Source organism: Mus musculus, chromosome 2, assembly GCF_000001635.26.
Source record: "Mus musculus strain C57BL/6J chromosome 2, GRCm38.p6 C57BL/6J".
NCBI lineage: Eukaryota > Metazoa > Chordata > Mammalia > Rodentia > Muridae > Mus > Mus musculus.
Genome location: NC_000068.7, coordinates 153966986 through 154039074, shown reverse-complemented (window position 1 = coordinate 154039074; position 72089 = coordinate 153966986). Strand labels below are relative to the sequence as shown.

Genomic DNA, 72089 nt, shown 5'->3' with positions numbered 1-72089 from the left:
TTCAGGTTAGATACACCTCTTTAATAAGACTGTTGATTGTTAGGACATTAGTTTGAGACCCAGTGGAAGAAACAGGTTCCTGAGAGGCCCACAGCTGTCAGGGTTGCACAAGGGTAAGAACCCAATGCTACATCAGGTGATGCCAGCTGGCAGGTCAGGACTTTCCCTAGGCTTATACATCCTATTTTCCATGGCTCCCATTTTTTGAATTGGTCACCAATCCCTGGGCCTATATCAGGCTGGAACAGCCCTGAAAGAAGCTGGAGCTGGGCCTCAGACTGGGGCAGCATGAAGATGGTCCCCTGCAATTTAGCTAGCTCTCAGGGCCTGTCCTGAACATGAGGTGACCAGAGCAAAGGATATTATGATCTTGTGATTCTGTGAGATCAGGTAGAGCAATGCACCGTGGCCTTGTCATATATGGCTTCTATATGCAACCCCTCTTCCTGGCTGCTGCCACCACATTCCACTGTTACTGGGTCCCAGCCAGTGCTGTCTTGGCTGCTAAATAAGTTAACTAACACCTTGTCCCTGTATGTGTTTGGCATGATAGACAGGGAAGTGTCTGGGGCATCATGAGGGTGGTATGGGTGTTGGAGGGGTGTGTTCAGAGTTTGGCACTGGGAATGGGAGGACGCTGGATCAAATAAATCCTCACTCTTCCTACTTCTAGCTGCATGGCCTGGGATGGAGCTTTAGCCTTCTGCATGCAGTGGGATTGGGAACTACAGCTTACCTCTCTGCTTTAGACATTAAGATAAAGCAGATATGAATGTCCTCACACTTGACAGGCTGTGGACCCAGGCGGTAGCAATCACTGCCATTACATTACATTGCACACATAAAGGGTTCTTGTTGTGGAGAGGTTTGGAGGGCAAAGGCCATCCCAGGTCTGTGCTGCTCTGACATCTTGGAATGAGAATCCCTCTAGTATATAGGAAATCTCCTCTAATGTAAAGTACTTAGCTGTGGGATACAAAGGCTGGGTCATATGGGTTTTAAGAGAAATTTCTCATTGAAAATTTCCATAGACATTAAGGACTAGGAGTCCCAAACTAGGACTTCCTAATCCCAATACGACTGCTAGTCCCAGTCAACAAAGCCAGTAGTCAGCACACTGCTGAAGTCAGCTCACTAGCCTCTCCAGCACCATGTCTTTATGGAGCAGAAGTTGAGTGATGGAAAAACGTTGTTGTGACAAGTCCCTTCCGGTCCACTCGAGCACCCGGGTGCCTTGACAGCAGAGTCTGCGGACACCTGCAAGGACCCACACAGGATTCCCCACGGGATCCTAAGACCTCTGGTGAGTGGAACACAGCGTCTGCTCCAATCCAATTGCGTGGAACCTGAGACTGCATTAACTAGGGAAGCAGACAACCCGACTTGAGCTGGGGCACAAGTCCCTTCCGGTCCACTCAAGCACCAGGATGCCTTGCCAGCAGAGTCTCCAGACACCCACAAGGACTCACACAGGATTCCCCACGGGATCCTAAGACTTCTGGTGAGTGGAACACAACTTCTGACAGGAGGCAGGTTCGAACACCAGATATCTGGGCACCTTCCCTGCAAGAAGAGAGCTTGCCTGCAGAGAATACTCTGACCACTGAAACTAAGGAGAGAGCTAGCCTCCCAGGTCTGCTGATAGAGGCTAACAGAGTCACCCGAGGAACAAGCTCTAACCAGAGACAACTATAACAGATAGCTTCAGAGATTACCAGATGGCGAAAGGCAAACGTAAGAATCCTACTAACAGAAATCAAGACCACTCACCATCATCAGAACACAGCACTCCCACACCACCTAGTCCTGGGCACCCCAACACAACCGAAAGTCTAGACCCAGATTTAAAAGCATATCTCATGATGATGGTAGAGGACATCAAGAAGGACTTTCATAACTCACTTAAAGAAATACAGGAGAGCACTGCTAAAGAACTACAGGTCCTTAAAGAAAAACAGGAAAACACAACCAAACAGGTAGAAGTCTTTACTGAAAAACAGGAAAACACATCCAAACAGGTGATGGAAATGAACAAAACCATACTAGACCTAGAAAGGGAAGTAGACACAATAAAGAAAACCCAAAGTGAGGCAAAGCTGGAGATAGAAACCCTAGGAAAGAAATCTGGAAGCATAGATGCGAGCATCAGCAACAGAATACAAGAGATGGAAGAGAGAATCTCAGGTGCAGAAGATTCCATAGAGAACATCAGCACAACAATCAAAGAAAATACAAAATACAAAAGAATCCTAACTCAAAACATCCAGGAAATACAGGACACAATGAGAAGACCAAACCTAGGGATAATAGGAGTTGATGAGAATGAAGATTTTAAACTTAAAGGGCCAGCAAATATCTTCAAAAAAATAATAGAAGAAAACTTCCCAAACATAAAAAAAGAGATGCCCATGATCATACAAGAAGCCTACAGAACTCCAAAGTACTGCACCAGAAAAGAAATTCCTCCCGACACATAATAATCAGAACAACAAATGCACTAAATAAAGAGAGAATATTAAAAGCAGTAAGGGAGAAAGGTCAAGTAACATATAAAGGCAGGCCTATCAGAATTACACCAGACTTTTCACCAGAGACTATGAAAGCCAGAAGAGCCTGAACAGATGTTATACAGACACTAAGAGAACACAAATGCCAGCCCAGGCTACTATACCCAGCCAAACTCTCAATTACGATAGATGGAGAAACCAAAGTATTCCAGGACAAAACCAAATTCACACATTATCATTCCACGAATCCAGCCCTTCAAAGGATAATAACAGAAAAAAAAAACAATACAAGGACAGAAATCACACCCTAGAAAAAGCAAGAAAGTAATCCCTCAACGAACCAAAAAGAAAACTGCCACAAGAACAGAATGCCAACTCTAAAATTAAAAATAAAAGGAAGCAACAATTACTTTTCCTTAATATCTCTTAATATCAATGGACTCAATTCCCCAATAAAAAGACATAGACTAACAGACTGGCTACACAAACAGGACCCAACATTCTGCTACTTACAGGAAACCCATCTCAGGAAAAAAGACAGACACTACCTCAGAGTGAAAGGCTGGAAAACAATTTTCCAAGCAAATGGTCTGAAGAAACAAGCTGGAGTAGCCATTCTGATATCGAATAAAATCAACATCCAACCCAAAGTTATCAAAAAAGACAAGGAGGGACACTTCATACTCATCAAAGGTAAAATCCTCCAAGAGGAACTCTCAATTCTGAATATCTATGCCCCAAATGCAAGGGCAGCCACATTCATTAAAGACACTTTAGTAAAGCTCAAAGCACACATTGCACCTCACACAATAATAGTGGGAGACTTTAACACACCACTTTCATCAATGGACAGATCGCGGAAACAGAAACTAAACAGGGACACAGTGAAAATAACAGAAGTTATGAAACAAATGGACCTGACAGATATCTACAGAACATTTTATCCTAAAACAAAAAGATATACCTTCTTCTCAGCACCTCACGGGACCTTCTCCATAATTGACCATATAATTGGTCACAAAACAGGCATCAACAGATACAAAAATATTGAAATTGTCCCATGCATCCTATCAGACCACCATGGCCTAAGGCTGATCTTCAATAACAACATAAATAATGGAAAGCCAACATTCACGTGGAAACTGAACAACACTCTTCTCAATGATACCTTGGTCAAGGATGGAATAAAGAAAGAAATTAAAGACTTTTTAGAGTTTAATTAAAATGAAGCCACATCATACCCAAACCTATGGGACACAATGAAAGCATTTCTAAGAGGGAAACTCATAGCTCTGAGTGCCTCCAAAAAGAAACTGGAGAGAGCACACACTAGCAGCTTGACAACACATCTAAAATCTCTAGAAAAAAAGGAAGAAAACTCACCCAAGAGGAGTAGACGGCAGGAAATAATCAAACTCGGGGGTGAAATCAACCAAGTGGAAACAAGAAGAACTATTCAAAGAATTAAACAAACGAGGAGTTGGTTCTTTGAGAAAATCAACAAGATAGATAAACCCTTAGCTAGACTCACTAGAGGGCACAAGGACAACATCCTAATTAACAAAATCAGAAATGAAAAGGGAGACATAACAACAGATCCTGAAGAAATCCAAAACACCATCAGATCCTTCTACAAAAGGCTATACTCAACAAAAATGGAAAACCTGGACGAAATAGACAAATTTCTAGACAGATACCAGGTACCAAAGTTAAATCAGAATCAAGTTAATGATCTAAACAGTCCCATATCCCCTAAAGAAATAGAAGCAGTCATTAATAGTCTCCCAGCCAAAAAAAAGCCCAGGACCAGATGGGTTTAGTGCAGAGTTCTACCAGACCTTCAAAGAAGATCTAATTCCAGTTCTGCACAAACTATTCCACAAAATAGAAGTAGAAGGAACTCTACCCAGCTCATTCTATGAAGCCACAATTACACTGATACCTAAACCACAGAAAGATCCAACAAAGATAGAGAACTTCAGACCAATTTCCCTTATGAATATTGATGCAAAAATACTCAATAAAATTCTCGCTAACCGAATCCAAGAACACATTAAAGCAATCATCCATCCTGACCAAGTAGGTTTTATTCCAGGGGTGCAGGGATGATTTAATATATGGAAATCCATCAACGTAATCCATTATATAAACAAACTCAAAGACAAAAACCACGTGATCATCTCGTTAGATGTGGAAAAAGCATTCGACAAGATCCAACACCCATTCATGATAAAAGTCTTGGAAAGATCAGGAATTCAAGGCCCATACCTAACATGATAAAAGCAATCTACAGCAAACCAGTAGCAAACATCAAAGTAAATGGTGAGAAGCTTGAAGCAATCCCACTAAAATCAGGGACTAGACAAGGCTGTCCACTCTCCCCATACCTATTCAACATTGTACTTGAAATCCTAGCCAGAGCAATTCGACAACAAAAGAAGATCAAGCGGATACAAATTGGAAAAGAGGAAGTCAAAATATCACCTTTTGCAGATGATATGATAGTATATATAAGTGACCCTAAAAATTCTACCAGAGAACTCCTAAACCTGATAAACAGCTTTGGTGAAGAAGCTGGATATAAAATTAACTCAAACAAGTCAATGGCCTTTCTCTACACAAAGAATAAATGGGCTGAGAAAGAAATTAGGGAAACAACACCCTTCTCAATAGTCACAAATAATATAAAATATCTTGGCATGACTCTAACTAAGGAACTGAAAGATCTGTATGATAAGAACTTCAAGTCTCTAAAGAAAGAAATTAAAGAAGATTTCAGAAGATGGAAAGATCTCCCATGCTCATGGATTGGCAGGATCAACATTGTAAAAATGGCTATCTTGCCAAAAGCAGTCTACCAATTCAATGCAATCCCCATCAAAATTCCAACTCAATTCTTCAACGAATTAGAAAGAGCAATCTGCAAATTCATCTGGAATAACAAAAAACCTAGGATAGCAAAAACTCTTCTCAAGGATAAAAGAACCTCTGGTGGAATCACCATGCCTGACCTAAAGCTTTACTACAGAGCAATTGTGATAAAAACTGCATGGTACTGGTATAGTGACAGACAAGTAGACCAATGGAATAGAATTGAAGACCCAGAAATGAACCCACACACCTATGGTCACTTGATCTTCAACAAGGGAGCTAAAACCATCCAATGGAAGAAAGACAGCATTTTCAACAAATGGTGCTGGCACAACTGGTTGTTATCATGTAGAAGAATGCGAATCGATCCATTCCTATCTCCTGTACTAAGGTCAAATCTAAGTGGATCAAGGAACTTCACATAAAACCAGAGACACTGAAACTTATAGAGGAGAAAGTGGGGAAAAGCCTTGAAGATATGGGCATAGGGGGGAAATTCCTGAATAGAACAGCAATGGCTTGTGCTGTAAGATTGAGAATTGACAAATGGGACCTCATGAAACTGCAAAGCTTCTGCAAGGCAAAAGACACCGTCAATAAGACAAAAAGACCACCAACAGATTGGGAAAGGATCTTTACCTATCCTAAATCAGATAGGGGACTAATATCCAACATATATAAAGAACTCAAGAAGGTGGACTTCAGAAAATCAAATAACCCCATTAAAAAATGGGGCTCAGAACTGAACAAAGAATTCTCACCTGAGGAATACCGAATGGCAGAGAAGCACCTGAAAAAATGTTCAACATTCTTAATCATCAGAGAAATGCAAATCAAAACAACCCTGAGATTCCACCTCACACCAGTCAGAATGGCTAAGATCAAAAATTCAGGCGACAGCAGATGCTGGTGAGGATGTGGACAAAGAGGAACACTCCTCCATTGTTGGTGGGATTGCAAGCTTGTACAACTACTCTGGATGTCAGTCTGGCAGTTCCTTAGAAAATTGGACATAGTACTACCGGAGGATCCAGCAATACCTCTCCTGGGCATATATCCAGAAGATGTCCCAACCGGTAAGAAGGGCACATGCTCCACTATGTTCATAGCAGCCTTATTTATAATAGCCAGAAGCTGGAAAGAACCCAGATGCCCCTCAACAGAGGAATGGATACAGAAAATGTGGTACATTTACACAATGGAGTACTACTCAGCTATTAAAAAGAATGAATTTATGAAATTCCTAGCCAAATGGATGGACCTGGAGGGCATCATCCTGAGTGAGGTAACACAATCACAAAGGAACTCACACAATATGTACTCATAATAAGTGTATATTAGCCCAAAACTTAGGATACCCAACATATAAGATACAATTTGCTAAACACATGAAACTCAAGAAGAATGAAGACTGAAGTGTGGACCCTATGCCCCTCCTTAGAATTGGGAACAAAACACCCATGGAAGGAGTTACAGAGACAAAGTTTGGAGCTGTGATGAAAAGATGGACCATCTAGAGACTGCCATATCCACGGATCCACCCCATAATCAGCTTCCAAACGCTGACACCATTGCATACACTAGCAAGATTTTACTGAAAGGACCCAGATATAGCTGTCTCTTGTGAGACTATGCTGGGGCCTAGCAAACCCAGAAGTGGAGGCTGACAGTCAACTAGTGGATGGATCACAGGGCTCCCAAGGGAGGAGCTAGAGAAAGTACCCAAGGAGCAAAATGGATCTGCAACCATATAGGTGGAACAACATTATGAACTAACCAGTACCCCGGAGCTCTTGACTCTAGCTGCATATGTATCAAAAGATGACCTAGTTGGCTATCACTGGAAAGAGAGGCCCATTGGACACGCAAACTTTATATGCCCCAGTACAGGGGAATGCCAGGGCCAAAAAAAAAAAAAAAATGGGAATGGGTGGGTAGGGAAGTGGGGGGGGGAGGGTATGGGGGACTTTTGGGATAGCATTGGAAATGTATTTGAGGAAAATATGTAATAAAAATATTTAAAAAAAAGAAAAAAAGAAAAACGTTGTTGTAGAGAGGGAAACAGCTAGACAGAAACACAAATACTGTATTATCTTGCTCATAGGTGAGATCTGAAAACAAAAACATTCCAGTACATACAGAATAATATGGTGGTCACTAGGGCAAAGGAACAAAAATAGTGGTCACCAGGCAGAGAACTAAAAGGTGATCACAACATTCAAAGACAAACGATAGATCACTAGGGTTCTGGTAACATTTGGTTTCATTTTCATTTGATTTGTTTGCTCATTAATTTCTTCAATGACTTTAAATCAAAATCCTTTACTTCATTTTGGTCTCCTTCAGGATCCAAATTTTCAAAGCATCACCAGAATCTCTAATGGCCACGAAGTATTTTTTATTTTAACACTGGCAACTCATTCACACTGATAAAACTCTTGCTGGGATAAACCAAATTCATCTGTCTGCCGTGTGGAGTCAAAGCTCAGATGATGTTGGGGGTATCCATGGTAGATGCTAGTGTGTATAGAAGAAAATGGGGATAACATGAGATGCCCTGAACCTTTCCACATCTCCCATCAGGATGAACAGATGGTAGCTCTGCAGATGAATAACTGAGTTGTTTCCCAAGAATTAAATGTATATGCAAACCTGAGCAGCAAAGTAGAATGTATTAGGTTTCATTAAAATGTTATAAAGTTTTGTAAAAACAACTTGTTGAATTGAACATTTTTTCAATATTATTAAAGGAAAAGTATATTCTGAGACTTAATTGTGTGTGTGTGTGTGTTTTACTACTTTTAGTTGTGAATGTCATCATACTCACAGGATTTTCCAGCCATGTCCCAGTTCCCACGATAACGACTCTAAGATTGGATTATTTATGAATAGATGCCTAGGCCATAATCCTGTTCTTGTTCTCCAAGCAGCTTGCATCTTAATTATCCTGTTTTTCCTAATCTGTGCGTGTCACCTGGCTGGTTAACTCTTCTCAGAGTCATAAGTGTATCTCCTCAGAGTTTGGAGAGAATCTGTTCACAATCCTGTCACTATCCAAGAGTTCCTTTTCCCCACCGGAACTCCCACCTATTACTTCCTGCCTTTTGCTAATGGGCCATCAGCTTTTTATTGGCAGGTGATGCTTCCATACAGTACATAAGAGATTCTCTCTACATGTCAGAACTTGGATTCTGGGCTTTAAATCCTTTAGACAATAGTCTCCCACTAAGCTATGTTCCTAGCATGGCTGTTCTACATTCAGTTTCCCATGTCTCTTGTCATGGTGTATGCTTTTGCTTAGTGACACATCTGTCATGATATGTACTCTGTCTTCACAAAACAGGCTCGCAGAGGACTAACAACTCAAACCCACTCCCCACAGGAGGCTGTCCCTGTCCACAATGCCTGAGGTCTCACTCAGAGATTCTCTTACCATAAAGCAATGTGGTAAGAGAATCTCTGAGTGAGACCTCCTGCTGCTGTGGACTTATGTTCTCCCCTCTGATGGCAATGGAACTTCCCCCAGAGAACTCCTACTATCCTTTTGTAGCCATCAGACCCTACAATCTCAGTAACACTACCTAAATTCCCTGGCATGGCTGCTGGGCTCACTCATCTGCTTCGATAAAACTTGACACCGAACACTAACAGTAACCACATGGCATTGATTGCTTCTCCTTCACCAGGCTTAAACTCCAAAAGTAATCCTGGAATTTCAGATAAAATGGTAAATAACATCTATCTTCTGTCTATAGATGTGCACATTCTAGTGTGGGAGAGAAAACAGAGCAAGGGAGAGTGACAGAAGCCACAGGAATGGGGTTGATGAAAGGAAACCATAGAAGACTAAGGATAGATAGATGGATGGATGGACGGATGGTTCTGGATATGTGTGTATATGTGAGTGTATGTGTGAGAGAAAGTGTGTGTATGGGAAGGTGGGAAGGCAGGAACGTGCACATGAAGATTGGATGTCACCCTTGAGTGTTGGTATTTGTGTCCCATCCACTTAATTTTGAGATAGTGTCTCTCATTTGGCCCAAGACTCACTGACGAGGAAAGGCTGACCTGCCAGTGAGCCCCAGGGACCCTGTCAACTCCATTCCCCAGAACCGGAATTACAAATATACATCACCAGGTCTGGCTTTCTGATGAGAGCTCTGGGGAGTACAATTGAGACCTCGTGCTTGCATGGTTAGCACTTTGTAGGCTAAGTTATGTCCCCAGTTCTGATGTGCCACTTTGCAGATTTTAAAATGTGACATTTGAGAAGAGTTCAATCGGCACAGAGAAGTCACCAATGAATACATGACACGTTGGTGAAGAGTCTCAGCTCCTCTGGCACAACCTTCCCCAGCATCACTCTTGTAAAGATGCCCTCCCCCATATATGCCAACACTTTGCCATCATTCCTTGGTTATAAAGGAGAGCTAGTTTATGCCTACCTCACACTCATCCCACTTGTTCCTACTGTGCCTGTGTCCTAGCAGGGCTCCTTTTGTGTTGTCCTTCATGGCTCACCAAGAAATTCTCATCCTCAAACAGCCTCTGTCTTCTGTCAACTTAACAGTCACCACCTTCCTGCTTTCATAACCCCTTGCTTTGTACTCCTAAAACACCAAGCACTCTGTGTGATGCCATGGGCTCTGAATTTCTCCATTCATTGTTTTTGGCTAGAGTATAACAAGCTCCCCAGGATCACAGAGAGCCTTGTCTGTGCTCCTCATTGTGGTAGCCTTAGGATCAAGAACAGTGGCTGGCATCTTCCAGATGCTTAACTAGAGCTTTACAGATGAGAGAAGGGAGGAGTGACACACATGGTGATGACAAAGGTCAGAGTACACCACTCTAGATGTCCTTACATCCTGGTTTGTCACCACATTGACACATGCACTGCTCCTTTGCTTTGAGGCTCTTAGTTCAGGGGCTCAGCTGTTGCTTTGTTGCAGGGTTGTGTCTAGCAGGTAAGAGACCTTTAATAGTGGTGAAGGAGAGGAATAACGTGAGTGGCTGAAGTGCCTTTTCCTACAACAATTAATGGACAGCAGGATTCTTAGAGTTGGAGACCTGATGCAAGAGCTACTGGTTGGCCACTGGCTGTCTGGGACCCACTTCACTGACAGCTGTTCTTTATTCTTTCTGCACCTCTGGCAATCCAGAGGAAGCAAATGCTTAACAGTGGAACTACTAATCAAGATCTGATGACATTCAACATTCCAGGTAGTACATGGATTACAGTGTGCATCTCTGGCAGAGCAATGTGAGCTCTCTCTGACTCTGCCATCTTCTTTCTACACATGGTCAAATTTTTATTTCCTTCCCTCTGTCCTTCATCTTTAGAGTATAGAGGGTAATGATGCACACTTTAGAGGTCCTTTGAGACTACTATACAATGCCCATTATGCACTTGTTCATAATAAATCATTTTCTAGGCCCAAACTCTCTTCTTTTAGTGTTTCCTACAGAGGAATCATGAGGTGTTTGCATCCCTGGTCTTGGTGATCTTAGCCACAGGGTAGGAGCAATGGCTTTCCCCCAAGTTACATGTAGGAGTCCATCTCCTAGCAGGTGATCCATTTGAATGGCACAGTGAAAGTCTTTACTGTTGTAGGTCATCTAAATATGCCTAGCCACCTCTCTAAAATGGTGGCCCACTAGAGAAGAAAGAATGCTACCCAGGCTTTCCTCTTCTCATCCTATCTTTCTCTGCAACTGAGATAGCCTGGGTCTTCATAGTGTTTATGCCACTCCCATCCAGATTAGCTTCCTGTAAAATAATCTGGAGAGTCTGAGGGAGCATTAATCTGACCCAGCCAAGGACTCTCTGCTACTGTGTTCTACTCTTCTTCTTCTTGGCTAATACAGGAGACAGATCACACCAACTTCTTTATCAAGGTATGTAGTGTTATGACCTTTCCCCTTAGCACTGCTTTCACTGTGTCCCATAAGCTTGAGTATGTTGTGCCTTCATTTTCATTAAATTCTAGAAAATCTTTAATTTCTTTATTTCTTCCCTGACCAAGTTATCACTGAGTAGGAAGTTGTTCAGTTTCCATGAATATGTGGGTTTTCTGTTGTTTCTGTTGTTGTTGAAGTCCAGCCTTAATCTGTGGTGATCTGATAAGATGCAAGGGTTCTTTCAATCTTCTTGTATCTTTTGAGGCTTGCTTCATGCCCAATTATATGGTCATTTTTGGAGAAGGTTCTGTGAGGTGCTGAGAAGGTACTTTATTTTGTTTGGGGGGGGGGGGTGAAAGCTTCTGTGGCTGTTAGATCCATTTGGTCTATAACGTCTAGCAGTTTCACTGTTTCTCTGTTTAGTTTCTGTTTTGATGACCTGTCCATTGGTGAGAATGGTATATTGAGGTCCCCACTATTAATGTGTGCGTTTAATTTGTTATTTGAGGTTTAGTAATGTTTCTTTTACAAATGTGGGTGTCCTTGCACTTGGGGTATGGTGTTCAGAATTGAGATGTCATCTTGATGGATTTTTAACTTTGATGAGTATGAAGTGCCCTTCCACATGTCTTTTAATGACTTTTGATTGAATGTCTATTCTAATAGACAGTTGAGTGACTAACTAGTCCAGCTTGTTTCTTGAGTCTGTTTGCTTGAAAAAAACCTTTTCCAGTTTCACTAAGGTACTATCTATATTTGTTGCTGAGGTGTGCTTTTTGTATGTAGCAGAATGACAGAACCTATTTGTGCATCTACTCTGTTAACCTGTGTCTAACTGGTGAATTGAGTCCATTGATGTTGAGAGATATTAATGACCAATGATTATTAATTCCTGTTATCTTGATGTTGGTAATGATTCTGTGTGTATGTTTTTTTTCTTTTAGTTTTTCTGTGAGATGATTAATTTCTTGTGTTTTCTTGGGTGTAGTTATACTCCTTGTGTTTAATTTTTCCTTCTAGTATCCTATGTATGGCTGGATTAGTAGAAAGATATTGTTTAATTTGGTTTTGTCATGGAATATCTTGGTTTCCTCATTTATGGGATTGAAAGTTTTGCTGGGTAAGTAGTCTGGGCTACATCTGTAGTCTCTTAGGGTCTGCAAGACACCTGTTGAGGCCCTTTTATCTTTTAGAGTCTCTGTTGAGAAGTCAGGTGTAATTCCTATAGGTCTGCCTTTATATTCTGATACTATTAATGATACTCTGTTATGCTCATAGACAGGAGCCTAGCACAACTGTCCTCTGGGAGGCTCTACCTAGCAGCTGACTGGTACAGATTCCAACACCCACACCCTAGCACTGGAGGGAGCTCAGGAACTCTTATAGAAGAATTGGTGGAAGAATTGAAGGCCCTGAAAGGGGATAGCAACCCCTCAGGAAGACAAACAGATTCAACTAACTTCGACTCTTGCTGGATCTCTGATACTGAGCCACATACCATAGAGTATGCATGGGCTGGACTGGGGCCTCCAGCACCTATGTAACAGATATAAAGGTAAGTGTTCATGTGGTTCCCCCAATAACTGCAGTGCAGGCTGTCCCTGAAGCTGTTGCCTGTCTGTGGAATCTGTTCCCCAACTGCCTCATCTAGCCTCAGTGGGAGAGGCTGCACCTAACTCTACAGAGACTTGATGCACCAGGGTGGAGACGACACCTAGGGAGCCCTGACCCCCTCAGAGGAGAAAGGGATGGAGGATTATAGGGAGGGACTCTGTGAGAGGAGACCTTGAGTAGAAGCAGTGATCACAGATGTAGAATGAATGAATGAACGATCGAACAAACAAATGAATGAATGAATACATGGAGGGGAAAGACAAGAGACAGGACAATTGGTTCTTTGCTATAATTTTATTCTCATAAGGTTCAAAGCCACAAATCTGAGAGGCAAATGAAGGGCTGCTGGGACCTCCAGCAAATCTCTACTAATTGAAGGGAGGAGAGGTTCCAAAAGGGCTGAGGGCTGACCTGCTGGGACCTCCAGCAAATCTCTAGTCATTGAAGTGAGGAGAGCTTCTGAAAGGGCTTCCTGAGACTAGGACTGACCTAGGCAAAGAACGCAGAGGGATCTTAAGCCCTTGGCAGGGACACTGCTCCCTGTAGTGTAAAGGATAAGTCTCTGGCCTATGACCCTGGAGCCCTCACTGCCAGCCAGATCTGTTCATCCCTTGCTATATGATGCTGAACTGCTCCCAAAATCTTTCCCTGTCTCAGCCTCCCACCTGTCCTCAGTGAGAATTTTGTTTTCTTTAAAAACACAGTTACCCGTCATCTTCTGCCTGAATCCTCCGAAGGTCACCCAGGGCCCTAGAGTACTCTTCATACCGCAGGACCTCAGATCACCTTGGGATCACGGGTGAGTGGAACGCAACACCAGCTCCAAAGAATTTAGGAGGGTCTTATGCCAGCAGGAATGGGGACAAAGGAACCCCGCCTGACCAGAGGCTGGGATTCTTTCCTGTTGGGACCAGCTCCGCCACCTTCTACGGGAACTCGGCCGAGGGCATAGAGGGCCCCAGAGGACTCTCCATGCCACAGGACCCCTAGCACACCCAGGACCTCGTGATCACTGGCGAGCACATGGGCAACAGAAGCAACAGAGATTTTTGGACAGGGTCCCTTTGGGCCTTCATCCTCAGCCAGGAGGTTGAGCTGAGACCCAGACCCCTGGGTACCTTCCTTGCCAGAGGAGAGTCGGCCTACAGGGAGGGCTCTGACCCCAGGACTCAGGAGGTGGATCAGAGCTCCAGACTTCTGGACACCTGCCCTGCAAAAGGAGAGCTTACCTGCAGAGAGTGCTCTAACCACTGGGACTCAGGTGAGAGTTGGACTCCCAGGAGTGCTGACAGAGGCTAATAGAATCACAGGAGGATCAAGTGCCAGCCAGAGACAGCTTGAACATTAACACCAGAGATTACCAGATGGCGAAAGGCAACTGTAAGAATCTTACTAACAGAAACCAAGAACACTGGGCATCATCAGAACCCAGTATGCTCACCACAGCGAGTCCTGGATACCCCAATACACCCGAAAAGCAAGACTTGGATTTAAAAATCATAACTTATGACGGTGGTAGAAGATTTTAAGAAGGGCATTAATAACTCACTTAAAGAAATACAGGAGAACACTGCTAAACGCATAGAAGCCCTTAAAGAGGAAACACAAAAATCCCTCAAGGGATTACAGGAAAACACTGCTAGACAGGTAGATTCCTTAAAAAAGAAACACAAAAAAAAATCCCTTAAAGAATTACAGGAAAACACAACCAAACAGGTGATAGAATTGAAAAAAGCCATCCAAGATCTAAAAATGGAAGTAGAAACAATGAAGAAAACCCAAAGGAAGACAACTCTGTAGATAGAAACCCTAAGAAAGAAATCAGGAACCATAGATGTGAGCATCAGCACAGAATACAAGAGATGGGAGAGAGAATCTCAGGTGCAGAAGATTCCATAGGGATCATGGAAACAACAAGCAAAAAAAGTGCAAAATGCAAAAAGATCCTAACTCAAAACATCCAGGAAATCCAGGACACAATGAGAAGACCAAACCTTAGGATAATAGGAGTAGATGAGAATGAAAATTTTTAACTTAAAGGGCCAGCAAATATCTTCAATAAAATTTTATAAGAAAACTTCCCAGACCTAAAGAAAGACATGTCCATGAACATACAAGAAGCCTGCAGAACTCCAAATAGACTGGACCAGAAAAGAAATTCCCCCCCGGCACAAAATAATCAGAACAACAAATGCACTAAATAACGACAGAATATTAAAAGCAGTAAGGGAAAAATGTCAAGTAACATATTAAGACAGGACTATTAGAATTACTCCAGATTTCTCACCAGAGACTATGAAAGCCAGAAGATCCTGGACAGATGTTATACAGACACTAAGAGAACAGAAATGCCAGTCCAGGCTACTATACCCAGCAAAAGTCTCAATTACCATAGAAGTAGAAACCAAAGTATTCCATGACAAAACAAAATTCACACAATATCTTTCCACAAATCCAGCCCTTAAAGGATAATAAAGGGAAAACACCAACACAAAGATGGAAACTACACCCTAGAAAAAGTAATCCTTCACCAAACCTAAAAGAAGACAGCCACACGAATGGAATCCCAACTTTAAACACAAAAATAACAAGAAGCAACAATTACTTTCCTTTAATTTCTCTTAACATCAATGGACTCAATTCCCCAATAAAAAGACACAGACTAATAGACTGGCTACACAAATAGGACCCATCATTTTGCTGCCTGCAGGAAACCCACCTCAGGGACAAAGACATACATTACCTCAGAGTAAAAGGCTGGAAAACAATTTTCAAAGTAAATCGTCTGAAGAAACAAGCTGGAGTAGCCATTCTAATATCGAATAAAATTGACTTCCAACCCAAAGTTATCAAAAAAGACAAGGAGGGGCACTTCATACACATCAAAGGTAAAAATCAACCAAGACAAACTATCAATTCTAAATATCTATGCTCCAAATGCAAGGGCAGCCACATTCATTATAGAAACTTTAGTAAAGCTCAAAGCACACATTGCACCTCACACAATAATAGTAGGAGACTTCAACACCCCACTCTCACCAATAGACAGATCCTGGAAACAGAAACTAAACAGAGACACATGGACACTACAGAAGTTATGAAACAAATGGATTTAACAGATATCTACAGAACCTTTTATCCTAAAATAAAAGGATATACATTATTCCCAGCACCTCAAGGTACCTCCTCCAAAATTGACCATATAATCGGTCACAAAACAGGCTTCAACAGATACAAAAATATTGAAATTATCCCATGCATCCTATCAGATCACCATGGACTAAGGCTGACATTTCAATAACAGCATAAATAATAGAAAGCCAACATTCACATGGAAACTGAACAACACTCTACTCAATGATACCTTAGTCAAGGAAAAAAATAAAGAAGGAAATTAAAGACTTTTTAGAGTTTAATGAAAATGAAACCACAACATACCCAAACTTACGGGACACAATGAAAGCAGTCATAAGAGGAAAACTCATAGTCCTGAGTGACTTCTAAAAGAAACTAGAGAGAGCATACACTTGCAGAACACCTATAAGCTCTAGAACTAAAGGAAGCAAATTCACCCAAGAGGAGTAGACAGCGGGAAATAATCAAACTTAGGGCAAAACCAGTGGAAACAAAAAGAGCTATTCAAAGAATCAACCAAACCAGGAGCTGTTCTTTGAGAAAATCCGACAAGATAGATAAACCCTTAGCCAGACTAACTAGAGGGCACAGGGACAGTATCTTAATTAACAAAATCAGAAATGGAAAAAGAGACATAACAACAGAACCTGAGGAAATCCAAAACATCATCAGATCCTACTACAAAAGGCTATACTTAACAAAACTGGGAAATCTGGATGAAATGGACAACTTCCTACACAGATACCAGGTACCAAAGTTAAATCAGGAGCAGATTAACGATCTTAACAGTCTTATTTCTCCTAAAGAAGTAGAAGCAGTCATTAATAGTCTCCCAACCAAAAGAAGCCCAGTACAAGATGGGTTTAGTGCAGAATTCTATCAGACCTTCAAAGAAGACCTAATTTCAATTCTCCTCAACCTATTCCACAAAATAGAAATAGAAAATACTCTACTCAATTCATTCTATGAAGCCACGATTACTCTGATACCTAAACCACACAAAGATCCAACAAAGAAAGAAAACTTCAGACCAATTTCCCTTATGAATACCGATGCAAAAATCCTCAATAAAATCCTCTCAATCAAATCCAAGAACATATCAAAATGATCATCCATCATGAACAAGTAGGCTTCATTCCAGGGATGCAGGGATGGTTTAATATATGGAAATCCATCAACGTAATCCACTATATAAACAAACTCAAAGACAAAAATCACATGATCATCTCGTTAGATGCTGAGAAAGCATTTGACAAAATCCAAAACCCCTTCATGATAAAAGTCATGAAAAGATCAGGAATTCAAGGCCCATACCTAAACATAGTAAAAGCAATATTCAGCAAACCACTAGCCAACATCAAACTAAGTGGAGAGAAACTTGAAGCAATCCCACTAAAATCAGGGACTAGACAATGCTGCCCACTTTCTCCCTACCTATTCAATATAGTACTTGAAGTCCTAGCCAGAGCAATTCGACAACAAAAGGAGATCAAGGGGATACAAATTGGAAAGGAAGAAGTCAAAATATTACAATTTGCAGATGACATGATAAGTGACCCTAAAAATTCCACCAGAGAACTCCTAAACCTGATAAACAGCTTCAGTGTAGTAGCTGGATATAAAATTAATCAAACAAATCAGTGGCCTTTCTCTACACAAAGGATAAACAGGAAGACAAAGAAATTAGGTAAACAATACCCTTCATAATAGTCACAAGAAATATAAATACCTTGCTGTGACTCTAACTAAGGAAGTGAAAGATCTGTATGACAAGAGCGTCAAGTCTCTGAAGAAAGAAATTGAAGAAGATCTCAGAAGATGGAAATATCTCCCATGCTCATGGATTGGCAGAATTAATATAATAAAAATGGCTATCCTGCCGAAAGCAATGTCCAGATTCAATGTGATCCCCATCAAAATTCCAAGTTAATTCTTCACTGAGTTAGGAAAGGCAATTTGCAAATTCATCTGGAATAACAAAAAACCTAGGATAGCAAGAACTATTCTCAACAATAAAAGAACCTCTGGTGGAATCACCATGCCTGATCTCAAGCTGTACTACAGAGCAATTGTGATAAAAAAAAAAAAAAAAAAAAAAACCATGGTACTGGTACAATGACAGACAGGTAGATCAATGGAATAGAATTGAAGACCCAGAAATGAACCCACACAACCATGGTCACTTGATCTTTGACAAGGGAGCTAAAACCATCCAGTGGAAAAAAGACAGCATTTTCAACAAATGGTGCTGGCACAACTGGTGGTTATCATGTAGAAGAATGCGAATTTATCCATTCTTGTCTCCTTGTACAAAGCTCAAGTCTAAGTGTATCCAAGACCTCCACATAAAACCAGAGACACTGAAATTAATAGAGGAGAAAGTGGGGAAAAGCCTCAAAAATATGGGCACAGGGGGGAAATTCCTGAACAGAACAGCAATGGCTTGTGCTGTAAGATCAAGAATCGACAAATGGGACCTCATAAAATCGCAAAGCTTCTATAAGGCAAATGATACTGTCAATAAGACAAAAGGCCACCAACAAATTGGGAAAGGTGTTTTACCAATCCTAAATCTGATAGGGGACTAATATCCAATATATACAAAGAGCTCAAGAAACTGGAATGAGACATTTAAATAACCCCATTAAAAATGGGATACAGAACTAAGCAAAGAATTCTCAACTGAGGAATACTGAAGGGCTGAGAAGCACCTGAAAAAAATGTTCAACATCCTTAATTATCAGGGAAATGCAAATCAAAACAACCCTGAGATTCCATCTCACACCAGTCAGAAAGACTAAGATAAAAAATTCAGTTGAGAGCATATTCTGGCGAGAATGTGGAGAAAGAGGAACACTCCTCCATTGCTGGTGGTATTGCAAGCTTATACAACCACTCTGGAAATCATTCTGGCTGTTCCTCAGAAAATTGGACATAGTACTATGGGAAGATCCAGCAATACCTCTCCTGGGCATATACCAAGAAGATGTTCCAACTGGTAATAAGGACACATGCCCTGCTATGTTCATAGCAGCCTTATTTATAATAGCCAGAAGCTGAAAATAATCCAGTTGTTCCTCAAGAGAGGAATGGATACAGAAATTGTGGTACATTTACACAATGGAGTACTACTCAGCTATTAAAAACAATGAATTTATGAAATTCTTGGGCAAATGGATGTATCTGGAGGATATCATCCTGAGTGAGGTAACCCAGCCACAAAAGAAGTCACTTGCTATGCACTCACTGATAAGTGGATATTAGCTCAGAAACTTAGAATACCCAAGATCCAATTTGCAAAACTCAAGAAAATCAAGAAGAAGGAAGACCAACGTGTGGATGCTTCATTCCTCCTGAGAATAGGGAACAAAATACCCATGGAAGGAGTTACATAGACAAAGTTTGGAGCTAATACGAAAGTATGGACCATCCAAAGACTACCCCACCAGGGATCCATCCCATAATCAACCACCAAACGCAGACACTATTGCACATGCCAGCAAGGTTTTGCTGAAAGGACCCTGATATAGCTGGCTCATGTGACGCTAGGCCAGTGCCTGTCAAATACAGAAGTGGATGCTCACAGTCATCTATTAGATAAAACACAGAGCCCCCAGTGGAGGAGCTAGACAAAGTACCCAAGGAGCTGAAGGGGTCTGCGACCCTATAGGTGGAACAACAATATGAACTAACTAGTACCCCCAGAGCTCGTGTCTCTATCTGCATATGTAGCAGAAGATGGCTTAGTCGGCCATCACTGGGAAGAGAGGCCCCTTGGTCTTGCAAACTTTATATGCCCCAGTACCGGGGAACTCCAGGGTCAAAAAGTGGGAGTGGGTGTGTAGGGGAGCAGGGAGGTGGGAGGGTATAGGGGACTTTCGGGATAGCATTTGAAATGTAAATAAAGAAAATACCTAATAAAAAATTGGAAAAAAAAAACAGTTATGTGATGTGAATATGTTTTTGTTTTAATCCCAGGTGTGGGATATTGAGATGCTTCAGATTGCAAATAGCCAGTAACTATGATTTGTCTTGTGCTCTAGGAGAGATGTGATTTTTGCCAGCTGTAGATAGTTTGCATTTAAAATTACGGAATTTCAGGTGGTGGGGAAAAAATTACGGAATTTCTTGAGAGAGTATTAATGCCAAAGCCATGAGAAGACCAGTAGTGACTGCTCCCACGCTACCGACCCCAATCCTGCTGGTTAGTGCTGCCTTGTTGGCTGCTTTTGCTGTTTCTGATTTGCTGGTTTGCTGGTTGCTGGTTGGAGGTATCCTGACAATGACGATTGGACTTGCCCCTAATCAGCAGGAAGTAGTCTAAATAGATCTATACCCACTTTCTCTTCTAACCTTCCTTCTCTCCTACCTAGTGTTGCATGGTGGTGGAAGGGATTAATGTGGAATATGGGTTGGAAAGTTGGGAGATGGGAGAGCCCAATAAAGAAGCACACAATAGCAGGTCTACAAATGTCAAATTGGTAGCATCCATTTACAGGGAATTCTCACAACTACTTGTTGAATCTTCATAGGGTCCCTCAGATAGAGGACCCCTTATTAGCCTGAGCATTCCTGACACAGAGGCCACACTTCCTACTGCACACAGGGCTCCTCCTAGGTGATGCCCTGTTTTAAGTGTGAAATGCCCCACAAAGGCTCATTTGTTTCAACTTTTGTTCCCAGGCTACTGGTACTGGTTTTGAAGACTAAAATCTTTAGAAGGTAAAGCCTTTTAGGAGAAAATGGATTGCTGAGAGTGGACAGTGAGGTTTTATAACCTGTATCCTCTTTCTACTCACACTCTGACTCTCTACTCTTGATGCAATGTGACCAGCTGACCTTTGGCTCCTGACTGCAATGCCTTCCTTGCCATCACTGAATGTTTGCCCTGGAACCGTAACTCAGACTAACCTCTTCAGGAAATGATTTCTAGCTAGCTATTTATTACAGCCATGAGCAAAGTTCTAAAATGTGTGTCTACAGGTCTCCTTGGAAGACATTCCACATTGCTGATATTTTGGATTATCAAGTGTCACTTAGGCATCACCTACATAGATTTATGCACCATCCACTTAGGGACCCACACCCCTTACTTCACTAAACTGTATGTATCTTCATGCTCTGATAATTGCTCTGGAATTTCACAATAGAGCTGGCTAAGAGTAGCTGGTCGGTCACAAACACGGCATAGCCTGAGTGGTGGTCTGTCTTGATATTTTCTCTGACAATCGAGTTAGTCCACTCCTTTAAAATTTGGCCTCATTCAGATTGCCAGGGCATGGGCCAAGCACAGCCACACACGTTCCCTAACGTAGCCGAATGGCTTCTAGCTCATTTCCCCCTAGGTTCCTTCTTATGCCCTCTCACACGCCACATGCTCACGTTTTCCTGTCTGCCTTTGTGTGAGCATTCTGATTTTCACAATTCCCATGGTGTATTAAACTATTCTTAAAAACTGGTGACACTTCTGTAGCCCACAGCTTCAGACTCTTCTACATGTCTCTTATAAATCAGTTCCAAAGCCCTAAAAATTTGATCCAACTTGCTAGAGCAATGAACCTCAACTCTGGTACTAATTATCTGTATTGAGTGTTTTCTTGTCCCTGTGACCAAACACTTAACAGAAAAAAAAAAACTTAATGCAGGAAAAGTTTGCTTTGATTCCATTTTTAGGAGATACAAGTCTATCATGGTGGGGAGAACATGAAAGCTGGAGAGGCATAGTCTGTGGTAGCTGGTAGCATGCCTGGGTCATATCTTGACAGATGATGTAGCAAAACATGGGACCAAAGAGCATCCAGTCTCAAAAGCCTCCAATACAGTGTTACCAGGAGGAGGCTCCATGTTCAAACCTTTGAGCACATGGAAGGCTTTGCAGATTCAAACCATAAAACCCATTTTGGACACCAAGGACTGGGCCTACAGTTACTGTCCCTGAGTTGTAAGCTTTTCCAGATAGAGGCTTCCTGAGAGAGGTGGATTGTCCTCCAATTCTGTCCCCAAAAAATTTCCTCACACCCTTCATAGCCTATATGGAAAGTGAAACAATCATGAATCTGGAAACATAGAGACCACCATGCTAATTAATCAATGCAGAGTGTCAGAGTCCCTTAATTGTGGCTTGTGCCTAAGAGTGCTTGGGAGTCTCCCAGAGCTGAAGCACAGGAATGACAGTGTTAATGGCATAAAGCACATTTACATAAAAGTTAGAGTAGAGTCAGATAATCCGGACCCTGATGCTTGCTCACTGTATGTCCTACATGAATCACTTCACCTCTGTGAACTTCTGTGTCTTCCTTTTGGCATCAGGGTGTGAAGTATTAAGAAGACCTCTTTAGTTGCAGCCTCTATGACAAAGATGGAATCAGGAAGCCCTGGATATCACCAGGATCACTGATGTACCCAAGGAGACTAATCTGGAGGTGATATCTAGAAGCTAAGTAGCAATGGAAGAGTTAAGAGAGCATAAGGTCTTGAGATGACCCTTAGGAAGAGGCAGGCAGGAAAGGCCATGGCCACCTAACCCCGTCTATCTGTTTTCCTGTGTCTCATCAGTCAGGATGGCGCCAATATACACTTATGCATGTATAGCTGGCTGGATTGTGTTCTGCCACATTCACACAGTGGCTGTGTGCCCACTCTCTCAATGTTTCTGCTACTCTCTACATTTCTTTTTAAGTTATGAGCTATCCTCTAAGTTCCTTCTGGCTACAGCTTCAGCCACTCATTTGAAATCTCCACCTGGTATATAACCCACACTCTGCCAACAACTTTTTTTTTTTTTTGGTTTTTCGACACAGGGTTTCTCTGTATAGCCCTGGCTGTCCTGGAACTCACTCTGTAGACCAGGCTGGCCTCGAACTCAGAAATCCGCCTGCCTCTGCCTCCCAAGTGCTGGAATTAAAGGCGTGCGCCACCACGCCTGGCACTGCCAACAACTCTTATTGCAAGGACTGAGGCAAGTCACACGCCAGAGTGCAGTTAGGATTTTAATTCTGGGATGGTGGTAACAGGTGTGGAGACTACTCAGAGAGGAAGAGAATTTGGGAGGGTCCTTTGGGTGGTCTCAGGTAGAAATGTGTGGATGATAGTAGCACTTTCTAGAGGGAAATGCCATCAGAAGTAAGATGAAACCACTGGAGAGTAGCCTGGAATGTAAACAGAGAGAGCATCAGGACATTGGCTGCCACAGTAGCAGAGAGAGTAGGCTTTCACGGAGCATTACTTAGATCCATGGTAGCCTATCCTCGAAGTGTCCACTCAGTCCTACCGTGCCCAGCATGGCTGGGGGCATCTAGAGAGGAGATGCAGATTTCTGGTCTTGTTCTTGCCCCTTGTCCTGGCCACTTCTCATCCCTTCCTCTGGCACAAAGCCACATGGGAAAGATTAAGTAGAGACCATGCCCAAGCCCGGGTAAGGATTCAACCCATGGTCAATGGTCTATGCACAAAGTTAGGACTCAGTCAAAATCTCCCAATTCATTTAGAAACACAGATCCTGGCTCACTCTGGGTTCATGTTGCTGGCTCTGCATTCAGGGTGTACTCAAATTCAGAGTTCAGCTTGGAGTCAAGATCAGGTCTCAATTTCTTTAGTCTTGTGACAGAAACAAACTTAGGCTTGCCCTGGCTTCCTGACAGGCTGCTGTACACAGAGCCACAGAGCACAAACCCAACTTTTGTTTCAGGAGAACCAACCCCATAGACTCATATAATTGAGTTATACTTTGTAATAACAGTTACAAAAACTATTTGGGAAGGATTGGGAGGTTTCAACGTATTGGAGGTGTCACTAGGGTTGAGCTTTAAGGTTTCAAAAGGCTATGCCATTGCTAGTTAGCTCTATAGGTGACTGTGTAGCAGTACATAAGCTCTCAGCTACTATTCCAGTGCCATGCCTGCCTGCCTGATGCCATGCTTCTCACCATGATAGTCATGGGCCCTAACCCTCGGGAGTTGTGAATCTTAAATTAAAGGAATTCTTTTACAATTTCTCTTAGTCATGTTGTTTTCTAATAACAATACAAAAGTAACTAAGACACTGCCCATACCAGCAGGAGAGTTGTGGCATCCTTCTGTTCTTCCTCTTCAGAGGGCAAGTTGTACCTGTCCTGCCAGTAGATTAGCTGAAGGAACCAAGTCAAGATTAGCCTCAGCCTTTGTCATGGCAAATTGAACAGAAGCCCACCAAACTCGTTTCCTCCCTCCAGCCCATCACTCTGTCACCTGTGTGACCTCAATCAAGTACATCACTACTCATTTGTGCCCCACCGTACAAACTCTTATGAGGACCCAATGAGGTTGTGGAAGACACAGAAGGACTGGGTAAAGAGACATAGCCATAGAAGGACCACCTCCAGAGCCTGACACCATTGGTGCCTGTTTCCTGTTGTCCCAGAAACTCTGTCAAGCATGAGAAGATAAGGCTCAAATGAAGCTTCCAATGAGAAGAGGAGGAGCCAAAGGTCCACCTTGGTCAGGATGCAAAATCCCTTTATCCCTGTATGGGGCACTCCTACAGCTCTTGCCTTGGTCCATAGAAAACACTCCATCCCCAGGCTATGACTTACAGAGGAGACCCTGAAGAACACTTGGATTCAGTGTGCTGAGGACGTACTGAAGCAATGGACATAGCTGAAAGACAAAAAGAAGGTGGGAGGAGGTAGAAGGAGAAAAAGAAGGAACACAAATGAGACTTTGCTGGGAACACATTGCCCACTTACCCACAAACAGGGGGACTAATTTCCAGGATCTGAGAACAGTTAACTTTGCAATCTGGATCTATGTAATTGCGGCAACCTGAATCCGAACTGTCCCAGGCTACTAAGAACCTGCCATCTCAGGATATCAGAAGTTCAGAATCCGACAATCTAGCATCCAGAACCCTAATACCCCACGCTCCTAAAAACCTTGAACTCTTGAACCCCAGAACTTTAAGATCCTCAGCAGGCTGAAGCCTTTGGGGAGGCCCGAATCCTAGTTTCCTGCAGGTTCTCATTCATAGGTTCCTAAATATAGATGTCTAAATAAGGTCTTATTGATTGCAAGAAAACCTTAGCTTAAAGGAAGATGTGCTGTGTGTATGTGGTAAACAGCTCAAGGCAGGACCTGTGATTTCTCCCTCGGCAGCCCAGCTACTGAGGAGGAGGAGGAGAAGCCTGTAGACCTCTCAAATAAAAGTCTGCCCCTCCCAGAAAAAAAAACTGTCCAGAGACCCCAACCACACCTACAGATAATTCTGCTTCCCATACCAGGCCTGGTTCCAGGTGCCAAGAGCTGAGGACTTACGAAGTTTTGCAGGACGGTTGACAATGTACTTGTAAGGAGGGTAGAGACACCATCCAGAATACTGTTGATGATGGGTAATCGTCTGGAAAAGAAGAGATTTCTAAAGCTTGGCCAAGAGTTCAGTATAGATCAGAGAGTCTTCTGGAGTTCAGGTGACCTACAACCTTGCTCTGAGGTCTCACTTCTGTTTGTCAGAATGGACCATCCCTGAGCATCTGAGCATCTTATGACTAAGTCGCTGCTTCCTCGGTGTCTGAGTGCTCATCAAAGCCCTGACAGGGTACTATTCACTCAGACTCTATTTACAGAGCACCAGGCTCAACCTTGGGACTCGGGGGTGGGGGTGGGGGCTTTAAACCTCCTTCATAAACAAGTCTCACTGAAGTTGCTTCTTCCTACACTCAACTATCATCCAGTTGTTATTTCCTGGGGCAGCCCATGCTGAGTGTGCACTGAAGGGAGGGGTTTCATACTATGCCCCACAAAGTATGATGGTCTGTGTAGAGCTCTTCATTGTTCTTGAACTCATGGACAGACCAAATACTTTTCTGCATGCCTTTTCCTCATAATATGTTCTATGAAGCAGAGAGCCTATGTTTTCACCAAATTGTTCTCCAGAGCTTAGAACAATGTCTGCCTAGAACAGAGCAAATGTTTTTGTGACAACGAGTGAGGGGGGTAAGTAGAAAACTTAGTCCACAAAGTATTCACCTTGTAAGCACAAGGACCCGAGTTGCCTTTCTAGTGTCCATATTTTTAAATAGGAAGAAATGCCATCTGATAGCAAATACATGTAATCTAGCACCGGAAAGGCAGAAATGTTCAGATTTCTGAGATGACTGGGATATCTGGGATATTCCAGATAACTGGTCAACCAGCTTAGCCTACTTGCTGAGCTCCAGGCCACTGACACACATGTGTGTGTGTCCACACACAAACACACTCCACTCACCCAAATAAGTAAGGAAAGGTCTCATTAAATATACAGTGATACCTTGTATGATGTCACCCACCTTTGCACCCAGTCCTCAGGAGACAGAGCTGGTAGATCTCTGAGAATGAAGCTAGCCAGTGCTTTACAATGAGACTGTGTCTCAAAATATGTATGTACACAAAAGACAACAGAGACTAGTACCTGAAGGTTAACGGTATATTCTTATAAGAAAAAGGAGACATAATCTAGCAAAGACCCTGAAACATGAAAATATGAAAAGAGTTGGAGAACAGAGAAACATGTTTTGCATAAGCAGAACATCCATGCAAAGGTACTGTATGTATGTATGTATGTATGTATGTATGTATGTATGTATGTATGTATGAAGCACAAAACAAAAGCCAATGGGTCTAAACGCAAAAGTGCATTATGACAGCCTTCTTGGCCATGTGTGTTCAGAAGCAGTGGAACAGCATGAATTGCCTGGGGCTCCTGGGCAAACTGAGGTCCTGTCATTGATTTGAGATCAAATCTTTTGTAGAGGAGGATGGGTGGTCTAGGGACATGGCTATCAAGGCTGGAAACAGAGCCCATACCTCCATTTCTGACCAAAGATTCCCAACCCCAGCCCTTGACTCGTAGACCATGTTTTCTCTCCCAGACACTGGGTAGTATCACCTCTTCTCACCCCTGCCTTACCCAAAACTATTTTACTAAGCATACAAATAAAGGCGCAGATTTTGAGGATCAATGGGGATCTGTGATGGAAAAGGACAGGGATAGGATGTTGAGATCTCATTGCAGAAATTTTTCATAGGGTAAAGATTGCTTCAGGACAATCAAAGCCCATGCTAGCATCTAATTTTCCAACTGTGTTCCACCTCCAGGTAGATGTAATGTTAACATCTTCATAGCCATGAGGCACATTGACCCATCAGAAAGACACCATAACTAAATACATGATTGTAGCTAGAGAGGTCCATTCTCCTGCTTCAGCCATGGAAAGGAACCATCCCTAGAGACTCGTGTGTTATGGTTCTTGAGCCCTTATGATGTTCCAGTCTCTTTGCTAAACACATGTTTTCTCTTATCTTTACTCCACTAGAGTAATAATCTCTACTGCTCAAATGCACAGATGGGGAAACTGAGGCCTCAAAAGATGAAGCTTCAGAGAAACAGAGTTGAAAATGTTGACACAGTTGATTCTTGAGGCTATTCTGATTGTGTGTTCTACAATACTGCTTCCCAGGTGTAAGAATAGGATTAAATTCAGGAGTCCTAAAGTCTCCCTGAGAGCCCAGCTCTGCTGAGATGAATAAGCCTTACCTTCCCAACAAGGAAATGGAGATTTTATCTGTATTACTGGAGCATTTGCCTATGGTCACCTCAGGAAGGCCAGTCTGGGCATTGGTTTTAATGGAGAGTGAATTTATGAGGTCCAAGGAAACAGAAATGTCGACCGTCTTGCCAATGAAAGGCCTGCAGAAAACAAGAGTCACACACAGGTCTAGAAGCCTTCGCAAGTTTCCCTAGTTTTCATCTATCTGTGTGGCCCTAATCCAGTGTGTCTATGGGGGCAATGTTATAAATGGGTGACATGTGTTCAATACCAACATTGTAACAGTAGTATTAACATGTTATATATTCTCTACAAAATTTATATATTTATATTAAACTTCCTTGGGCCATGCATGTTTAGTACATGCAAGATTTTTGCTTGGCATGAGACTAATACTTAAAACAATTGCTAACATTTTGTAACATAATTGTAACATAACATAAACTACCTGTGGACATTCACTTATAAACATTGTACACTTATAAACAGTACTAGAAAAGAATCATACTCCTTTTTTTTAAGTGAAAGATCCTGGGCATACAGAGGTTAAGTGTATGTACCCCCCCAGGATCTTACAGCTCATGCCTTTATAAATGCATGAAATATAAACATTCCTGAGCCCCCAGTGGTGACTATTTGAGGCCAGGGTCACACATATACTAGGCAAGTGTTCTCTCTGAAGGATCCCCCCACATCTCTAGATATCTCTAAATGAGAGATCTAGAAAAATATAAATTCTTAGAGATTAACATGTCAATCTTCATTAAAGGTTGGAATTTTAGGCCTCAGAGGGTCTCCTCTTTTATAGATTAGGAAACTAGAGCCAGAAGTCACATCGTAGCTGGAAATTAAATGCCTACTCAAATTGGCCATATTGCACTGTACCCTCAAAATCCAAGTGACATATACTCACAGAACCAAGGAGGCTTCCCCAGCCAAGGGCACCGTCAGATCAATGCCATTGCCGTTGGAAGACAGCTTAGCTTGAAAATCCAGGACTTTGAGATTATTGATTTTCAACCTGCCCAAAACACACACACATGCCTTCTTGTCCTGCGTCTTTGCAGCATTTGCACCTCTTGTCATCACCCTCCTGTCCCTCCTACATCCTGTGCAGAAGCGTGAGACTCCACACTCTCAGGCACAGTGCACTCAGCGAGGGAAACTATAGGCAGCAGAGACAGAACCTGAATCCAGGACTATGTGACTCAGACCTCCGTAAAGCCAGTGCTTGGGACTGGAGGCTATGAATTCTAGCTAGCTGTCCCTTGAAGAAACTTAGATTTTTACTATATTTGAAAAAGAAATGTGTTTTCATGAGAATGCCTTTAGGTACCAAGATTCATGTGGAGATGAGATCAATGGAATGTTCAACTTGAGCCTTAAGTCACTGACTGTGGAAACCCGGAGGTATGAACTGTCTACACTGGCCCTGTAGCCCTGCCTCAGACATACTCGACTTCTAATGAACCTTGCCTCAGAACTCCTCAGCTCTGTGGGGGAATAAGAGGCTTATCCATCTATTGTTGATATTGAGTAGTCAGATAGTCCCTTCCCCAGAAGCAAAGAACATCAACTCACAATAAACCATTCAAAGATGTAAAGCTTTTTAAATTGCCAAGGTCCGCTGTGTTCAACGTTTCTAGAATGCTGTTCTTGGCTAATGGCCAACTTGTGGCTTGCTGAAGCAACTCCACATCCAGATTCAGGTTCTGAGGGACAGCTGTCAAAAACAGTCATCAGTCAGTGTCCTGTACCACTAGGGAGTGGGCTTCCATCCTCCTGGTTTCAGAGAAGTCAGTTTCCCTGTGCTGTGTCATCAGTCCCTGCAACAACCCAGTCAGGACAGGATTGCCAGTCTCCTTTGTATAGATGAGGAACCTGAGCCTCCTAAGGTTAGGAAAAGTGTCTACACAGCTGGATCCATGCACTGGGATAGGGGACTTCTTGTCAACAGCTACTATAATTTAAAATGCAAACCTTTTAAATTTTTGGAATCTCACTTTTAAGAATTTATCCTGTGCCAATATATATTGGCAAGTCTCTTAGGGTAACATCCCAGCACTGTTTTTTTTTTTTTTTCTAAACAGATAGGGGCAACGCAGGAGTTGAATAGCAGCACATTTCTCAGTGTACCACCCACAAAAGACAACACCACCCTCTCCCAGCAGCCTCTGCAATTGCAGGCATGATACTTATTAGAGTTTCTCCTGGGACCAGATAGCTGAAGGAACCTATATTAACTCACCTTCAGAGGGAGGATTCAGAATTTTCAAATTATTCACAGCGCTGCCAAGTTCACCAAGAAGTGACTCTGAGTTCCCAATGAGCAGGCCACACAAGACAACAAGGCTCCCAAGTTGGAACATCTTTGGTTCTGACAAATGGAGAGTCATAGCAGGAAGAAGAAACAAAAACCCACAATTAGTGCCTGCCTCTCTCACGCTTGCCTTTCAACAAGACAGTTGCACTTCTCTTCACAATAGGTAAGAAATGGAGCCAGGGGATATGCCTGCCCTCAGGAGTGGATGAAGTAGGGCCCAGTCTGCAATGGAATTTTATTCAGCCACAATGAAAAATGAAATTGTGGCATTTCAGGAAATGGATGGAACTGGAAGTCATTGTGCTTAGCAGTTAAGAGAGGCAAAATAACCTATTTTCTGTCATCTGCAAATGAGGTTCAAATGTGTGTGTATCTATAACATAATATATTCATGTACATATACATATGCAACACATTCCCTGCCTTGCCTGCTCACTTTCCTAAGCTATAATTCTGTTTAGATGTTTCAGCAAAACTTCACACCTTCTATGAAGCCAGCTTCAGACCCCCTCCCCAGAGAGCACATCTAGGTTCCCCACTGCCTTTCTCCACCAAACTTGGAGCAGCACAGTCCCTAGGGGAAATAGCTATCTCTTCTGTCATTATTGAGCCTACACTCCAGTAGGAAGCCTTTCTCTATACACTAAGACAAGTCATTGATGAATAAAATCTGATCCCTAAACAGAACCCACATGAGTCTAGGTTGTTGTTAGTCTGACACAATGTCATCTATGTCTTCAAATTTGTTAGAGTCAAAACTTTACCAACACAAACAGTGCCTTCCCTCTGCTTCTTGCCCCAAAGCCTCCTGTGGACTCTCAGATGGGAACTCAGTTTAGTGGAGTCACTACTCACTGCTTTGAAGAAGGATGCACACGAGAGAGATCCTTGTTTCTCTGCACGATCTCCTGGGATTCTAGGGTGACTTATATTGTGGTCCCAGGATGAGAATCAAGCCCTATTTCCTGGATGTTCTAAAGATACTCCAAAGAAAATATCTAAGGTTAGCCAAGATATTCCAACCCAAAGGTCACCCAGGATGCTTGGGTGACAGTGATGGACCTTGTGCCAAGTTCAAAGCCCTATGTTGTCAAACTTGAGACTGCCAACAAGGGGTCAGTTCAGTATTGTCTAGAAAGAAGATCCAGAATGAATCAATGGAAGAATGTTCTGTTGGGTTGGCTCGAAGTATTTGCCTAAGCTAGCCCAGTCATTTTTTGAGAACTCATTTAAAAAAAAAAAAGCCAGCAGCTTCTGTTTGTTCAATTGTGGTTCTCAGGTGTCCCAGACCACCCTTCCTATGCACCTGACCCGTGTCCAAGAGCTTCAACCACCTCTGCTGGAGTGAGCCAGCCTCTGTGAGGGGCCAATAATGACATTCCTCACTCTTTCACTGACTCAACCATCTGTATTTTAAACCAGCTTTCTAGATGATTTTGTTTAATGCTGCCCCAAGGCTATTATTTCTCAAAATAGAAAATTCCAGCAATTCTAAAAATAAAAGGAGGGGAAAAGTAGGTTCATGGTCACTGTGCTGAGGAGGGTTAGTCATGAAAACAGCAGGACTGGGGGAATGATTCACATCTGTCCTACCTTGACATTGGCCATGACTGTAGTGTGTCTCTGTGAGCCACATACTACCAATGGATTAGCAGTAGATGACATGTGAATTCACAAGCCAGGATGTCTGTGGTCCAAAGGGAGGAATCGAGTTCCCCTGGTTTCAGAATAAACCATAGAAGCTAGGGGGGAATTATAATCTGAGGTGAAAACTCAGCAACTCCATCTAGGGTGGGGTATTGCTAGATCCAGGTTCCCAAATGATTCCATGTTCTTAATACTGGCTTCATTCTCTGATGAACTTTACCAGATAAAGTAACTGAAAACGTTTTGGTGAAGGGGGTGTGGGGGTGTGTGGAGACCCAACTCCTATGTGGGTAGAGAGGTGGTGCATTGCCATCGGTGAGGAGCTAAAGTAATACTCTGATGGAGGCTCCATTGTCTAGGTAAAATGTATGTGAGCAAGATGTGTCAGCCAACAGGCACTTGCTCCCCTGGAATAAGGACCCATGTTTGTTCTCCAGAGTCCGAGGAAAAGTAGGAGGGGACAACGCCTGATAGTTATCCTCTGACCTCAACGTGTACGCTATCATATGTGCACCTGCACTCACACACGAACAACACACACACACACACACACACACACACACACACACACAAATAAGAAACTGGTAACTCTCAGGTCAACTAGACTGTGGCCTCTGAACAAAGTAGATGTGTCGTCTCCTCAGGATATTGGGAACAGAAGCAGCAGGACTGTGTGTCTCACGAGTGACCTCCAGCTCACATTTACTGAGCTCACCCCACTGTGAATTTCAGAACCCCAACTCTACCTCGAACACTGTGGTTCATGCCCACAGCTCTTCACAGTGTGGACTGAAGAAGCATAAACCCCTATGAATAGCCATGACCACTGTTTTTTATTTACCATCAGGAGCTGTCCTGTTCCATCTTGATCTGTTTCCCAGTGACCTGACAGGAGGTTCAGACAGGAAGGGGCTGTAGCTGCAATGAGAAGGCAGGGCCTGTGCACCAGCAGGAGAGCAGCTGTTTCAGCAAATGGCCTCCTGGGGGGCAGCAGTGAGCAGTTCTTGTCCTTCCTAGAGGTTGATACAGACATTTGCCTGCTGTCTGCTTGCCATTCAGGTTAGATACACCTCTTTAATAAGCCTGATGATTGTCAGGACGTTCATTTGAGAGTCTCATTTTTCAGTGGAAGAAATAGGTTTCTGAGAGGCCCTCAGCTGTCAAGGTTGCGCAAGGGTAGAAATCCAGTGATTGGGTCCTTCCACCTACATCAGGCTGTGGATAGTCAGCAGAACAGGAATGTCCCTAGTCTTGTATATTGTGTCTTCCACAGGCCCCATTGTTTGAACTGGCCACCAAGTCCTAGGCCCATGAAAAGCCAGAAAAACACAGAAACAGGTGGGAGCTGAGCCTTGGGCTGAGGAACAGGACAGAGCTGGGCCACTGCTACTTAGCAAGCCTTTAGGGCCTGACCTATTTGAGGTTCTTGTTTGTCCTTGTCCCCTCTTCACAGAGTCCCTCCCCCATCCCCATTCCCTTCTCAGAGAGGGTGGGTTCCCCCTGGATAGCTCTCCACTCATCAAGTCTCTGCAGGATTAGGGGCACCCTCCCCCACTGAGGCCAGACTGTGCAGCCCTGTTAGGGATTGGATACTGCAGTCAGGCTACCGCTTATTGGAGGACCTACATGGAGACTGAGCTGCATGTCTGCTTCACACGTGCCAGGTGCCTCGGACCGGCCTGTGTATGCTCTTTGGTTGGTGGCTCAGTCTCTGAGAGCTCCCACAGGTCTCTTAGTTGACTCTGTTGGTCTTCCTGTGGGGTTCCTATCCCCTTCAGGGTTTTTAATCCTTCCCACAGCTCTCCCATAATAGTCCCTGACCTCCATCCACTGTTTGCCTGTGGATATCTTTTTCTGTTTCAGTCAGTTGCTGGGTGGACCTCTCGGAGGATAGTTATGCTAGGCTTCTGTCTGCAAGCATAACAGAGTATCATTAGTAGTGTCAGGAATTGATGCTTGCCTGTAGGATGGGTCTCAAGTTGGGCCAGTTATTGGTTGGCCATTCCTTCAGTCTTCTGCCCCATCTTCATTAGGGCCTGTCCTTAACATGAGGTGACCAAAGCAGAGGACATTATGACCTTGTAATTCTGTAAGCTAAGGTAGTCAGAGTCTGCTGTGGCCTTGCCACAGCTGTCTTCTGTATGCAGACCCTCTTTTTGGCTGGCTGCCACCATGTTCCACAAATCAATGAGAATCCTGTTTCCAGCTATGGGTCACAGAGCCAAGGACTGTTGCACAATCTTGTTAAGTAGGGATTTTCACACTCCAGGAACACAGACTGGGGATGCTGGAGTTAGAGTGGTGACATCAGGCCTGCTGCTGGTATCTATCCCCAGCTGCCTCAGCTGCTACATGGGTAAACCCCTTGTACCTGCATCTCCTTAGTATAAAGGGCAGGCAAGTGTCTAAGGCATCGTGAGGGTGGCAAGGGACTTGTGAGGAGATGCTATCAATGGGACTTGGAAGACCTGAGTTCAAATCCTCATTCTTTCCACTGCTGGCTACATGACCTGGGATGGGGTTATCTCTTCCTCTGTGAAGTGAGACTGGGAACTGCAGCTTACCTCCTCGTTATCCCTGTGTAGATAAGACAGTGGGAAACCTATGAGAGCCCTCACACTGGGCAGGCTGTGCTGCGGACACTCCTGACAATGTCTGACATTACATTACATAGCAAACATAGAGGGCCCTTGTTGGGGAGAGGTTAGGCTGTCAGAGGTCATCCCAAGTCTGTACTGACTGCCCCAAGTCACCTTGAAATGAGCATCCATCAAGTGTACAGGAAGTCTCCTCTAATGGAAAATACTTGGCTGTTGGAGACAAAAGGATGGGGCCATATGGGCCGTGGGATAAATTTCTCATTGAAAATCTCCAGTGAAGCATTAAGGATTAGCTGTCCCAGGATAGGACTTCCTACATCCAATACAACTACTAATCCCAGCTATGGCAGCTTCCTGCCCTCACTAACCCTGGCACTTAAGCAATGGGCTGGTACTTGTTCCCTGTCACCACTCAGATTCCTGTTTGGAAAAAGCTACTAGGACCAGAGAGGCTGGGTTCACTCAGGAACCAGGCCAGGCTGAAGGTTAGGGAATCTGCTCCCCAGACTTCCCTCACTCATACAGACAGAGACAGAGCAGCCAGTCCCCAGACCTCCTTGCAGGACAACCAAAAATCAGCTGGTAACACCACCCACCAAGGCAATGCCTTTTTTCACTTCTGTAACTTCCATATTGATGAGCTATAACCCAGCTGCAATGTTTATTTCCTTTAAGAAAGAATGGAAGGAGAGAGACAGAGACAGAGACAGAAAAAGAGAACTCACCCACTTACCCCAGTTCTCACAGTTGAACCACCAGCAGGGAAGTTTTTGTATATATAAATGTTGAAGCACCTGCCATTTTATCACAACTAAAAGTAGCAATTAGTGAAACTGTACAACCTTAGCGGCTGAAGTTTTTTTTTTATTTCCCTTTCCTCAATGTTGACACACACACACAATTATATCCATAAAGCAATGTCTCTTGGGCCTAGAGAGATGGCTCAGTGGTGAAGAGCATTCACTTCTGTTGGGAAAGCTAGAAGACCCACAAAGCAGCTTATAATTTCCTGTAACTTCCTATCCCCAGGGATTCAAAGCCCTCCTCTACTGTCATCAGGAACCTGCACACACATGATGCACATAAGGTCATGCAAGCAAAGACACTAACACCTAAAATAAATAAACCTTAAAAACAAAACATTGTTCTGAGCCCTGTCAATCCGGATTACACAGAGCCCCTCTGACCTTGGCCTGGAAGATGGGACCTACGCAAGGGCCTTTCCCACTCTCAACTGGAATTTGCATCTTCTTGTTAGTGGCATGTTCCCTGAGCATTTGCTGAAAGCTTTCGAAGGAACCTGAAATTGGACCTGGAGAGAGTTCTTGGTGGGTCTGGCTCCTCTGAGCCGTTGGAGATCTGAGAGTCTTGCTATTAACAGCTTTGTCACTAGAGCTGGCCCCTGAAGTATAGTGGGTGACAAGTATTTGAGGGAGGAGAGAAGCATGAGAGATAAAGGAAAGTGGAGGGACCACAGAGAGAATAGGGTGATGCAGAGAGGGAAGGGGAGAACTAGAGTGAGGGTGTGAGGGGAAAGGAGAGTCAAGAAAGAAACAGAGAAGAGACAATGAAAGGGAGGAAGAGGAAGAAGAGACGGGGCAAGAGACAATGGTGGGGTGTCCTGAGAGCGCAGGTACTGAAGGCTGGACCCAGGGTGCCTAGGCTCTCCAAGACACAGTGATGGGGTACCCTGAGAGTGAAGGTACCAAAGGCTGGACCCAGTATCCCTAGGCTCTCTAAGACACAATGGTGGAGTATCCTGAGAGTGCAGGTGCTAAAGGCTGGACCCAGGGTCCCTATGCTCTCCATGTCATCCACAGGTCCTGCCTGTTTATTACCCTTGGCTGATAGCTTAGCTGTTCCCACAGGGAGGATTGGGTTGGTAGCCCCTAAGCAGTGGTCAGTTGGTTGAGCTCCTCTGTGCTCTTCCTGACTCCCTAAGATTTGGTTTATAACCTGTCCTTTGCCCTGCATCAGTTTCCAGGACCTTCCTGGGGCAGTGGTCCTGCTTTTATGCATCCATCTGTCCTTCCTCCGTTCTTTCATGTCAAAGTGTCTTACACTGGAACCTCTGATCCTGTTGATAACTATTCATTAGCTTCTGCTTGATACATGAGTTAGAGTCAATAATGAAGAATCTAAGTTCTTGTCTCAGCAATTGGGGGCCTTCCTGGACAGTCAAAAAGGCCCAATAGCCAGCTAGCTCCCCACTGAAGGGAAGCTCCCTAGCCTCTTCAGCACCATGTATGTGTTAATGGAGGAAGATCTGAGTGACGGGGAAGGGTTGTTGTGTAGAGATTAGCATGCATCCAGACAGAAAGACAAAGACTGTGTGATCTTGCATACAGGTAAAATCTGAAAATGGTAACACTCAAATACACAGAGGATAACATGGTTGTCACCAAGGCAGTGAAGAAAATGACACTATCAAGGCAAAGGTGGAAGTGGGATCAGAAATGGAGATCAGAAGACAAAGTCCTAAGTCTGTGAGATGAGCGTGTCTAGGTATGTAATATACCATGAAGACAGGATGTCACTCCAGGTGGGAGTTGTATAGGGCTCAAGTCTTCTCGCTAATAGCACTGGAGAAACCAGATATTTTAAACACATGGACTTTTCTCTTCAACAGAAGGGATTCATACCTGTGCCTGATCAGAAAACTGGAAATGAATGTAGTTTGTAACCTGGTGATTTTTGCTGTCTGTAAGACTAGACCTCACTAGAGTCTCCAGGCTATCGTGCTTATGCTAGACTCTTTCCCAACTCCTGAGCAGTGCTTGTCAGTCAATAGAACCCATTGTTATGAAAGAGGGTCTATGTACTTTGCAAAAGAGTTTAGTATTTTACTTATCCCTGATCTTTTCTTCCTGGATCTTTATCCTGAACATTATTTCTCAGTCAATAGAACCATTCTTGTGGAAGAGGGCACATATACTTTGCAAAGGCATTTTAATGTAGTCATGCCTTAAGCTTTATTGTGATAATTTTCATAAGAAAACTTTTTCCCAAAGTTGTGCTCTGTTTAAATATGTCAAAAATAAAGTGCTTGTGGTCAAACTCTCAAAGTTTGAACCAACACCAGGGAGCTAAGCTGTGTTGAGCCAGAATTCCTTCTTGCCTCACATTGGCTGTCCCTCTGCCACTCATGGCACTTGCAGATATCCCCACCTGGAGTCATGCTACCCGAGTACATTTTAGCTGTCTCATAAATGCAATATATGTGATATAATATGTTTGTTTTTCAAGACATAGTTGGTTGAAGGAATGTGTGCTGGTCTTTCTCTTCTGCCAGCCTGACTGCTTCAGGCTGAGGACCCTCATGCTGCCCTGTGTATCCACAGCTGTCAGCCTGGGACTGGCTTCTGCTGGGTCCCAACAAACACCACACTGAGTAAACATAGCAAAAGAAAGCTATGGAATAAGCACATGGGCTGACCGGGTGGTCAGGAGCTGGTGATGAGACCCAGAACCCAGCAAGCATCCATCTCCCACCCTCCCTTCTGTGAACCTAACTCTCCATCCCAAGCCTCTGTTTCAGTTGCAGTCAGCACATGTCTATCCTCAGGCAGGGCCTGGAGGAGGGAATGCACTGTAAGATCTCCTCTATAGTGACAGCCTCCAGGAAATGACCTCTTACTCTTTTCTGCATCAGTTCCTCCTGGCACCAGAGCAAGGCCTGAGGATGTCACATGCCACAATTGCAAATCCTCTCTGTCCTTTAGAGCACCTCTTATGTAACCATCTCACTCTTTGATAAACACACACACATACATCAAGCAGAAGATACAACCCCAAATGACTTAAGGTACAAAGAGGGCTCTTGAAATGTCATGGATTCTGGGCACTCAAAGGAAATCTTCAGGACCATATTTACTCTGTGACTGGGCTCTGATTTCTTCTGCACTAACTTCAAGGTGACTTTAACAAGGGAAAGGCAGAGACAACCACCAGGAACTTAGTAACCTCAGTAGTTAGAAGACGTTTCTTCCCTAGCATCTCCGTGAGCCTTCTAGAACTCATTCCCACCAGCCCTGCTAAGGTCACTCTAAAGTAAACATCATAGCTAGGGTGAGGAGAACACCTGTGGGCCAATATGAAGATATGATTCCTGCAGAGAAAGCCGTGGCAGAGGGCAGAGGAGGGATGAAGAGCAGAGAGCATGGCCGGGGTAAACTAACCAGGGTGTGGGTATTCCCATCCATTGCCTCCCTCTGCGTGTTGCCCATGGAAGACCCACTGAGGGCCTGTCTGCAGGACTGACTGCAGGAACCACACAGGCAGAGGAGTGGGTGTACCCCCAAACAAGTATTTTGCTTTTGTACCATCAGTCTCTCCCCACCTTGGAGTCTCTGCCCAGAGCTGTAGCATCCAGGAGGTTTGTATGGGTGTCCAAGGCTCAGCAAGGAAGGAGGAAACTGGAGGGCTTGAATCCAAGGAGACCTTTATTGTTTCTGATTAGAGAGACACTTGAGACAATTTCTGCTACATTCTTAGCAGCAGTGACAAGGGGGGGGGACTTGTTTTTATATAACTTTCTGTTCGCAGCATAACACCTCATTAATCTCGCACAGAACACCATGATAGATCCAAATAAGAAATGGCCTATTAAGTGTGACCTGCAGGAAGAATGTGTGTCATGGTAGAGGGGTTCCCAGGATCCTCTCCTGCCAGATGCTTGGCTGCTGCAGGTCTTGCCCTCCACTTGAGCCTTCATGGCTGGTCTCTGGAGACTTTGAGGGCTACATCCAGGCTAACTCCACTTGCCCCTTCTTCTTCTTCCTTGCACAGTTGTCTGGCTTTAGAAGTCTTCCTCAAGCCAGCATGGTGTCTCAACTTGTTTATGAAGAGGGAGCTGACAAAAGAAGGTTGAGTAAACAAATGCTGTTGTCTGCTTACCAAGCATGGCTCTGTTATCCTCAAAAGAACCTAGACTTTGGCAGCTCTGTGAAGGGGAGAGACTCCAGAGACTTAGGGAGTCCCTTCAGTGCAGGAACCTCAGGGTGTGGTTCCTGGACTGCCACGATGCTTTTTCCTCAGGACCGAGTCAGAGAATAATAAAGTATCCCCACTTTTTATACCCAAACCAATGAGGTACAGGTGGAGAAACTGAGCCCCAAGCAGCATGGGACATTCCACAAAGACACAACCCTCACACCTCCTCCAGCTTCTGTGTAGGACAGTGGACCCTGCCAGGAAACTTGGTAAGGTTGAGCGGGTTCAGGGTCCCTGGCACCCAGGCACCCACCTGGGATGGTAGGTGGCTCCACGCTCCCTACCAGATTCCTGGCCTAGAACATGTGCCACACTTCCCACATGTGGCTTGTGGAAATGTGGCCTGTGGTCATGTAGCCCAGAACAGAGTTCTCCATGCTAATGATGTATCTAGAGGCCCTGAGGGTTTAGCCAGTAAGCGTCCCTTCCCAGATATTCCTCCCTGCAAAAGGTATTTGATCTCTGGTCCACCCTGAGAAGGTGGTGTGCACCCATTTTCCACAATGAACAATCAATAAACCAGTTTGGAGCCAAGGACTGTCTCTTTCATCAAGAACCACCATGGGGAACATGGAGAAGACCTTCGCCTACAGAGCGGCACTGCCTGAGCCTCTTACAGAAGGCCCCTCTGTGCTCCCAGACAACTGCTGCTAAGCTAAGGACTTTCGCAAATTAGTAAAGCCAGAGTTATCCTCCCCCTGGCCCTGGCCTTGTCACAGGTCCATGGACATCCCAACTCTGTTCCCAACTCCCCCTGACCCAGTGGCATCTGGATATCCAGGTGTTTGGGAGATCCCAGCCCCAGGCTCCTCATCGCTGCCCCATGTACCCTCAACCCTTCCTTTCAGACTCCATGAGGTTTCCAGCAGTGACTGGACACCTGGGAGCTTGGGAACCCCAAGGGAGGCTGAGTTTTTCCACCTCCTGAGTAATATATAGTATAGGTGCTTTGCTGTAGCCCAGCACCCGACAGCTACTGGAGCAGTACAGGGTAAACACAGTTTAGTGTCTCCACGTTTCACCTCCCCAGAAGTAGTTCAAGACAGTTAATCTCTCTGAGCCCCAGTTTCCTGATTTATCAACTAAGAATAGTAGCAGCTACATGCTGGGGGAGCTCTAAGAGCACTGAGTAAGATGACTCCTGGCCAAAGCAAACCTGAGTCTGAGGGAGCAATACTGAAGGTATATCACAATACCTGACCTCAGACTGTATGACAGAGCCATAGCAATAAAACATCATGAGACTGACACAAAACAAGACCTGTAGATCAAAGGACAAAGAAACAAATCCACACTGCTACAACCACCTCGTTTTTTATGACACATTATTTAAAAATAAAATAAAACCTCTTCAACCAACGATGCTATGTAAACTAGGATCACATATGGAAGAATGGAACTAGATTCGTATCTCTCACCCTGCTCCAAAACTTGTTCAAAGTGGATCAAAGATCTAAATGTAAGAAATGAAACTCCGAAGCTGCCAGAGGAGGATAAAGGCATAGACCAGGGCTCTGTAAAAACCAGTGCATTAGCTCAGGCTATAGCAGAGGAGGGAAAACTGACAAATGAGATTCCATGAAGTCAAAAGTTTCTGCAAAACAAGGACAACAATTGCCAGGGTGAGGAGGCAGCCTACAGAATGGGAGAGAACCACAGGCAGGGATTTAACATCTAGAATTCATAAGAACTCAAACACCAAAGAAACAACATCCAATGAATACCTGAGCAGATGTCAGGAACCGACAGTTTTCAAAAGAAGAAATGCAAGGGGCCAATAAATACTTAGAAAACAAGTTGTACTTCCTCACACTGATATTACATCCTATCCCTGTCAGAAAGAGGGTCATCAAGAAAAATTACAACAAATGATGGTAAGGATAGAGGAACCCTTATTCACTGCTGATAAAAGTGTAAACTGTGGGGACCAGTGTAGTATCTTCAGAAGACTGAAAATAGAACTACCATGTGACTCCTGAATGGACACCTCATAAAGAAAAATGAATAAACAGAATGTGAGGCATGTACACAGCAGAGTCCATTTACCTTGAAAGTTACCTATCCATTCATTTATCATGGACACTCAGGCTGGTTCCACAGCCTGGCTGTGGTGAACAGTGTAGTAGTGAACATGGCTGTGCAGGTGTCTTGCTGACTTAGTCTCCATTGGGTATATATCTAGGAATGGAATACTGAAGTTCTATCTTCAGTGTTTTGGTTTGGTCTGGTTTGGTTTGGTTTGGTTTGGTTTGGTTTGGTTTGGTTTGGTTTGGTTTGGTTTGGTTTAATCAAGGCAGGGTTTTTCTGTGTAGCCCTGGCTGTCCTAGAACCTGTGCTATAGACCAGGCTGGCCTGGAACTCAGAGATCCACCTGCCTCTGCCTCCCCAGTGCTGGGAATAAAAGTGTATGCCACCACGCCCCGCTCTATCTTCAGGTTTTTGAGGACCATTCATACTGATTTCCACAGTGGTTGCTCCAGTGTGTGTGTGTGTGTGTGTGTGTGTGTGTGTGTGTGTTTCCCTTTAGTACATCTTCACCACCACTCATTGTCATTTATTTTCTTGATCACAGCCATCTGACAGGGGTGTGCTGCAGTCTTGGTGTGATTTTGATTTGCATATTTTTCTGACAGCTAACCATCTTTCTCTAAATATATATTGTCCATTTACGCTTCTTTTTCCTCCATATTAAACAAAATAAAAATCATTTAAACAGTAAGAGACTTGAGTTAAAGGAAAAAATATCTAGGACCCATTTTTAAAGAGTACTTTACCCTACTTAAAGACACACTGCCCCACATGTAACAGCAGTGTACAACAAAATCTGTAATACTGTCCTTTTATAATACTGAATGAAACACATTAAAGTTCTCCAATCAGAGTACACTCTGCTTATTATGCTGTCGGGTCAAGCCAGCTGTCATTTCTAATGGAGAACAAGTCTTTGGTCTTTGGCAGCTTTGTCAAGTGAGGTGGTAGGTGTGTGTGTTAGGGCCTTGCGCCTGTCAGGGTCTCTCAATCCCTGCTGGCCATTGTTCTCATCCTTCCTCCAACTGAGTAGGTGTGTCTGTCTCACTGTCCGGCTGCCCATCAAACTCGAAACGGATTGGCCTGACTGACAATCTCTGTCGTTTGGGGTAGCTTCCATCAGTTCACTAAACGGCACATGCCTCTCGATTTTCTACTGTCCCACAGAACCACCCTACTCCACACCATTCAACTAACACCGTGGCTCTTCTTAGTCAGATGCAGGTGTCTCCTCAGCAGCCAGGTCCACCCTATACGCACTCATCTGTATCTCTCCTTTGGAGAACTTGTTCAACAATCGTGCTAACTTAGTGACTGAAAGATTTGCGGGTGAGGGATTAATTAATTAGTTTAGATCTTTCTATGTGGGCAACAGTACCCCTTTGTTGGAGGCACAGCTGACAAAGATACTCTCGAGTCCTGTCTGCTGTCACTACACTCTGGAGATCCTTCCCTTCGCTGTGCACACACTTTCAGATGTCCTGTTATCCCATGAAAATTATTCTTAATATTGTGTTTAGCTTAGAAGTGTTTAATCGGTTTTTAATCATATGAAATCCATGTATATGTGTAAAAGTAGAAAGGAGCTGGGGCTGGGTGAAGGAGAGGATAGTGGGGGACTTGGGGGCGGCATCAGTGTGGTCAAAGCACCTGAATGGGGACACCATTATAAAGCCTCCACTTTTTACAATAAATATATACTATTTCTTTTTCAAGGATCTGGTTGATGAGAGTAAAAATGAATGAATTATTCCTGTCATTGTCCTCAGTGGAGAGACTGAGGCACCGTGGGGGGTTAAATATTCTATTCTGCCGAAAGAACTGGGATTGGAAACTAGGAAATTTGACTCCAGCCCATAGGTTTGGGCATATGCCAAAAAACACACGTTAGCAGTCTCATGGCTTCCCCCTAGTGGCCTATCTTGGAACTGACCAGCCTTGACCAGTGCAGCCCAGGCTGGTGCCTTGCCTTGACCACACTTGCTCTTCCCTATAGTTGGGGGGTGGCGAGGGGAGGTGGGGGAGCGAGAAAGACAGCACCCTGCTCATTCAAGGCCTGTCTGCGAGAAACAGGAGAGAGGTGCGTGTTTCCACACCCCCTGGGCTCCCCATCTGAGCCTCTGGGGCCTCCCCTTTCGGCCTCTGTGACTGCCCTTTCTGATTTTTGCTCCAGACCTTCCCTTACTTGTGAGTTAGACCATCTGGCTGAAGAGACAGCTTGCTCCACTGTCCAAGTTCTGAACTTAAACTTGCCCTCCATTTTTCTCCTGGCCACCCAGTGAGGCAGGTGCTCTCCTTATTCCCAGGTTTCAGCAGTAATAGAACCTCAGGCCTGGCTCATGGCTGCTCGTGGCTGCTTATCACAAAGTTCTTGGGACTCTTTAGTCTCTGAAGCCAGGACTTTGACTTCCTGGGACTCAAAAATGTTGCAATAATATTAACTGTTAATTCAATGGGATTTACTACCATCCAGGAAAACAGACTCTAGTCATGCCTATAGGAGGTTGTCTTGATTGCTGGGGTTAGAGGACCCCCTTACTATGGGTGACACCCCAATCTGGGCTGCAATAAGAGACTAGCTGACCACCAGCATGCGTTTACCACCCTGCTTCTTGACAGTGGATGTAATGTGACTGACTGCTGCTGTGACTTCCCATCATGACGGACTCTTGGGAAGTTAGAGCCTTGAGTTACATGTATGTATGTATGTATGTATGTATGTATGTATGTATGTGTGTGTGTGTGTGTTTCTGAGACAGAGTTTTTCTGTATAACTCTGGCCGTCCTGAATAGACCAGGCTAGCCTTGAACTCAAAAATCTACCTGCCTCTGCCTCCCAAGTGCTGGGATTAAAGGCATGTGCCACCACTACCTAACTTGAGTTACATTTAGACATGTGCTATCTGGGCCTTCTCCCTCCCCCTAGGGAGACCCCACAGTGAAGCTTTAAACAGAGCAAACATCTTTTGAGTGTGCTTCTCACAAAAAGATAGGAGTGTCAGGTGCTGAGGCACAGCTAATTTTCAGGGTTAAGGGCTTCGTGTAGCATCTCCTCTGGCTCCTGTTTAAACTATGGGGCCTACCTCTTAGCTGACACACCTTACTTGACTGCCATTTGTCTTGATGGATCCAGCATCAGCTTCAGATGACCCCAAGGGTTGTCAGGACTGTAAGTTCTGTCTACTGTCTGAAATGGAAGGCCATTCACTGTCCTGTCCCTTCGCTTCTCAAGCACATGCCTTTGGTTGGTTCTTACAGGTGGGCCTACTTGAAGTAGTTCCATGCTAACACACAGATCTGTGGATGCTTTCTCCTGGTCAGTTTCTGTGAGTGAAAGCCCAAGCTCTAGAGAAGGGGCTGGTAGGGGGTGGCTATAAGCAATCACTGGAGATAAGGTTAAGGCCAGAGGCAACCAAGGTCAGAGAATTCCAGTGTCACTCAGTGTTAAACATCTCTACATAGTCCTGCCTGGTCCTATCAATATCCTACAGGAAATGGGGGTAGGGGGGCCACTGAGCATCTGCATCTCACAGCAAAGAGATTAGAAGACACTGGCCCCCATGAGGAAGACTTGTTATGGCTTGGGCTTTTTTGGAAACTCTTCTGGCATCTGATCTTGTCCCCTTCTCCACCCAATACTCTTAGTTAAAAGCCTTCTTAACAGATGGGAAAACAGAGACCAGAGAGGGGGAGAACTGGACTGATAGAAGGGACACGGTAAGTTGGTGGCTGTGATTAACACTAATCAACATGACGGTCTAGAGCCACCTCTGGGTCTGTCAAGGAAGTAGTTTCTAAGCTGAATTAATGGAGACCCACCCTGAATGTGTCACACATCATTCCATAGGCTGTGATGCAGGATTTATTCAGGAGAAAGTAAGAGAAACACCAGCATTTGCCTATGCTTCCTGATCACAGACTGAACATGCCCCCGTGCTCTTGCTGTCATGCCTCTCCTACCACAATGATTTGTACCCTCAATCCAAAATAAATCCTTCCTTCATTCCATTGCTTATTTCAGGTCATAGCATTAAAAAAAAGTAACTAAGACACTGGCCAAACTGGGATTTAAGCCCATAGCTAATTCCCAGCTCTGGGATGGCTGTTCTGTGGAGTAAGCTGTCCACGAACTCCAGCCTAGCACTTCCCTCTATGGAAGAAACTTCTTCAGTAATCCCTCTATAACAAGAATCACTCTGGATAGGAAAGTGTCAGAGTGTCACTGTAATCATAATTGCTATGGATTGAGCTATCTCAGTAACCTACCTGTAACATTGGTCAATAAGGTAGATATCCCACAGTCATAGAAACATTAATAACTGAAGTATAAAATAACTCAGGAGCCCCTCTAAGGCACCAGCCACCTAGAACTGGACAACTCCAAGAATTTCTCTTTAGCAGCAATCAGTGAATTGTCCTAGAGACCCACTTAGACATGACCCCTCTAGAATGGACTATCTCAGGAACCCCACTGTAATACTGTAGAGTTGACTTTCCAGGAGCCCAGCATCAAGAAGGCTTACCCAGGCATAGGTCCTGTGGCTCAGGGTTTCATATTTATTTTCAGTGCCCTTCCCAAAGGACATTCAACACCAAAAAGAGAGGTAGGATTGTGGGATTCTGGGGTAGATACGAGAAGGAAAACTTACTTTTAAACAGCCAGTTGATAAAAGAAGCCGGGAAGGTTTTGTTCTGGAAAAAACAAAACAAAACCAGAAAACTCACAGTCATTGTATACCTACTGTGTGCCAGGCTCTGTGTCTGCTGCAAACCTGACACCAACTTTGCAAATGAGAAGAACAGACAAGGAAAAGAGACTGGGAGATGGGAATGGCTTTCACGACTCTGTTTCAAAACTCTGGACTTGAGACTCTGTCCTTGGACAGCTGAGGACTGAGAGGCAGTGGACTGCTGACCCCAAGATCCCACTTTGTGGCAGAATCCAGGAACTGCCCCCAAGTTCCTGGCCATACCACAGCCTGGAGAGATTTGGGGTTGGGAGTATATAGCCAAGGCCACCAGGACCCTGTCCCAGCACCCTGAAGGTTCCATGTATGAACCTGCCAAGCCATAAACTTGAATGGGTGTTTAAATCTTTTTTAAATCAAGGGCAAATCAGAAGAAGCCAACAGTTTTTTGAGTTCCTACCCTGACCCATGTATGCCAGGGACTTTCTCGCCTAACCATTAGTTCATATTCATGGTACTAGACACCACCACATCAAGTACAGGGCCAGTGGGACATTGTAAAACTTGCCAGTTAAACCATGCTATCCCTTTGAACAGAAGGTACCAACTCTAGGTATGCTCTGATACAGGAAAACATGCATGCTGGGAGAGACAAGTGGTGGAAACTGTATGGCTGTGAAAATCACCCCAACTTGACAGACAAGAAAACTGGAGTTCATGAGTAAGGGCGTGGTGCTCAAGGCTGCATGGTCATTCAAAATCAAAGCTTGGGTTGGCTTTCTTGATAGTACAGATTGGGCACATTCCCAGCCAAGGAGACCTCATGTGGGGATAACTGACTTCTCTGAGGAAGAGGAGGAATTGGCTCTTCATACCTTAAAGTCCATGGTATAAGTGCGTTCATACAGCATGGGTTGTTTGGTATCAAGCAAGTTGCTGTCCTCCGGCATCCCAAGTGAGGCGATATCTGATGGAGAGAAGGGGACATGTGGCAATGGAAAGGTCAGAGAAGACACAAATCATTCAACTCATGGAAACGGGGGCTCATAAACCTCACTCGTCCATTCCTGTCCCAAGCAGGCATGTCTAAAGGAGAGACCATTCCCTATCTGCTGAGTGTGGACTGAGGGCACAGAACCCCGCCATCATCCAGGACAGGGTGCTGGGTGCCAGAACCTGCAATGGCAGCCTATCTCTCCTACAGGCAGACATATCCATTCTCGGGGCCAGCAGCTTCCTTCCCTTCCTGTCCTTGTGCTTACCATCGCCCTTCCACTCCTCTTTGCATTCATCTGCCCTTTTTCCTTTCCCCTCTCTTCTTTCCCTTCATTTAGCTGACTCAGTAGCTTTTTTTTCCATTCACTTGGTCACAGTCCATCTCGCCTCCCTTCATCTTCACACACATCTGCTGACAGGCTCTACTTTCCATTCCTCACGTATCCATCGTTGATATCTCACACATGCACACTGCAACACCATTACTCTTTTCCTCAAATTCTTTTATTTGTGTTTTTCCTTCCATTTCTATTTGTCTATCTTTTATATCCTTCCATCACTCCTTCTGCCTTCTACCACCCCCCTCAACCCCGCACTCCCCTCCTCCTAAATGTCTGTCATTCTTCTGCTATCTCCCCCACCATTTTCTCTCATTCCATGTTTCTGCTCTCCCACCCACTCATGCCCACCATATCCCTTCTTTCCCTTTCCACTCCACACACCAGAATATTCTATTTGAGGGGAGGTCTACACTGTACCTAGTCTGGACTGTCAGATAAATTGGAGGTGGGGGAGAAATGCAACCAAGTTCCCTCAAGGAGCTCTGGGCTACTGAGATAGATAATCTGAAAGTAGACATGTCCACACAATACAGTGGATGGTAAATGGGTGTGACCAAGGCTATAGGAGTCCTAAGGAGGGGGCTCTGCTGAGAAAGAAAGAAAGGCTTTGAGGTGGACCAACCATGGTGATTACACTGGAAGATGAAGGAGTATTTCAGGCATAGAAAGCTGAAGTGGGAAGTCCTGCAGAACTCAGCCATTGTGTCCCCATGCATTGTAGGGTATATGGAGGTGGTTTAGGTCACTCCACTAGAGAGGAATGAGAACACTGGGAAATTAGCTTCTGGAAGACCTTGATGGCATGCCCTGAGGTCTCCACTTGATTCCCCAGGAAATTGGAGATCTGAGATGAAACTCAGAAAGCTCTCTCTAGCAGTTGTGTGGTAGTAGGTATAGTTACTACTGTAGCAGTAGACACAAGAAAGCAGTGTGCAGGCAACAGCTCTACTTACTTTGGAGAATGGCCAACTGTTGGTTGATGATGTAGAACCAGAATCGGGCCACTGGGCACAACTGCAATACAGAGGATGGGTATTGCTAAGAGGGTACTTACATATACCTCACCAGTACATACATGCTGAATCCTTTGTAATCTAAGACACCTTGCCAGATAAGTCTCTGACATAAGATGGAGAAAGTCTATCATAAACATGTTACAACCTCCCTCTTACACAGGCCTAAGCTGCCTGCTGCACAATTATCCCTCTACCACTGTCTTTTTCTCTGTTCCTTCTTTGGAAGCAGGAACCTTGACAAAGGACAGAAGAGTGATTGCATAGCTCAGTAGTAAAGCTGTCCCATTTGGCTGCCTTTGCTCCCATGGACTGCTCCCTCATGCCACTGGATACAGTGCTCTCTCCACAGCTCATGTTCAGGGTCTTCCAGGGCCACATTGTCAGACTTACCATGTTGGGCAAGGAGATGTTCAAGGACCATTTCAACATTGATTCCATCATTTTGGAGATTACACTGAGGAAAGGAAAGGGAAAAGATCGTTACCACTAAGGGCTTTGAAATTCTCTGCTATACAGTCTTAGTAGTGGTTAGGTCTCTGTTGTTAAATCAGTGCTTCTCAACCTATAGGCTGTGACTCCTTAGGAGGTTGAATGGCCATTTCACATGGGTCATATATCCGATATCATGCATGTAACATATTTACATTATAATTCATAAGTGCAAATTTACAGTTCTGAAGTACCAATGAAAATAATTCTATGTGTGGGGGTCACCTCACTGTATTGGGAGGGTTGAGAACCACTGTGTTAAATTAAGCAAGTATGCATTTTCAGACCTCCCCAGTGAACCTAGCTTAGACCTCTCAAATAGACCACTAATGTCTTTTTAATATGCCTTTTATCTACTCTTTTTTAATCCATTCCTGAATCTATCCATGCCCATCCATCTATCCATCTATCCATGAATGGGTGCACTCACATACATTCCATTCATCCATCATCCATCTATCTATCTATCATCCATCCATCATGAATGTGTACACTCACATACCTTCCATCCATCCTTTCACTTCTCATCCAATCAGCTTTCCATTCATTCTCCTTCATTTTCACTCACATATCTTGCATGGTCTTGTTTCCAGTGTGTCTCCAGGAACAACAGTGTCTATTGACTCGATGTGTGCTGGATTAATGATGATAAATATGAGGCAACTTCTGCCCTTAAAAGCTCACACAGACACCTCAGGAGACGGCAGCCCAGCAGGAAAAGCGATGTGGCAGAGTTCTTACCCAGCATCTCTCCACGAGAGTTTGAAAACAGGAGCACCCAAAATTCCCCACAGATGGGTGCTGCCAGGGAGGTCTGTACTTCTGGCCCAAAGATGTCCCCTTCTGCTTGGGATTCCAAGCTCCTTGAGACAGGAGCTTGACTGGAAGCAGGGCATTAAAACACTAGTGGCATAGTTTGCTGGCATCTTGGACAGATTCCATGGAGCCTGATAACTACTTCATGAATAGCACCATCCCATGCCATGCCCTATGTGGTGCCCAGCTATCCTGAGTTTATACCTACCCTGAATTCACTTGGATCCCAGTGAATACTGCCCGGCAGCTCTTCACGGAAAAGGACATTTGACCAGGTTCCATCTGTTGCAATTGCAAGGGGATCTCGATGTCCACATCCACTGTGGAGCCACTGAGAAATGAGAGTATCCTAGTTGCGTGGGAGAGGGCTGTTAGAAGCTGAATGCATGTCTGGGAATAATACTCTAAAAGGTTTCACTGGGACTTGCAAACAGGTCTGGGCATTTATGGCTGAGAGGTAACTGATACACATACTTTAAAAAAAAAGGATTCCTGATGGCCTATATTTTAATTATATATATATATATATATATCAAATACATATATATATATATTCAATGAAATAATCTATTGAAGTAAATGCTTATGCATAGCTCAAGACTCATTTTAAAAATGAGTCTAGTGAAAGGCTACTTCTTTCTCTGTCTGCCTAGAGCTCTGCCAAACTCATGCACATCTCTCATATTAATATCTCCTCCTGGACTTATATGCACACTTACAACCACCCATGTCGAATGTGTGTGTGTGTGTGTGTGTGTGTGTGTGTGTGTGTGTATAATGGTATGTGTGTGTATGTGTGTTGGCAAATATGTTAATGGTGTGTATGTGGGGAAGAGAAAGAGATGGTATGTATGTGGTGGTGTATGCATGTGTTGTGTGTGTGATTGTGTGTAATTGTGAGTATGTGGTGGTGTTTAGATGATGGTGATTTAGATGATGATGATGGGTGTGTGTGTGTTTGTGTGTGTGTTTGTGTGTGTGTATGTGTGTGTGTGTGTGATGGTAATGGTGTATATGTATGTATGATCTATTTGGCTAGGCCAGCCAATGAGCTTCAGGGATGCACCTTTCTGTGTCCTTACCAGTACTGGGGGTGACAGGCACAGATCATGAACCAGATCTGAGTTCATGTCCTCAAGCTTGTGCCACATACACTTTCCCAACTGAGCTCTCTCCACATCTTCATGTGTAATCTGACTAAACTTCTCTGAGTTTCTAGTAACGGTTTGGTAAGATGGACGGAATAGTGACCCCTCCCTTAGAAGCCTACAGTGTGGACTGAGAGAAACACTCAAAGAAACTGCTGCCCAGAACCTGGAAGTATTCAAGAATGTTAGAAATATTTTATCACCATCACCAGGTTTCTGTAAGATAATTTGGCAATGTTTATCAAAGGCTATAAGTTATAGGGTGGTGATATAATGTGGTAATTGAATGCCTGCCTGGCACAATTGAAGTCCTGGGTTCAGCACTCAGCACAGTAGGTAAGTAATAAGCTATAAATTGTGCTCGTGAGACTTTCTATAATTAGAGAATTAACAGATTTATTATTTGTACCAATCACAGAGCTATTTAAAAGAGTGACCTGGCGAACAATCCTGGTGTCTGTCCACAGGATAGCTCACAGTACCATGGTGCATATGTGGCAGGGAACACTTATTGCTTTACAGAATGGTTGTAGGGAAAGATCTGCAAGGAAGCCAACCGAGAGCTTAACGGCCAATGTCTCTCAGTTGTAAGAGTGGAGGAGGTGTTCTTTTGTATTTTAATTTCCTCCCCACATTTGTTTCAACACAGCTTCACACTCTGGCAGAAAAGCAAAAGGGTTGACTTCCATTCCGATCCCGCCATCACTGCCGGCCTAAGAAACTTTATCAAGAGCTGGAATATGTTAAGATGTCTGTTGAAGGAAAGAAAACCACCCACGACCAATAGAACCACTTGCTCTCCCTAGGAATTCCCTCCACTCCCTTCTGCCACTGCAGTAAGCTACTTTGCATCACTGAGGCCAAACGCCCAAAAGAATCAGCAGAAAGTGGGTGTTTTGGTCTCAGTGTTTCAGAGACACCGCAGTTCATCTGCTGGGGAAGGCAGATCAGTGGGATGTACCTGCTCATGTCATGGCAGAGCAGGAAACTGAGGCAGCTGGAGCTCAAGGACCTTCTAAGGCCTGCTTCTAGTAACAGATGTCAGCCAGGCAGGCTCTACCACTTAAAGGCCCCACCGCATCCCAAAATAACGGCAGCGCTCAATGCATGAGCCTACAGAGGACAGTTCAGATTCAAACCATAACATGCCCATTTTGCTCACCCTGGGAAATTGATAGTCAACTTGGTCTGAAATTTAATTTCGAAATCAGATGAGGCAAGGACCTTCCATGACAGCTGGACAATGTCGAAGCGGGTGACATTGAGCCTGCACAAGAAGAGTGAGGTGAAGTACAAAAGCCAATTTCCAGGTCTCCTCAGCCCCCTACTCAGGCTGCAGTGGCTTCCCTTCCCCCATCCCATGCCTGTCCTTTCTGTCCTTGCTGTTTATTCTGAGTCCCATTTCTATAAATCCCAAATTGGAAAAGCATCAGTCAGAAACTGATGTTTGTTTTTTGATTATAATGGTGAGAGAAAACACAAATGCCATACTGAAAACCTCAGCTGACAACTGTGGGATTAGCTTGGAACGAAGGGTTCTTTTACTCACTGGGGGACGGATACTAACTTAGGGATAATTGGTCAGAGCATCTGTGATATGCTTTCCTGATGTGACTTACCATATATCAAGGCTCAGACAAACCTTCATAAACGCAAAGGTTAGACTGTGTTAGAGAAACACTAGGCAAGGACTGACTTTGGAAGAGGAAGTGGTGACCTCTTTCTAAACTTTCTAAAGAACAAGTCAGACCAATGTCTTTCAGGTACCTAGAACCTTCTCTGACCAATGCTTTAGGGAGTTGTCTTGATGCTTAAAAAAAAAAAAAAAAGAAAAGGTCAAACTCACCGGCTGTCGAGTTCCCCAGAATTCATGGTCTTCAGAGCATCATTCATGCCAGAGAGACTCCCATGGCCACAAAGGCCACCCAGGGGGCCTTTGCAGACCAGGCCTTCCACCGCATTGGTCCCTGCTGCATCCAGGAGATCATTGTTGACACCAAATGATACTCTGCCACCCAGGAGTAGCGTTTGTAGCTTTTCCCTTTCTGTGAGTAGATTCTGGCTGTTGAGAATAACAGTACTCAACAGTCCTTCCTGGGCCAGCATGTCTTGGTTGAGGCCAGATGTTGGCAACTGTTGGTTAAGGAGGTTGCTTAGTTCTCTTTAGAGTGCCTTCATATTAACTGTGATGAACTAATAGAACCCAGCCCCATCATCCACTGGAGTTCCCGTGTGGACAGGACATTCAGGTAGTACTTTCTCAGTGAGACCAGGGTGCTCAGAGAGACACCAAGTCTTGATCCAAGAGGGTAGGTTACATCTGTCTCCAGACAAAGCTCATAAAAGAGCACACTGGACCTCACAGCTCCTACACATTCCGTCTCCTCCTCTCACCACTGGGAGCTTGTCCATACCCCCTGATATCTAGACCAAGGACAATCATGAATTATAACTTCATTTTTATCAATGCTTCCCAGACACTGGCACCTAGACAAGCAAGGCCAAGTCATGTGAAGCTTACAAACTCCACCCCTGAAAATCTGTAAGGCAGAAAACACTTTTGTCTTATGGGTGTGAAGGAATGGCCCATTCTCCCTTCAAGACTCCATTATGGATGCTTATGGCCAAAATGATCAACTCTCTCCAACATGTTGTCCCACGTCAGGGACTTGTCATGGCTGCCTATGGTGACAAGCCTGTAACTCTCCTTATAAAACTCATTCAAAGGTAGATTCCTGGCAGCGCCTTTTAATGAGCCTGTTTTAATTTCTAACATAAGAATGGCCTTGCCTCAGACTTGACATAACCATTATGCAACCTACAGTCAGAGGAATCAGAGGTAAAAGATACCTTAAACCTAGACTAATCATGACTGTGGAGTGGTCATTAGTCTAAATTGGTCATGGCCATTGGGTGAACTAAAGCTAGATTCCTGTTTCAGACTGACTAAGCCCCCAGATAACTCAGCCTCAAACTGACTATCCATTGACTTTCCTTCAAACCCATTACATGACCTAAAGCCATAGTGGACTTTTATTGATCCTGATAAAATCTTCCAGAAGACTGACCCAGTACTACCTTGACCATAGCAACCCAAATGACCTATTATCAGTCCAACCATTTGTTAAAACTGTTCATATTGATCCACATCACCAGATGACCCAGTTCAAGGCTGATTATTGGTTGACCTTGCTTCAGATGGACCTGAGCCACCAGGTGACACAGCCCTATACTAACCAGAACTACCACCTCAGACCTGGAAGCACGTCCTAAATATAAAGCTCATGACACCCACCATCAAGAAGCTAGACTCTCTTGAGCATCTGTGGCAGCCTTTGGTGGCCTGTGGTGGCCAGGACTGGTGATACTCTTTGGACCCAGCTGAAGGATACTTGGCTGGTAATGCCACTTGTGTCCAAGCCTCCTGGGATGTTCATCTCAGGTTGATTAAGCTCACCCAGGGACATTGTAGAGATCTCAGGTGAAGTAACAGTCATAGAAGTTGGGATTGTCCCACTGCCATCTCCCAGATCAATGAATTCACCTCCATTATCATACACCAATCCTGCATCCAATCCTGTATCACCACCTTCACTTTGGATGCCTGCTAAGACAAAGACATCTGGGTGAGTCCTGGGGCATATGCTCCCATAGGGGACAGAAAAATAGGTGTTCCATGTAGGGCTAGCAGTGGCCAAACCCTGGGGCCAGGTTCCTTGCAAAAGAAAAACCAAGGTTCACGCTTGCACATGAGCCCAGGAGGCAATGAAAGGTCAGATACATGCAAAACCCACTGGGTCATTTATGATGTAACAGAGGTGAACAAATGGGCAGTGGTACTCTGACGAACAGAATGAAGCCTCAAAGAGGGAGCAACTGCTTTGGCTGTTCATAGGTTCCCAGATCTTAATTTACACACACACATACACACATACACACATACACACATACACACATACACACATACACACACACACACACACATACACATACACATACACACAAACACATACACACACATGCACACACACATACACACACACACACACACACACACACACACACACACACACACACACACTTTATTTACTCTTTTACTTCAGTGCTGGTGATGAAGCCCAGGGCTCTGTAAAAGCTAGGCAACTACTCTTTTCTAGTACCAAGCTACATCCCCTTCTATTTCTAGACCTTGGTTTTCACACCCGAAAGGGGACTTCTCAAATTGAGACATAGAGGATAGCTCTTCTTCCCCTTTATTAGTTTTTCCTTTTGACAGATGAAGTCTCAGTTCCTGATATCAAAATTACACCTAAAGCAAAAATCTGTCCCAGGAATGTGACTTCAAATGAAGACTCTTCAGAGATACGATACGTGTGGGCCAGGCTGTAGACAGGGAGGGTAGGAGTTATCTGCAAAGGGTTGGTCATCACACCGGAAGCTGTACACTCCCCGAGCAGGTGCTTAAGCTCTTATCTGCGTTCTTAGGCACTTTGAGACTGCTTTTACTAAAAAGCACAGATGCCTCACTGAGCCCACAAGATAGAAACCTGTCATCAGGGCTTTGACTTCAGACTCCTGCTTGCTGCCTCCTTGATATGTCAATCATCCATCCACCTAACTTAGCTCTTTCCACTGCACGGTTGAAAGCTCAAGGATAGGCCATTGCTCTAAACCTGCAGACATCTTGGATTCCAGGAAAAGCAAGCCTCAGAAGACACATCCCCTGCAGATGAGGACAGCTGTCTATGAGTGTGGGCACACCCCACAGCAGAAGTGATGTCTTGTGAGACCAGATGAATCTCCTCAAATGATGACACGAAAACAGCTTCAGAGCATCCTTTGGAACCAGGATGGAGAACCAAGTAGACCACACCTGGACTGAGCCCTCATCAAGCGGACCTCTTGCCCCTCATCCCAGGTCTTGCTCTATTGAACTGGAAATTCCAGAGTACTAAAGGTGAGCTTGGGGGCACCAGTTTCTCTTTGAAATTTTTTCAGTTAAATCTCCTCTCTCTGTTTTGCTCACCATTGTTCTCAACTTTAATTGGCACATTGTGGCAGGTGGCTGAGCCTGCAATATTAAGGCAGCCAGAGCTCAGGATTTTGCTCTTTAGGGCAAACCTTCATGAGACTGAGACCATTAGAATTGAAGGCTAGAAAGACCTACCTGGGAAGTGGATGTAAAATGGAAGTTTATGTTGAGATGATCAATAATGGAAAGAGAGTAGTTTACTAGATCTAGATGCCAAGATGTACCCCAAGAAGGGAAAAGGTGTCTTTGGGGGATGGTACAGTGCCTCCAAAGATACCGGCAAATCTGCATTATTCTGGTGGTCAGGTACACTAGAGGTGTCAGTTTGTCTCTTTTGGGGTTTCCCTTAGATAGAATTCCCAAGGACGATGGAATAGCTCACCTGACTTTTGAATGGAATCTTCCAACAAAGCATGGCTTCTGCTAAGCAGGCAGCCAACGGAGAGAAAGATCCACAAGAGTCTCATGTTCACTGCAAGCGCCTGTAGAGACAACGGTTGGTGGATGGAGTAACAGTAACCCATGTCCCCAGAGTCCTGGGGTCTTATGCAGAACTCACAATCATTCTCTATGTGGTTTATCCAAGCCTCAGTTTCCCCATCTGTAAAATCAGACACTTCTTACTTTCTTCATTTGGAATATCCTGGCATTGGATGTGGTAGGGGATCCCTCTAGGCAGTGAGCACCTCTGCTTAAGTAGTTAAACCTGGAAGGTTGTGCGGGTGGGGAGGTCCTTCAAGTTTATTGTACAATAGTTAATGTGGTAAATACTTTTAAAACAGAATTTGGGGAAGAAATAAGGTATGGGAATGTAAAATGAGTTGCCCAAGACCACACAGCTAGTGACAGAGAAAAATCCAAAGCCAGGCAATCTGAGCCCCAACCCCAACTGTGTTATAACAGGGGAGCTGGCAGAAGTGATTGGTCACAGAAGTTACCCTATACTGAGGACCTAGCTCATGTGCTGAGTGCCTTTTACTCACTTAAATCCTTCTAACAACCCTAAGATGAAATGGAAACAAAACGAGCTGGCAAGGGTCCTTCAGTGGCTAATGGTAGAACTAGAACACAAAGACATTATTGTGTGAATTCACTCTTAGCTATTTGGGCCAGAGGGCGAGGGATGCTGGGGTAGGTTTTCAGAGCTTTTCAGAGATGGTCACACGGTAGTCTTCTCCTCTGTGTGTGCTTACAGCATCTCTGCTGCTCCTCCAACCAAGAGGTGGGGGCTGTGTTTCCTACCCCTAAATCTAGGTGGGTGAGGGTTGGTGATCACCCCAAAGAATGGCGCACACATAAGTGACCTTGTGACCCAGTGGCTATGCTATCAAAAGGGCATGGCCTCTGTTCTATCTTTTCCCTCTCCCTCCCTGCTTGCCTTTCAAACTCCACATAGTGAGGAAAGTGCCTTAGCCATGCTGGAATTAAATGTTCGTGTATCTTAAGAGATGTCAACAACCCTCGTGAAAGAGGAGAGCATTAGGATGTGGCTTACTGCAATGGTTCAAGGGTATAGCCCTCCTGTTGCTGGATGGAGAATGGATCTGCTCTTAAACTTCCCTTTCAGGAGAACTAGGGGATCACACGCTAATGCAAAATGGAGTTGCCTGTCAAAGTGTCATGTCCTTTGGACAAGGTTGGTTTAACCACTCCTATGTCTGCAGCCTCTGAAGTAAGGCCTAGCTTATAGCACTGAGAACAAGAGGTGGAACTGAGGCTCTTGGATTTAATATGCTGGCAACTTGTTAAAAAAATTTAAAATCAATTAAATATACTTTGTAATCACATGTGTCGTACATGCATCTCTCCTGGGATTGCCAGCTTGAGAATTAAGCCTAGGCTGTGGGGGACTGAGCCAAATGGAGGAGAAGGTAGCCTCCTTGGGCCTGAAGGTGGAGGAAAGGATGAGGGGAGGAAGAGGAGGACGGGCATAGAACAGTGGGGTTAAGTGTGTATCTGATACTAGCCTGAAGGTCCTGAAGCTGTAGCCTCAGGCAGGATGATGGCAAAAGGGGGAAGATGGACTGTGGAACTCCTAGGGCCCAAAAGGCCAAGAGGGTTGATGTGTGAGGACACCACAAAAACAGCCATTACCCTTTCTCACAGACTAGTCGGGGGTGGGGAGGGTACATCAGAGCAAGATCACAGCAAGGAGGACATATTTGGTGCCATGATGTCCCCTGTAACTTAGAAACAACTATGGCTAGAAAGCCTTCATCACTTGCTTGGGCGCATGACTTACTTTGGGTTTAAGAGGAAAGGCTCAGGGAATTGTCTACCTGCCAACTGAGAGCAATTATCCATAATGATAAGGTTATGTCCTGGAGCAAAATTTATCTTATGAGAGCCAGCCAGATTACTTCAAGTGTTGGCAGGGTTAAAGACTTCTTTGACCAGGTCATCTGTCAGAATCAGAGCTGAAACAATGACCAACCAGACCATATCTTGACCAGGACTTCCCAATTAATTGCTCATACCTTTTGCCTCATGCCCCATGTCCTACTTAGCATTAATTGTCAACTTGACTCAATCTAAAGTCATCTGGGGGAAAAATTTCAATTGAGTAATTATCTTTATCAGATTAGCCTGTGGATATATCTATGGGAAAGTTGTCTTGATTATCAACTGATGCAGGAGGCCTGGTCCACTCTGGGTGGCACCATCCCTAGTCATGTGGTCCTAGGCTATACAGAGGTTAATGATTATGACAGTAAGCAATGTTTCTCCATGGGTTCTGTTTTGAGTTCCTGCTTAAGTTCCTGCCTGGACTTCCATCAATGATGTAGTGTGAGCTGTCGGTGTAAGCCAAATCAATCCTCTTAAATTTTTTAACACAATGTTCTTAGCACAACAAAAAAATGAGAATAAAAGACAAAAAACCTAGACTATCTCAGTTCTTCCTCTACTTAAACCTAACGCTGACATCATCACACCAAAGATGACTTGGAAGTCACTACTCCCCTTTATCTGTTCTTCCCAGTGAGCATGCAATGGTTACATCTCTCCTGCTTTTCACCAGTCCTTATGTCTTTACTTGGCGTACACATGACCAAGCCTAGCCCCTATGGCTTCTGTGTCCTAAGATTTTTTTTTCTTGTAACTGTGGATACAAACTCTGGTGAGCCAAATCAGGAAAAAGGACTTCTTTGGGACTTCTACCAGCCCCAAGTTGACCCCCAGTGGGAAGACTTCTTAGACATTTGCACCCTCACTCCTCTGTTTGAAATGCAACCTCACTTCAGAACCCTAAACTCAAATTGGCTGTCCCAAAGAGTTTCTGAGTCATTATTTGGTGGTGGTGGTGGTAGAGAGGATTCTTTTCAGTATCGTTAGCTGCTTTGTACCATGGTCCAGAGGAACAGAGAAGCAGTGTTCATACTCTAAAAACCCTGGAGCCAGACCCTTGGTAAATTCTTCTGGATCTGCAGACCTCAGCTCTTGCCTTCCCCCTTCCCTTGTCACTTTTAAGGGCTGGGAAATGGCTCTTAAGTTAATAGCACGGCCTTCTCTTAAAGATCTAAGTTCAGTTCCCAGTGTCCACATCAGGCCACTTGCAACTGCCTGTAGCTTCAGCTTCAGGGGATGTGGCATCATTTCCTTTCCTAGTTTTTGAGGACATTGCATGCACAAAGTCACACAGTGAGATACACCTATACATACAATTGAAAATAAAAATAAAATCCTTATCATTTTTGAGGCTCCTTTGGCTTTTTTAAGAATGAACTTGAATTCTGTCTTTTGTCTGACAAGAAGGTGGTTTCCTTGTTTTGGGGGAGCAGAGACTCTTCTAACCCATTAATATTCTTTTGAACTATTTGGGTTTCTCCTGGTGTGTAAGGAAAGCCTGAACTCTGTAACTTGTGATGGAAACTAGCAGACAAGGGTTTTTAAGTACATAGACAAACAAGGGTATTTGGTAGATCTCTATAGTGGTTTGGGTAACTGTAACCATCCAGGCAAAGACATTTTGAAGAGACACTCGTGTCTCAAAAATCTGACTATCAGAGTATTTAAATGATGAACTCAAAAATAAAGGGAATCCCCCCCACACAGAGACTTATACCAGGATAAAACAAAACAAAACAAGTGCCACCAGAGAAGAAATCTGTCTCTGAGAAAAGAGATTCCACAAAGTCCTAAGAACTCATCAGACTGCCTTCAGGGTGAGATTGAAGCCAGACAATGATGAATCAACAGTGACCAGAAAGGATCACATCTTGACCAGAACTGCTTGGATGGGCATATCCTTGACCCTCTATTTAAATTTCTATCTCACTTTAGACCTGAAACATGGGTTAGGGGTGTGGGTGGTCACTGGATCCCTTTGTTCCTCTTCCCAATGTGGTTTCATTGAATAAATCTCCTTTTCCTGCTTTTCACTATTAATTTAACTCTTTTAACTCTTCTATTAAGAACAGGGGGCCAGACCTGGCTTGGGACACAAGCTGTGAGCCCAAGATTGTTAACATAACCACAGACAATTCTAAGTCTGTACCCTCTTACTGACCCCAGTGAGAGTTCTACCTGACTAATCTTTATGAATCTATGCCAATTTATCGAAGGCTGCATGATAAGTTAATACAATGCTTGTGTGCCATCCTGTGTACTAATCTAATAACATCTCTGATAATTGGATTGACTGAGGCATAAAATCTGATGGCTGCAGCAATAGTCCCTTCTTCCAGCCCACTCTGTGATGATGGGTGTTCTGGGTTAATTTCTATTGCTGGAAGCAGCATAGAGGTGGAAGGATTTGTTTGGCTGACTGTTCCATCCTAGAGTCTATTGCTCTATGGAAGCCAAGGCAGAAATTTGAGGTACCACATCCATAGTCAAGAGCAGAGAGAGCAAACATGTGGACTGTTACTTGCAGGTTGATGTTTAGTCCTCAGCTTGTTTTCTCTACTCTTATGTAGTTTATGGCCAAGCCCATGAAATGGTGGCACCTATATCCAGAATGGGTATTCTCACTGCAATTAACAGTCCCTGTAGACATGCCCATAGGCCAACCTGATCTAGATAATTCCTCAACAGACATCATTCTCAGGTGATTCTAAGTTGTGGCAAGGTGACATTGAAACCAAACATCAGAGTAGGTGACTAGGGTCTTAGTGGGTATCAGTGATGTACAGCCCCAGGACATACCTCATGTCTCATAAAAATCACATCAGGAGAACCTATCCCATTGCTGTAGGGGGAGATACTGACAGTAAAGTCTGGTTCCCTAATTGGTTCTTGATTTGGTCAATAAAAAAGGCCAGGAGCCAATTGCTGGGCAGAAGAGACAGGTGAGACTTTTAGGTCCCAGGGGAGAAAAGAGATGCAGGGAAAGAGAAGGACCTTTTGCTGCCATGCATTGGTATGAGAAGAAAGCAGCAGTCACGTAAAGCCTTAGGGCAGCTAGGGCCTGCAGCCTCCACCTCGGGCCAGGACGGAGGAGGTTGACTGAAGCAGCTGATACAGGCTAGCTGATAAGTTTAGGGCAGGAGATTCTGTGCCCAGCCATTGTGCTAGTAGGGAAATTCTAAAGTAATAAATCTCTCTGAATCTTTTTATCTGGGAAGCAAAGGGGAGTAGAAGAGAGAAGTTGGGTTGGGGGATGGTTGAGATTGATCCTGGGCTAAACCTGATGGAGCAAAGGGAACTGGGAGAGGCCAGAGCATGGTCACTAATGCTGGACCCAAGGTGGCAGCCAATCTGGAGCTAAGCCAGGAGGGTCTAACAGTGTGATTGCAGCTCCCAGGAAAGGCAGTAGTTTGTTTTTTAAAATTTCATGAAGGAAGTTCAGCAGAGGTCACATAAGGGTTCATCAGCCATACTCCACACAATTGGAGTTTCCTGAACTATGTAAGAGATGCTAGCTGACCCTTTTGTAGCATTCTGGGAAGGACTTTTCATTATGCAACAATGATCCCAAAAATTCCCCTAGCATCCATTCTTGCTAAGCCATCAAGATTAGCATCCAACCCAGAAGAACATGGTGGAAATCTTCACCTCCTTCTAGAATTCTTTAAAGTAACTAAGTAGCAAACACATGGCTGCTTGATTTTTGCACACTTTCAACATATCTATCACATGATAGAATTGCTATTCTTGTCATGCTTTGATTAAGCATGGATAAATAAAGTAATAAATATTTGGGGCATGGTTTTAGGTCTTCTCATAACATTAGTATAAAGGGGCTGTTGCCTCTACACTTTGGTTCATTCCTATCCTCCATGCTGACTCTGCCTAGCACTCAAGGTCCTTCCTTATCTTAACCAGGGCTTCACTGCCATTCAAAAATTTCTCTATTAGCTTGGGGCTAAATAATAAATAATAAAACTGGTTATTTTAAATCCAAGTTGTTGTTGGCTGCTAAGAGGCTTGCAAACAGGCATTGTCAAACTTGCCTGTGCAGACAGGTGGCCTAAATGAGTCCCTTTCCTTCATAAATTCCATCTGGATTCAGCTCGACTTTGTAAATGTTTGAGACTGGTAACAACTGTGCTTTCATAAATTGCTAATGTGTAGAGAAATGGTTTCAAAGATTGCTTTTCTCTAGGTCTTCCCTAAGACTAAGACTATTGAAGTAAATACTAATTAGCAGAAGTGAAGAGAGGCTCCGTGATAAAAGCACTGGCTGCTCTCCCAGAGGGCCATGGTTCAGTTCCCAGCACTAACATGGTGGCTTCCAACCATCTATAACTCCAGTTCCAGAGGATCTAAAACCTCTAGTTGGCCTCTGTGGGTACTGCACATATGTGGTGCATATAAACACAGAGTCCAACACCCATACACACAAAATAAAAATAAAAAATTTAACATACTCAGAAAATATGAAGAATTAAGATGCACATTAAATGAGGAAAAATAAAATGTGTAATAAAATATTTTTCAGAATTCAATTGTTGTAGAAAGTATTTCAAAATAAATTTAAGTTTTCTAAGATCAAGATTCAATGCACTGGTGAAAACTGAATGGAGCTGAATTGTCTGTGTCTAAAGTAACAAGGCATTCTCAAGAGTTTTGTTTTGCTGTTAGTGGCATTTGAAAACAGTTGACTTGAAGGACAAAGGTTTATGCCTTATCAAAATGGTTGTTGTTTTTCTGACTTTGTCAACCTTGAACTACTCAGGAAATCAAGTCTTAACAAAGCCAAGGGTCTGTTTATGTTAGTATTTCAAACATCTACCTTATAAGCAATTACTTGGAAATTTTTAATATTACCAATACCATATGTATACATTGCTAAAAGTGCACACAACTTTATGTCTAAACTTTGTCCAAGTCTTATGCAAAACTTTATGGAATTAAAAGCATGTGAGTTAAGTATATCAAAAGTAGCCGGCAAATTATTGTTATATTCAATACTTATGGCATCTGAACTTTCAATACATGAAAAGACAAGAAGGAAAGAAAGAAGGAAGGGAGGGAGGGAGCAAAGAAGGCAGGGAGGAAGAAGGAAGGAAGGAAGGAAGGAAGGAAGGAGTAGAAGAGGGAGAAAGGAGACAGTCACTCACGGCTCCTTGGCCAACTATACCACACAATCATGATTTTCAGTACCACATCTCATTAGTTCAAAGACGTGGATTTTTTTTTTCCTTATTTTACCCTAAAGTAGATTGCATTTTCACAAACGGATGCATATACAGGAGGATGGCTGCTATGCAATTGATGGCATTGCAGTCCCCTCTGAAGGACCCTGAAGATGAAGTAGATGGAAAGGGTCACTCTTATACGTTGGACAGATAAATGGAGTTAATACAGCTATTGTTGTTGTTAAAGACCCAGCTTAGTAATGGCCCCATCAATAGCTCTGGGCTTGCGAACTCGGCTGTCTCTATCCACTGCTGAAGCCGGAGCTCAGCTCTGCAAATGACTCTGCGCATCTGGTACTTGTGTTGAAGTAGCAAGAAGCATCCCTGTTCCCACCAGCCTCACTGAACAATGAAAGTGAGAAGGATGCTATGTAAGTGCCAGACCCTGAGCTGGCTCTTTGCTCCCATCAGGTTTTGTCCCCTCCTTCCCAGGAGTGCACTATGTTCAGTTCAACAACGCTATTCTGGCATGGTTTACAGTTGCAGAATCATTATTTTTGACTATCAGAGAGAGAAACCTGATCCCAACAATATTAGGGGACAACAATTTCAGGGCAACATACATGTCTGTGCCCTGGAAATGTCTGCATAGAGATGAGCTAGATGGCACAAGAGTCCTGAGCTCTTTATCTCCCTCGAGTATGGTGTCTGTTGTTTTGACAGGCATAATATTCAAAGATGAGGGTTGCTGTCTTAAGGTCCCAGGGTGGCCTGAAGGGTCAATGACAAGGCAGGATGGACCCCAGAACTCAAGTCCCTCTTCACCTAGATATTCTCCTTGCTTTGGGAGTGGGGGTACAGGAAACTTACCTGGGTTACAGCTCTAGCCACTTAGGACATGTAGGTCTCTTGTGCCTCTGAAGTGAAGGCAGAGAGAAGAAGAACACTTAAATAGTAGGTAGCCCAGTCCGTGTGGTCAGAAACAGGGAGCTGGGCCAATGAACCAGAGACCTGAACGGCTGTTGGAAGATGGGCCACTTCTGCTAATACAGAACAGAGGTGAGGCAGGCAGGGTTGTGCCTTGGGGACCAGAGGAGAATGGGACCATAGGTCATGCTTATCAGTGACTCTGGCAGGAATGTGACTTCCTGAAATTGCAGAACTCCGGGCTGGCTTAAATGCATCTGTGTGTTCATAGGTGGGTCAATTCCCGTGTTTCCGCATGTGTGATTGGGGGGTGAGAGTGGTGGTGTCACTGCTCTGTTTGAACATCTGCAAAGCATCAAAAAGAGTTTAAGCTTGGCCTGACTTCTCAGAGTGCCCTAACCATCCAGGCAATCAGTTCCGATTATCACATGAGCTCTTGGGAGTCTCTATGCTGGGAGAGAGTTTCTGGCATGGAGGAAAGTGTCTCCTCCTGTGAGGATCTAGCTGTTCCTGAGAGACATCCTGAAATTACCTCAGAATTCTGCTCACATGTATCCCTGAGAAGATACACGAATCCTTAAGGATCTTGAGCTGGTTTGCCTTTCTTTTCCTTTTGCGTGTGCTGGGGACAGAACTGACTGTCAGAGGGACATGCCATCGCTTCTGGGAGAAAGTGAAAGGCTATAACAGCTCCTGCTAGTCTTGTGGGGACTCCAGGGACCTAAGAATGCTCTCATTGTGGGGTATTCACCAGAGAAGACTACTCGGATGTGGGCTTAAGCCAATAGAAAGTCTATATTGTCAGGCCAGTGACTACACTGGGTGCTGGGGATCCCAGAGTAGCCTAAGTCTTTCCCAGGGTGATCGCCAAAACTATGTTCTAGGTTAGCACACTTCAGTTAACAAGAACAGTTAGCCATAGCAGAACTACAGAAGCCAAAAGGCAAGGCTAGTGCATTTAGAACCCTTCCCAGAACTATGGACTTTGATGAATTAGGTCTTTGTTTCAGTTATGTCAAGTGGTGTTGTCTACATGCTGAGTGTTACAGGCTGAATGCCACTTCCATCATGGAGTCAGTTGTGCTAAGGCCTCAGGACCTACTAAGGTCTGGGCCCTGTTATAGCCCTAGGACGTGTGGTCTTCCTGAAGGAATGCTGGATTTGGGTCAATTCCAGGACCTCCAAGGGCATGGAGGGACCTCAGTGCATCCAGGCTGAATCTGAAGTTCACCCTGAGTGTTTTAGGGAATATCTTGCTCTATCATGGCCCTGTTGCAGGACCCTGACTGTGTCTCTTCCTGCCAGAAAGCCTCAAATTCCCCTAGGCCCTATCCTTAGCACCCACCTCACTGGACAGGGTAGCTAGGTGAGCACTGTAAGATGGCACTGTAGGAGATGGCTTAAAGATGGCCCCTTCTGCCACCTTTCACTTTACCTCAGCTGGGCTCTCTCTGTGCCTGTCCTGGGGGTGAGATAAATGGCAGAGCAGGAGGAGTCAGAAGCCCAGAGAGCTGCAGGTCTGTCACAGAGTCACATAGTGGGAGTCCTCGCCACAGATGGACCCTCCCAGTTTGAACTATTAGTCTCTTCCAGACACTCCAGTCCCACAACTTCAGATTGCTGAGGGCACTGGAACTAGTCACAAGGTGTTCCACCGAGTATATGACCAGGCATAGCTGGTTGGGCATGGCTGGCAGACCTCTGTGTGTCCATGGGCCTATTTCACCACTTATGCAAGAGGAAGAAAAACATCTCCACCAGAGATGATGGCACCAGGCCTGAGGGCCTGGACATCATGAGTCTTGCTTAGGCGAGGCTGAGGATGGTCAGAGCTGAGGAGGCAGGCCCTGCTGTGTGAGGCCTCGTGAGAGGCACACACTGGAGCACTGCCTAAGCTTTGTGGCTATGGCAGTCTCTACCTGAGTTTCCATCACACCTTCATCAAGCAGAAGACACACACACACACACACACACACACACGGTAGGTGGTATTAGGATATACATAGAGGGACAACTCGGGAAAGGTGACCATGAGCAATCCAAGGAGAGTGGGCTTGAAATGAGTCAACACAACCACTTCTTGAGCTCAGACTTCTGCTTCCAGAAGAAGAGGAAAATGCACTTCTAGTGTGTAGCCACCAGACCATGACTCTTGCTTATGACAACCCTGGCAGACCAACTCCTCTTGGGACTAAAATCCAAACAAGGACCAGAACATTATCAATCTTCTCTACCCCCAGTTCTGAAGAAGTCTCACTTGAGCCCCTCCCAGCCTATCACCATCCCTAAGGATGACTCCTGCTCAGACATCTCATGTCACAGGTTCATTTCTCTTGCCCCGTTGTGTCCCATGGGTGAAAGGGTACAGCATGTGCCCTTTGGGGTAGTTTCTTTCATTCCACTTTGTGTTTGTAAGATTCATCCATACTGTGTATACAGCCATGGTTTGTTCATTTTACTTGTCATATAACACTCCATTATAGTTATCACATCTACTGCGGATGCACCCACTATCTCCCATTGGTACCATGTGTGCACAGTGCACTTGGGTCATGGATTGTGACCAATTTAGTAGATTCTGCTAAGGCAGTTTTCCAAAAATATGCCATCTTATACTAAAGTCTTGTTGGCCAGCCCTGAGCAATTCTGCCTTATTTGTGGCAGCCATTCTGTCTGTAGGGCCTGATGCTTACCTGTTTAAGTTGTTATCTCAAATGTTGCAGCATGAGTAGTGAACTTTAATCATTTTTTGGAGGACTGTAGACAAAGGCATCCCAGGACCACAACTTCTGGGTTTGCTTACATTTACTAATGTGTCCAATGGAGCCTGGACACCCTAATAGCTCCATCATCACCAGCATCCAACTCAAAGCAGGTGGGTACATCCTTTGAAGTCAGAAAGGCAAAGGCAGCAGGTCTCTCGTCTCCCTGGAAGTGCTTTGCCTTTCTAGCTCCATACAGACTTCCAGCCCTAGTAATTTACATTTGTCCACAAATGCTTGTTGCTGGGCAAGCTCATGCCTTGTTCTTCCTTTATTCACTCTTCAGTTCAGTTCATTATAGTTTGTTGAGTAAGCCGGGCATGGTTCTGGGGACACTGGTGAACTAAACTAAATAAAAAACTCCTATTTTCATAAAACTGCCATTCTGGCTTAATTATAAACAAAATAAATATATGTCACACGTGTCTGGTGCTAAGTGGGGAAAAGGCAATACAGAGGCTTGAAAGGGTTGGGGGAAGGGAGAGATGTTTGAAATACAGAAGTCAAAGAAGCCATCACTTAGAAAGTGACGACAACTTCAGGAGACAAAAGAGCAACATAAATCTATGTAGAGGAAGGATAAGCAATCCGGGCATGTGCAAAGGTCCTGGGGTGGGAAATGCACTTTCTGTGTTAGAGGAATGAACAGTGAGGAGGATGAGGTCAGACAAGCAGACTTTCCTGCACCAAAAATACATGTCTTGTGGGGTAGGGAATGGGAGAGAGAGAAATTACAGATATACATACACATGCATATACATATAAACATACACACAAACATACATGCACACATGTATGTTTGAATATATGTATGTATGTATGTATTATGTATATGTGTGTATGTATGTATTATATACATGCATGCCTCTTGAGCCAAGCATGGGGACACTCCTGAAACCTAGCACCCTGGAGGCAACAGGAGAACTGGGAATTTGAAGCCAGCCTGAACTACAATGGAAGACCCTAGGAAGGAAAGAATCAAAGAAGGAAGGGGCAAGGAGAAAATGGAGAGAGGGGGAATCACATATCTTGATTAAATTTTTTTAATCTCCTTTTTCCTTAATATATTCAATATCTTTAAAAAAAATCTTTGGGCCAGTGAGAGGGCTCAGTGGGTAAGAATGCTTGCCCCCAAGCCTTGCTCTATGAGTTCAATCCCCAGAGCCCACGTAGTAGAAGAAGAGAACCAGCTCTGTATTGTGCCCTGACCCCCACCTGAGTGCCATGACACACGGGCTTCTATACACACATACACACACAAAATAAAATTAATTAATTAATTAATTAATTAATTAAAACACACAAAATAAATAAAATCCAAAAAATGTAAAAACACCACAATCTTTCAGATTGCTATCACTATCATTAGAAGCACATATAATTTATTAATACAATTTCAATAGTAATTAATCACAAAGGAATTGGAGGGAGCTCTCCCCCCATTCATTTCTCTATCTGTGAAATAACTTACTAACTGGCAGACAGAGTGGGGCCTCAGCAGCCATCAGAGGCCTAACACTGTCATTGTTAGTGATATAAATGTTCTCCCAAAAAATGTCTTTCTATGCAGAATGTTGCCAAGTGGGAGCCACAAGAGTTTCTCTGAGCAGAGTTACTCAATACCCTGCCCATTCCAGGATCTTCACCAAGAAGCACGTGATAGGTTGTTATCGAAACCCATCTCTCAAACACAGATCAACAGCAGCTGTAGTCACAATGCTCCACTTTGTTTGAAAACACACTGGAAGGCATTTGGCTGACCTTCTTAGCCACTGAGGCTCACTCCCAGTCCTTTGTTCAGTGTCTGAATGCCAGCGTTCCCAGCCATGTGCTTGCACAGGGATAAGAGACTGTGATAGACCTGCCTTCCATGAAGAGGGAGAAGCGATGTTTGTGAGAAGGAAGGTGGGAACGGAGGAGCCAGACTTGAAAGTGGGGGTCTTGAGAAGGAACGCTGGAGTGTTCAGACTCTGGAAATAGTTTCCCTTAATAATTTCTGTGAGAAACCTACAGAAAGTGTCATGCATCCATCCCTGCCTGCCCTGACTTCTCCTCTGTCTTTTGTGATACATCATCCTAACCTCAAGCAACCTAGGGAAGAAAAGGGTTTATTTGGCTTACAATTCCAGATTACTATCCATCATTGAGGGGAATTCAAGGCAGGAGCTTCAGCAGTTAGTCACATCACAACCACAATCAAGAGCAGAGAGAAAAAATGCACCCGTACGCCTGCTTGCTTGTGAGCTAGCTGGTTTAATCCTATGTAGGTCAGGACTCTCTGCCTAGGGAATGGTGCCACTCATCATGGGCTATGTCTTCCTACATCAGTTAATGCCACGACAATCCCCCAATGACATGCCCACAGGGCAATCTGATAAAGGCAATCACTCAAGGTAATTAATCACTTATCAGGAGATTATATATTGTGGCAGGTTGACTAAAAGCTAACCATCATGCTGCTCCAACCCTTATGAGGTCCATCGCATCACATGGAAGAAGTTTCAGAGGGTACTGACTCCCCTACTTACTATCAGTGTTGACTGACTTGATTAAGCTTCAGCCCCTCATCTGTAAAATGGAGACAAAAGTAAAGAAATACACTTTTACTCACATATCCGCTTGCACATGCATGTGCACACACACTAATATGGAAAGGATAAAAACATAGTCATAAGTGGTAGTACACACCTGTAATCCTAGCTCTGTGGACACTGAGGGCAGGATGAGCAAGGTCAGCCTAGGCTGCTAGTGAGATAGTGAGATCCTATCTAAAAGAAATGTAAAGAAAGGAACTAAGGCCTTGACTCTTCCCTGCTACCCTGACAACACCTCATCTTCTGCTGAGGAAGCACCATCACCATGCTTGCTGTGACAGTCCTCACTCATTAGGGACCAAGAGGGCCTCCAGGGGAAGAGTGTCCAACCCACAGTACAAATATCCCCACTGTCATCTGGTTTTCCACCACTGCAAAGAGGATTGTTCTGGGGACGACTGTGTCAAGAGCTGCTGGTTTCCAGCTTTGCCCACCTCCTAGGGACCCTGTCCAGACTGATGCAGCTACCTTTCTTCCCTCGTGTTTGTGCCTAGAAGTGAAGGAAGGTGCTTGGAAGTCAGGGCAATTGTTTCCAATCTCAGCTTTGTTCCTGGAACTCAGGGGCTGGGGCGGGAGAGGTGAGGTACAAGCTGCCTCTTGGGGCCATGATTTCCTCCCTGTAATGTGCAGGTGATGCACCTGCTCTAAAGAGCTGTTGAGGCAGCTGAATCGTATGCCAGAGATCAACACAAGCAAAACCTCTGGGCTGAACACTCAAGCCTGCCTCGACTGACTGGCATCCACCGCCACCTTTCTGACCACATAGCCGTGAACAGTTATGGCTTTTTCATAACTCAGTTTCTTCTTTGTGATATGGGAGTCCTCATCTCTCACTGGGGGTGGTCAGATGACATCATGCTATGTAGTGGTTTCCCAAGCAGCAGAGCTTAACTTTCAGGGACAACAGAGACTCACCTATATCACTCCTCCATATGAACTTTGGCAATTAACGCTCAATCAGGACTGATTCTATGGCCCAGGAGGGAAAGGAGCACTCAGGGACACAGACACAAGGCTAGAATCCATGAAAAAGACCCAAAGCGGGATACTACCCACAAAGTAGGGTTGAGTGGTTTCCTCAGAAGAAAGAATGATAAGGGACAATGGCAGGTTGGGGAGACCAATAGAGCTGGGGATGGACAGACTAAATAGCAAGAAGAGAATATGAAATTCCCAGGGCCAGGAGGATGGCAGTGCTGGCATGAATGGCAGCATGCGACAGCAGAATGCAGGTGGGGCAAGAAGAGAAGTGTCAGCTCAAGGCTTAGAACAAGGCTCCTTAGAACAAGGCCCTGCCACTCTCTGGGGGAACTGACATGCTGCTGGCTGACAGGGAGTTGTCACAGTCAGCCCATACCTGGGGACAGGGGAAGTAGGTTCATTGGGTTTGAGGCAAGGAGGCTTCTTGAAACATCTTCATGAGCCAGCCAGTCACATCCAGCTGGTCCCACAGCCAGGCATCAAATACCTGGATTCTAAGCCATCTCTGTCACCTGTGTTGATGTGTGCCCCTCACCTACCCCAAGCCTCAGTTTCTCCAACTACACCTAGGGATCGGTGGACAAAGACAACGTTTATGTTTCCCCTGTCCCTCTGCATCCAAACAACATGAACACTCATGAAGTCAGCTTCCTGGTCCAACCCTGGAGCCAGGAACACTAAAGAGACCCCTGAGAATCTACCTTTACCATCTGCTGCAGCTTCCACACCAAATAAGGAACTCCCGGACCCCACCCCTGGCCTCTGGAGTCTCACGCTCCCATGTCTAAATTAAAAAGGTTAGAAGTAAATATCGGAGGGGGTGTCACATTTCTTAAATTTCCTACCAGGCACCTCACTCTATGTCAACGACTTTTCAAGTGGGCCGTGACTTACAACCACAGACTGAGACTCCATTCCAGAATCATGTCAAGGACAGTGGAGTGTCTCACTGTGGTGGGAAAAGGTGGCAGCTGGCTGCCTTCAGCTTTTTTTAAGTTACATGCTTTCAATATACAATGGCATAGAATAGACTTCTCCGCGCCAAAGGGGAGGAACAGAAAGTTAGTAAGTAAAGACTGGACAAAGCAAGACCCAAACACATCAGGACAAACAGCAACTCCTGTAGCTACATGTCCTACGTTTGGGACTCACGATAGAATCTTCTGGGCTCAACAGCCCTGAGAAACCTAGCCTTCCAGTTCTCCATGCCTGCAGCTTTACTTAGTGAGCGTCCCACATTTGTGGTATCTCCAGTGTCTTAAACGCTCTACTAAAACTTCACCTTCACAGCCTCACGAAATGACCTCTCCCAGTATCTGTAGAGGAGGTCCTGGTGCACACTAGAGAAACCAGAAAGTTAAACTTGTAGGCTTACCTCTACAAACAAAGAAGTTATCGACTTTTTTACACCCAAAATGCTGGGAATAGATATAGTTTACAACCTGATGATCTTTCACTATCTATAGATCCAGGTTTCACCCATCCCACAAACTACTATGCTTGTTTATCCCAGACTTCCCACACCCACATCCCCAGATCTTGAGCACCAATTCTCAGCCCAGAAAGCCCATTCTTATTAGAGATATCACCTGTACCTTACAACA

The 72089-nt window shown here is 44.3% G+C and overlaps 2 protein-coding genes across 3 annotated transcripts; both read right to left on the bottom strand.

Moving 5' to 3' along the window:
- Positions 1-23001: 23001 nt before the first annotated feature.
- Positions 23002-30799, bottom strand: Bpifa2 (BPI fold containing family A, member 2). The gene is made up of 9 exons (NM_008953.2): positions 30764-30799; positions 29834-29962; positions 29167-29308; positions 28499-28606; positions 27573-27725; positions 25313-25394; positions 24595-24658; positions 24076-24150; positions 23002-23173 (listed from the first exon to the last, which is right to left on the bottom strand). The coding sequence occupies exons 2-8, from the start codon at positions 29952-29954 to the stop codon at positions 24113-24115; spliced, it is 708 nt and encodes a 235-aa protein (NP_032979.1). The 5' UTR covers positions 29955-29962; positions 30764-30799; the 3' UTR covers positions 23002-23173; positions 24076-24112.
- Positions 30800-38579: 7780 nt separating this feature from the next.
- Positions 38580-64130, bottom strand: Bpifa6 (BPI fold containing family A, member 6). Of its 2 annotated transcripts, NM_001080811.1 has the most exons (11): positions 64092-64130; positions 56084-56183; positions 54062-54273; positions 52516-52802; positions 51832-51936; positions 49730-49870; positions 48607-48670; positions 48154-48214; positions 46739-46830; positions 45825-45867; positions 38580-39007 (listed from the first exon to the last, which is right to left on the bottom strand). In NM_001080811.1, the coding sequence occupies exons 2-11, from the start codon at positions 56166-56168 to the stop codon at positions 38994-38996; spliced, it is 1104 nt and encodes a 367-aa protein (NP_001074280.1). In that variant the 5' UTR covers positions 56169-56183; positions 64092-64130; the 3' UTR covers positions 38580-38993. The 2 variants fall into 2 exon arrangements, with proteins under 2 accessions (NP_001074280.1, XP_011238004.1); XM_011239702.1 differs by lacking the exons at positions 56084-56183; positions 64092-64130 and having other exon boundaries at positions 54127-54180.
- Between the last annotated feature and the right edge of the window lie 7959 nt (positions 64131-72089).

What these genes read in the sequence shown, in the direction of transcription:
- Bpifa6 (NM_001080811.1), bottom strand. Translation starts at nt 56,168, where the DNA reads ATGAGACTCTTGTGGATCTTTCTCTCCGTTGGCTGCCTGCTTAGCAGA. An exon ending in TTGACTATCAATTTCCCAGG is followed by an intron (nt 49,871 to 51,831) that starts GTGAGCAAAATG and finishes CCACGCAACTAG; the next exon opens with GATACTCTCATTTCTCAGTG. An exon ending in GGGATCCAAGTGAATTCAGG is followed by an intron (nt 48,671 to 49,729) that starts GTAGGTATAAAC and finishes TCCTTTCCTCAG; the next exon opens with TGTAATCTCCAAAATGATGG.
- Bpifa2 (NM_008953.2), bottom strand. Translation starts at nt 29,954, where the DNA reads ATGTTCCAACTTGGGAGCCTTGTTGTCTTGTGTGGCCTGCTCATTGGG. An exon ending in GGGGAAGCCTCCTTGGTTCT is followed by an intron (nt 27,726 to 28,498) that starts GTGAGTATATGT and finishes TGTTTTCTGCAG; the next exon opens with GCCTTTCATTGGCAAGACGG. An exon ending in TCCATTTCCTTGTTGGGAAG is followed by an intron (nt 25,395 to 27,572) that starts GTAAGGCTTATT and finishes CTTCTTTTCCAG; the next exon opens with ACGATTACCCATCATCAACA.